This window comes from Capsicum annuum, chromosome 3 (genome assembly GCF_002878395.1).
Source record: "Capsicum annuum cultivar UCD-10X-F1 chromosome 3, UCD10Xv1.1, whole genome shotgun sequence".
NCBI lineage: Eukaryota > Viridiplantae > Streptophyta > Magnoliopsida > Solanales > Solanaceae > Capsicum > Capsicum annuum.
The window spans coordinates 213,581,093-213,653,181 of record NC_061113.1 but is presented as its reverse complement, the minus strand read 5'-3'; the positions used below and the strand labels follow the sequence as shown (position 1 = coordinate 213,653,181).

General features: G+C 33.6%; 2 protein-coding genes across 10 annotated transcripts in view; both read right to left on the bottom strand.

Annotated features, from left to right (window-relative positions):
* LOC107863293 overlaps positions 1–6,909 on the bottom strand; it is a 23,951-nt gene extending 17,042 nt beyond the window's left edge. For 2 of the 9 annotated variants that reach the window (XR_007053604.1, XR_007053601.1), the window contains exons 1-2: positions 6,747–6,909; positions 6,350–6,504 (exon numbers count right to left, since the gene is read on the bottom strand). Coding sequence is in view for 2 of the 9 variants with exons in the window: in XM_047409357.1 (XP_047265313.1) it covers positions 6,350–6,464; positions 6,747–6,838 (207 nt within the window). In the remaining 7 variants the exon portion in view is untranslated. Of the gene's footprint in view, positions 1–5,851; positions 6,073–6,198; positions 6,505–6,746 lie in introns of those variants that run through there. The other 7 variants (XM_047409357.1, XM_047409358.1, XR_007053602.1 and 4 more) reach the window with 6 other exon arrangements.
* Positions 6,910–63,725: 56,816 nt separating this feature from the next.
* On the bottom strand, positions 63,726–71,494 carry LOC107866174 (O-glucosyltransferase rumi homolog). Its single transcript, XM_016712340.2, has 6 exons — positions 71,323–71,494; positions 68,095–68,642; positions 67,808–68,000; positions 67,632–67,696; positions 67,321–67,531; positions 63,726–64,221 (listed from the first exon to the last, which is right to left on the bottom strand). The coding sequence occupies exons 1-6, from the start codon at positions 71,440–71,442 to the stop codon at positions 63,862–63,864; spliced, it is 1,497 nt and encodes a 498-aa protein (XP_016567826.1). The 5' UTR covers positions 71,443–71,494; the 3' UTR covers positions 63,726–63,861.
* Positions 71,495–72,089: the final 595 nt, after the last annotated feature.

The following is a 72,089-nucleotide window of genomic DNA, read 5'->3' as shown; positions in this document are numbered from 1 at the left end:
AAATGCATGGAACATGATGAAATTACAAAGGTATGACATCTACAAAAAATATTGAACACTGCCAAACAAGGACACCAAAGCCCTCCTACCTACTGCCTACGACTCAACCACACACCTTAGCCCTCTATCCTAATGTTTTTCCTCCGTACCTTCCTATCCTGGGTCATGTCCTCAGTCAGCTGTAACTGCTTCATGTCACGTTTAATCACTTCCTTTCAGTATTTCTTTGGTCTTCCCCTACCCCGCTTAAAATCATCCATGAATTGGCGCATCCATGCCTGTCCTCATCACATGGCTAAACCATCTCAACCTAACTTCCCGCAATTTATCCTCCACCGACACCACTCCCATCTTCTCCCGAATACTCTCATTCCTAACCCTATCAGTCCTTGTAAAATCACACATCCAACGCAACATCCTTATTTCCGCCACCTTTAACTTTTGGATATGAGAATTGTTAACCGGCCAACACTTCGATCCATATAACATAGCTGGCCGGACTATAACTCTATAGAATCTGCCTTTCAGTTTGGGGGGCACCTTCTTATCGCATAAAATTCCCAAAGCGACCCCCCATTTCATCCAACCTGCCCCAATACGGTGAGAGACATCCTCATCTATCTCTCCATTCCCCTGAATTGTAGACCCAAGATACTTAAAACTATCCCTCTTGCAAACCGCCTGGGAATCCAACTTTACTACCACCTCCTTCTCTTACCTCGAGTCACTAAACTTGCACTCCAAGTACTCCATCTTAGTCCTACTCAACCAAAAACCTTTAGACTCCAGGGTTTGTCGCCAAACCTCTAGCTTATCATTAACACCTTGTCGCGACTCATCAATCAAAACTACATCATCCGCAAAAAGCATACACTAAGGCACCTCGCCTTGTATGATCCTCGTCAACACATCCATCATCACGACAAAAAGAAACGAACTAAGAGTTGATCCCTGGTGCAACCCAGTCAAGATCAGGAAATGCTCGAAATCTCCTCCCACTGTCCTTACTCGAGTCTTTGTCCTCTCATAAATATCCTTAATCGCTCTAATGTACGCCACAGGGACCCCTCTTTCCTCCAAGCATCTCCATAGAACCTCCCTAGGGACTTTGTTATACGCCTTTTCCAAGTTAATAAACACCAAGTGAAGATCCCTCTTCCTCTCTTTATACTGCTCTACCAGTCTTCGCACTAGGTGAATTGCCTCAGTCGTGGACCGACCAGGCATAAAACCAAATTGATTCTCTGAAATAGACACAATCTTCCTTAACCTCTATTCTACCACCCTCTCCCAAATTTTTATGGTGTGACTCAACAACTTAATACCCCGATAATTGTTGCAACTCTGAATATCGCCCTTGTTCTTATATAAAGGGATCATCGTACTTCATCTCCATGCCTCAGGCATCTTAGTGGACTTGAAAGTGATGTTAAACAAGTTGGTCAGCCACCTTAACCCTGCCCCGCAAGAAAACTTCCAAAAAACTATCGGAATGTCGTTGGGCCCCATCGCTCTGCCCCTTTGAATCTTGCGAATAGCCTCGCTAACCTCCTCTATCTTAAAACGCCGACAAAATCCAAAATCGCGATACTTCCCGGAGTGCTCCAACTCCCCCAACACAACACCTCTATCTCCCTCATCATTCAGGAGCCTATGAAAATACGACTGCCATCTTTTCTTAATGAGGGCGTCTTCCACCAAAACTCTGTCATCCTTTCCTTTAATGAACTTCACTTGGTCCAGATCCCGACCCTTCCGCTCCTTAACCTTGACAAGCCTAAACAACCTCTTTTCTCCGCCTTTCTCCTCTAACCCCTTATACAGACTCACAAATATTTGATAACAATAAAAAAATATTTGAGGAAGGCTTGTTTGTTAGATAAATTTGACGCCTAGTTTTTAATATTTATTAGAATATTTTTTTTTTAAAAATATCTAAATAGAAGTCTTTTGTTCTTAACCTAATAAAATGACATGGTGTTGAATCAGAATTGAAAGAATGAATGTAGCAAATGTAGTTTTGCTGAAATAATTATGGAACTAAAATGAAAAGAAAATTAAAAAGGGTTAACATTACAAGGATAATTCATAAATTTCACTATAGAGCAAATGATTTGATCTCAATAACAGTAAGGATTGTTTAGGAGAAGGGTTGTTTGTTAGATACATGTGATGTATAGCTTTTCTTATGTATCAAGATAATTTTTTAAATCTCCAAATAGTAGCCTTTTGTTTTTAACCTAATAAATGATATGGTGTTGAATCAGAATTGGAGAAGTGAAAGTGCAAATATTATTTTTGGTGTAAAGATTTTTGGATCAAAATATAAAGGACAATACATGAATTTCACCATAGAGCAATATCTTTATGTTCACGACGTAATCTTTATTGTCAAATTTCTTTAAGTTATTTGCTTGTTTTCGATAATTTATGATTGTTGTAAATTGACTCACATACATTTTTTGTGTCTTTTACAAATAAAGTAAAATCTCTGTTGTTAAAGGTAGGTCAAGCTCTTGTCATTTTAATAAAAGATGTCTTTCCATTGATAATGAAACAATGGTTGAAAATGAAATTTTAAAGCACACTAATGTAGATGTCAAAGTTCTTGTGATATCTTGTATCAATGAGCTTGGTAGAATTTCTGCTCCGTAGCAACCTTATGATGATGAACTAATGAAGCTATTTAAGATATAACATTCTACTTGTTGTTTTGTTTTTCTAATACACATGAGAGAGATATGCACACATTCATAAACTAAATTAGATAATGCCAATTTCTCAAACTTTATATTTATTACCATTTGCTGTTTTTGTGCTTGTATTGAAAAATCTCAAAAAAATTTTAAACTTACTATAAGGGCATGTGAAGAGCTGTCCCATTCAGGTCGTTGTTATCATAAGATTGTGAATGTTATTCAAATTGTGATAGAAGTCAAAATCTATGTGATGTTAATGGACCTTGAATATGATGCATTACTTATAGAGATATTCCAGATGTTTCTCAAGATCATCAAGTAACTTAGTAAATCTTTCCTTCTAGTGATATGTTTATTGTTTCAGAAGAAAAGATTTGCTAAGTTACCCGATGACCATGAGAAACATCAGTAATATCTCTATAATTAATGTATCACATTCAACGTCCAACAATAATAGATAGGCCTTGACTTTTGCTACAGTTTAAAAAACATTTACAACCTTATGATAAAAGTGGCCTAAATGAGACAACTCTTCAAATATCCTTACAATAAATTAGTTTTTTTTTTTGATTAGTTTTCAATAAAAGTGAAAAAAGAAGAAGCAAAAGATAATAGATATAAAGTTTGAACAAGCGGCATAATTAGCTACTCTAGTTTTTATGTGTGTGTGTTTCTCTCTTGAATTTATTAAGAAAACAAAACAATAAATAGAATGGTATATCTTGAATACCTTCATTAGTTCACGTTATAAGATTGCAACAAAACATATATTCTACAATGAGAGAGAGATACGCACACATGCATAAACTAAATTAGATAATGCCAATTTCTCAAACTCTATATTTATTACATTTTGTTGTTTTTGTGCTTGTATTAAAAAATCTCAGAGAATTTTTAAACTTACTGGAAGGGCATGTGAAGAGCTGTCCCATTCAGGTCATTGTTATCGTAAAATTGTGAATGTTATTCAATTGTGATAGAAGTCAAAACCTGTGTAATGTTAATGGATCTTGAATATGATGCATTACTTATAGAGATATTCCAGATATTTCTCAAGATCATTAGATAACTTAGTAAATCTTACCTTGTAGTGATATGTTTCTTGTTTCAAAAGGAAAGATTTGTTAAGTTACCAGATGACCATGAGAAACATCTGCAATATTTCTACAATTAATGCATCATATTCAAGGTCCAATAACATTACACGTGCCTTGACTGTTGCTATAGTTTAAAGAAGATTCACGACCTTACGATAAAAGTGGCCTAAATGAGACAACTCTTCAAATATCCTTACAGTAAATTAATTTTTTTTTTTTGAGATTATTTTTCAATACAAGTGAAAAAAAAAAAAAAAAAAAAAAAAAGATAATGGATATAAAGTTTGAGCAAGCAGCATTAGCTACTATAGTTTTTATGTGTGTGTGTTTCTCTCTTGAATTTATTAGGAAAACAAAACAATAAATAGGATGATATATCTTGAATACCTTCATTAGTTCATGTTATAAGATTGCAACAAAATAGATATTCTACAAAGCTCGTTGATACAGGATACCATAGAAAATTTGAGATCCACAGTTGTGCGTTTTAAAAGTTTATTTTCGATGAACTTTTATTATCGATAGAGGGACATGTTTTATTGAAACGACATGATCTTAGTCTATCTTTAACAACAGAGATTTTACTTTTTAAAAGACACAAAAAGTCTGAGAAAGGCAATTTGCAACAATCATAAATTATCAAAAATATGTAAACAACTTCAATAAATTACAAACACAGTCAATAAAGATTAAGTCGCAAACATGAGATTGTTCTATATATGGTAGAATTCATGTATTGTCTTTTACCTTTTGATCTCAAAAAATCATTTACAACAAAAACAACATTTGTCACCTTCATTCCTCCCATTCTGATTCAACACATGTCATTTATTAGGTTTAAAACAAAAGCTATTATTTGGAGATTAAAAGATATCATCTTGATACATTAAGAAAAATTAAACATCAAATGTATCTAACAAAAAACTCGTCCCCTAAAAAGTTTTATCGTTATTAAGATCAAATCACTTGCTCTATAGTGGAATTTATATATTATCCTTTTCATTTTTTTTTTTTATGACTGTCCTTTTCATTTTAATTCCATAATCATTGCAGTCACATCTATTTCTTCAATTCTGATTCATCACCATGTTATTTTATTAGGTTAAAAATAAAAGGCTTCTACTTAGAGTTTTTTTAGAAAAAATTATTTTTTTATACATAGGAAAAAACTAGACATCAAATTTATCTAACAAACAACCTTTCATGTAAAAAGCTTTATTGTTATCAAGATCAAATCAATCTAAATTGATTTGGTAGAAAAAAATGGTAAAAAGAAATCATCCTGATACATAAGAAAAATCAGGCATCAAAATTTATCAAATAAACCATCTTTTTTCTTAAAAGTCCTTAGTGTTATCAAGATCACTATTTTATTATCAATTTACAGATAAGTGTAATTCACATGTTGATACAAATGGAAAGTACAGATGTAACCTCAGCACAAATAACTGAAACCAAATGATTTTTGATACTAAGTAACTTAATATGATAAAAGACGAAAGAAAAATAGCAAAACACAATACCATGCATATTTGATGCTCTAAAAAGCATATGTATTCTCCACAAACAGAAATTTTGTGCATAAAATCGCATAATTTAGTTGTCCGAAATCCAACACAACTTATCAAAGATGAAATTAGTGTTGTGCAATATTTGTGATAATTTACAAGATGAGTTAACTGAAAATACAAATAGCAGTTGTATAAAAATAAAATTTAATAATTAATCGACTCGTAAGAAACCAACATAATAAAAAATAGTTAGCAAGCAAAAAAAGCCCCATGATACAGGATTCAATACAATTTCTTTTTTAGTTAAAAGCTTTTAGTTCAACCAACAGAGGCGAATCCAGAATTTTAAGCTCGTGAATTTCTAATAAAGTAAATTAATATTACCAAAGAAGTTAAGGGTCGTTCAGGGGACTCGAACTAGGATTTCGCATGTGCAACACTTTTTAAGATCCCTTTTGAACTGTTGAGGAAACAAACAATTTTGTTAATTGATTCCTAATTTAACATTCTTATATATTTAATAGATTTTTAATATAATTACAAGGTTTAAGATCCCTTTTGAACTGTTGAGGAAACAAACAATTTTGTTAATTGATTCCTAATTTAACATTCTTATATATTTAATAGATTTTTAATATAATTACAAGGTTTATGAAAATGTTTAGGGGTTCCACTCCAAATGCTAGATCTTCCCTTGTCAACCAACATTGAATGAGCACTAACTAGTAAGCAAAGTAGCTCTGCTCAAATTGTAGTTCAATTCATCTAGACATTCAGAACACCATGAAGCACTTGTTAGCTTTAGAGGTCAAATTGACACACCAATTGATCAAACACAACATTACCCTAACACAACTTATCTCTGAAATCTACTATGTTCACCATCAAATATTAAATCAACTAAAAAATTAACTTAGGCAATCAGAAATCAATTTCTAGCAAAGTTACGATCCATGTATATCTTGTTCGATTAAATTATCCACATAGAGATCTTAAAACTCAAAATTTAGGAAAATTTTTAAAAAGCGTGACAATTAAAAACCTTGATGAAAACTGTATCTTCACGAAAGAGTTGGAGCTTCTTCATAGACGGCGAGCCAATCATAGCTTTCTTCTGCTCCAAAATTACCTTAGAAAAATTCTTCTCCAAAAATTCTCTGAAGGAAAAAGAAATAGAATACAAATCTCAGAATCGATCTGCAACATAAAAAAAAATTCATAAGTTAAAACTTCAAAACTTTAAACATTAAACTTAAAGAAAATTTATTGAATTAAGAGAAACTGCAAACAAAACTATCAATAACGCAAAAAGAGGAACCATCTCCTACACTTAAACACAAATCGATAAGAAATTAATAGCACAAATATTGTTACACATCGCCAAACATGTAATTAATCAAACCGGACGACGAAAAGAGCGAAATAGAAAGTGCATGAACCTAACAATTGAAGAAGGGGAAGACAGAAGGAAGAGAAACAAGGAAAGTACGTAGTTGTGCGCCGTGGATGAGAGATACGAGTTGCACACCATTGACAATTTGATGATTGAGGAAGGAGAGGTTTGCCCTATTCCGTGTGGGTGGTTTGGGGGAATATTTTATGGGAAATTATATTCTCAAAATAATTTAAGTTTTTAATCATTATAATACTTTTCCTTCCATTCAAATTTATTCGACACTGATATAATTTCGACAGTCAAGCAAATATCATGATTGAAGCAGTGAAACAGACATGTTTTGAATGACTAATAATAACCAACGAGAAGTGATATAACAAAATGGCTATAAAAAATTACTTATGACAAAAAATTATGTGGGTCTCATATAAGATGTCAAGTTAACTTAAAACATCAAAAGTTAGTTAACATTTATGTGTATTTTACTCTTTTTTTTTTTTACTAAATATTATTAATTTTTTAATACTTGAATGATTAATAATAATTCATTAGGGGTGGTATATTAAAATTATGATTGAAGCAGCAGAAATATACATGTCATAAATGTTTATTTTACTTTTTTTTTTTATTAAACATGATTAATTTCGAATACGTAAGAGTCATCAAATATGACGATGGAAGTAACGAAACAGACATGTCTTAAATGACTTATAATAACTAACTAAAAGTGATATATCAAAATTGTTATAAAAAATACTTCTGAGAAAAATTTAAGTGAGCCTCATCTAAGATGTCAAGTTAATTTAAAACATCAAGAGTTAATTTATCATTTTATGTCTATTTTAATTTTTTATTAAATATTTTTATTTTTTTAATACTTAGATAACTTATAATAATTAATTAGGGATGATATAGTAAAATTACGGTTGAAGCAGCTGAAGCAGACATATCATAAATGTTTATTTTTTTTTATTAAATATTATTAATTTTCTTATAAGTAAATGACATATAATAACTAATTAAGGATGATATAGTAAAATCACAGAGTAAACAGGTATGTCGACGAACACGTACGGTTGAAACAACTAAAGCAAGCATGCCATAAATATTTATTTTACTTTATTTTATTAAATATTATTAATTTTCTAATACACATAAATAACATATTTCTATAAAGTTTAATTCTTAGATGACCGTAATAATTATTTAAAGGTGATATAGTAAAATCACGATTGAAGCAGCAAAACAGACATTTCTTAAATAGCTTATAATAAATAACCAGAAGTGATATATCAAAATTACTATAACTTTTTTTAAAGTGGACCTCATATAAGACGTCAATTTAATTCAAAATGTTAAGTTAATTTATCATTTTATATATATTTTATTATTTTTTAGTAAATATTATTAACTTTTAAATACTTATATGACTTATAAAATTAACTAAGGGTGATATACTAAAATTAAGATTGAAGCAGTTGAAACAGACATGTCATAAATATCTATTTGACTTGTTTTTATTGAATGTTATTAATTTTCTAATATGTAAATGACTTATAATAATTAATTAGGGGTAATACAGTAAAATTACGGTTGAAGCAGCTGAAGCAGATAACACAAGTAGGTATGTCGACCTAGTTCCTGCTTGAGTTGCTTAACTCTCTCTTATAATATAAGAGAATATTAATACTTAGATGACTTATAATAATTAATTATATGTGATATAGTAAAATTATGGTTGAAGCAGTTGAAACAGACATGCCAGAAATGTCTATTTTACTTGTTTGTTTACATATTATTAATTTTCTAATAAATAAATGACTTGTAATAATTAATTTTGGGTGATACAATAAAATTGCGATTGAAGCAACTGAAGCAGGCAACACAAGCAAACATGTCGACTTGCTGCCTGCTTCAGTAATGAAACTTACTTTATGTCTTCCTCTGTCTCATCTCAATTTATGAGGCACTAATATAATTTTGATAGACAACTAAGTTTTTTATGTTGACATAACAGTTTTGTGTTCATTTAACCTTTTTATGAAATATTATTAATTTTTTAATGCTTATATGACCATAATATTTTGTAACGATCAGCTTTTTGATGAAATATGTGAATTATTTGTTTCTGTGTGATTTGACTATTTTACTCCTCCCCGTAGTTGCATTATGATATTTCTGGAGTGTGGGGGTGATTGAACATGGTTCTCGATACATTTTGGTTCCCTTTATACGATATTGTGGTTTTTCATGGCTTTGAGAGTTTTATTTTGGACGTATGTGAATATCTTTTAATCCATGCGATGGGTGGATAAACGAACTGCACTAGAAGCTTCGGAATATCTATTTTAGGCTAGGTAGACCTTTGGTTTGGGTCTCGATGCACCCGAGCTCATTTTGACCTATTGATCGAAAAGTTAGAAAATTAGAAATATGAATGTGAAACCCACATTTGATTGAAATAACCTCGGATGAAAAATTCGACTTTGTCAACATATGCAAAATATCGATTTTTAGAGTGGTAAGATGTTTAGTGTGATTTTACGGCTTTTAAATCTCATTTCGATCCTCTACTTGGAAAATTATAATTTTAATTTTTGAGGGTCAACTCTGTGAAAATGATATTTTTTAGAAAATCGAATATCGCCATTGAGTTCAAAGCGTCGAATTTAGTATGGTTATATAATTTTTTTGCAACTTCGAACGAAGCCCAAGCACCCCGTCGAAGAACTTAGAAAAATCTGCTACAGTACAGATTTTTCTGTAAATATATAGTAGATTTTTATCCTTTTCTGGCCCATTTTGTCCATTCTTTCACCTTGACTCTTGTGATTTAAACAAAAAAATAGTGCGAGAGCTTAAAAGTGAAGCTTGTGGGAGCTTGGGAAGCTAGATTAACATTTATTCTTAATTCTATTACGGATTTAAGGTAAGAATTCACCCTTTTCTTAGTAATTTCTTGATTAATTTCTCAAAACCTAAAAAATCTTATGGCTTGATTTTAAACCCCAATTTCACTCCTTTTCACCTGAATAATATTTTGATCTTATAATTACTAGTTTTCATCAATTTAACCTTTAAAAAAACTTTGATTCTTGATTCTAACCCGAATTTCAAAGATTTTACCTAACAGGGCTTAAAAATGATTTTTCTTCAATTTGAACTTCATTTTTAACTCGATTTGACTTGACTTTTCAGCTGTAGGTTCCTAAAAATATGGAAAACACATTTTTGAAGTAAAGTTATGAGCTTTTCCTTCTTTTTTGAAAATCCATTACGGAGGGTTCGTTTTGATTCCGAGCCAAAGGTGATTAATATGGATGTCGTTGGTTTTATTTTGACGCATAGATTCCATATTTGATATTTTTAGTGGAGTTCAAAACTGTTAGTGAGGAGTAAGTCTTTGGGAGCAAAGTCTTTGTTGCGGTAGGTTATGACTTAACTCTTTCATATTGGGCTGGGTAGTAAATGATGGTACAAAATGCATGTTAAGGGTGAAAATTAATCATGAAAAATGTATATTTATGTGTTGTGCCCGTGTGGGCGCCTATATGTAATGTAATTGTTGAAATTGAGATATTATATGATGTGTGATCGTGTGGGGTCCTATGTAATGTTGATAGCCTTGCATATTTGTGAATAATTGTATTGTGTTGTTGAAATGCCTAATATGGTACCATTAGTGTATTGTGATATATTCATACTTATTGTTATATGAGACATGTGGAAATTCATGAATGAAATAAAAATAATGAGTGAATATTAGCTCACGTGGTTGTGGAAATATATAATTATGGTTGGTTATGGAAATATATCATTATGAGTAGTTGTGAAAATACTCATTGTGATTGGTTGTGAGCATTATATCCTCATATCATACTCATTCATGAAACATTGGTACCACCATGGAAACATCTGAGAAATACTTGCAACACCTTTTATAAAACCCTCCCCGAGGGAAGTGCCGAAAAGGAGACATTGTAACACCCTATAAAACCCTTTTCAAGGGATGCGCCAAAAAAGAGATATAAGATATGTAGATTGTATAAGGGTTGACGAACCCCCTATGGATCCAACGTCTCTGTAGATGTTTACGGGGATTATGCAACGATCCCAGTAGTTGTACGACGATCTCATGCATCATCATCATCATCATCATCATTATCATATACATTACACTTACTTTATTGTGTTTATGTTGTGTTGTGTTGCCATATTGACTTATCATCTATTAATTTGTCTTACCTTCCTTTACTTATATTTGATGATCTTGTATCTACATGTCCTCCCACATTCTACTTATATGTGACATAATCCATACTTGTGCTTTATCTTGGTGTGTTGTCGTGATATATTATAACTGTTAGTGCAAGCGGTGTGAGATACTGTTGTGGGATATTTTCTAATTCTAGGTGACGTACCCTTAGTGTGTATTTTGTATGCTTTATTTTCTACTTTGCTCAGTCGGAATATGATACCTACTGAATGTAAGTAAACTGTTGACCCGATCAGGGGCCTTGTCATAATGGGCATCCCAAGTCTAACCAAGACCGGAGACCACCCCTGATAACCAACCCAACCAACCTACGCATATCCTAAGCCAGATAAATTCTAAACGTATAACAAGAGAACGTCATTATCTAACCCAAGACGCTGTGATTTGTCTATAATCGAGACCGACCCAGCGAGCCCAACCGTCCCAAACCCAACCGATAACTAATTACCAAACTAAACTATAAATCAAAACCAAAACAATAACCAAACCAAGTTCCATAACATAACATAAAAGGATGGAACAATGAGAAATTTAATCCAAAGGTATCAACCCCAATACCAATACCAATACTAAGGCTGACACCAATACCGATCCCGCTCATAACAACCTATAGTAATTTCACAAAAGCCTTTAACCAAAAGAAAACCAATATCCAGTTGGGACATGCTCCCAACCACAGCCAAAACCAATATCCATAAAGTATCCAACATAAATAAAGACATCTATGAATATGAAATAAAGCCTTCCGGAATGTGGAAGCTCACTACTTCAATCCAGTTGCTGATCTCGAATTTGAGTACTAAGTAGGAGGAGTAGAATGGCCGGTTCCTGCATCGCGTGAAGATACATCCACCCGAGGACGGGTTAGCGGGTGAATGCTAGCAAGTACTCATTGCAAGGATAAAATAATGCCGTAAAACCAAGTAAACCAACCATATGCATACAAACCATATATATATATATAAACATACCGGGAAAAGGAATCAAGTTTAGCATGCCTTTAAAATTATTAACCTGGGTATGGGTAGCTTAACCATCCTAGAACCACCCACGGGCTATATGGGTCCAGCGTAACCCCCTGAATGGGCCTCGATGCGTGTAGCCGTACGAACTGGAGATACCATATGAGTAGGGGATTCCCAAGTACCCTTCGCTCTCCATGATACATATGTACAGTGTACTTAGAGGATTTCCATATACCTCTTAGTATCATATATGGTCGCTATGACCAACCCCTCATGTCGGCAAACAAGAGTTTCCAATAGACGTCCATTAGACTCGCACCTTCTCGGTTTGCTATCAGACCCTGCCAATATTGCCCAATTAAAATCATTTCCAATCAACCAAACCATCATACCATCATTATTATCCAAGGCTATGAGTAGTGGTAGTGTCATACAGACTATAGCTTGCAAGAAATGTCCTTAGCCAGCCTTTTATGTAAAAGGATTCCCATGTATCCATAGATTACATTATTAAGTTAACTTGGGGGAATCCCGTGTACCCCACAAGTGTTCATTATTAAGTATACTTAGGAGATTTAATTATACCCTACAAGGAAGTTTAATTAACCATAACCATGACCCCAAAACCATTCCAAAACCATTTAAACCATTTAGGATTCCATTACAAAACCATACCATGCAATAGTTCCATCAAAAGTCCAATAATATAGTAAAAGCATTATCATAGGCATTTTATCAAACATGTTGGAGGAATAGTGTTTCCAAAACCAATTCCAATTACCAATTAACCATTCTCATGCAACCAATTATCCAAACCACCATTAAAGCATGTAAAAACATAATAAAAACCTAGGAAAACCATAACCAAGTATTTAATACCAAAACCCCAACACATATTTGAAAACCCCCAAATCATACAATAATCATGCCTTGAAAATATTGTATAAATCATGCCTTGAAAACATTGTATAAATCGTGCCTTTAGTTGGAAATAACAATAAGGGAGAAGTATATTGCCTTAAATTGAGAAGATGATGGATAAAAATCACCAACACAAGCCCCAATTTGATCTCATTAGTGAAACCCTAACCTTCCATTACCTAAGAGCCTTAGAGAGAATTGTAGAGTGTTTAAGAGAGTTTTCTAATTTAAGAGAGTTTTCTAAGTGTTAATGAATAGAATAATAGGAAAAATAATCTCCCAAGTGGTTTAGAAGTCGTGGAGCCTTAATAGGTTAAGTGGGACAATGTCCAGATTGCCCTTACTTAAACTACATAAAAATCCCGTCATAGGGTACGACTATACCATACCGGTCGTACCCTCCAATACGAGTGGTACCTACCACTCATACCCTAGACCTCCTCCTTGGACCCAACACTGTCCATTATACAATTTATCCAAACCAAGTCATACCCAAGAATATAACTAGTAGCCTTGACCCGTACCCCTGGCAAAATAGAACCACAAGAGGTTTGAATGCTGTCCACTATACGAGTCCATGGTACGACTCGTACCCTAGCTTACGGCTCATGGTGAGACATTCGTACTCAGATCCAAGTTACTTTACTAAGTCTCATATCAAGTGAATGAAAAACCCAAACCAAATGACACATATCCAACCATACAATTTGTACCAACCTAAGTCGTACCCATTCCAAAGCCAATCCAACCCACCAACCAATACTGGTCAACATACGACCAAGGCATATAACTTATACGACTGGTACCCCTTAGTCGTACCTTGACCAGAACCCAAAAATCTGGAAAAGTTTCTAAGAGTCCTAAACTAAAGGTGTTTCAGTGTCCCCCACTAGGATCATTCATCCCCGAATGATGAACAAGGTAGGTACAAGCACGATTTACACCCCTTAGATGCCTCTAATCTTACTTTTAACTAAGATAAAAAGAAATCAAGAAGAGTCATTTGCATTATCAAATATCAATCCAACCTTTAACGAGGTTAGAAAATAAAGATACAAAGATAAATTCTAACCCTTAACTAAGTTAGAAAATAAAGAAGTGATCAAGAACACATACCTTCCACACGAATATCTGGAGCAAAAAACAAATGCGGATATTTGGACTTATGTCCACTTCCGCTTCCCAACGTAGCGTCTTCCACCTTGTGGTTTCGCCATAGAACCTTAACCGAGGCCACATCCTTGGTCCGTAACCAATGAACCTGCCGATACAATATCTCAACTGGGGCCTCTTCATAAGACAGAGAATTCAAGATACCCAATCCCTCCAAAGGAACCACCGGATAAGGATCACGAGATACTTTCTCAACATACAAACATGAAATACCTGATGAATGAAGCTCAAACTAGAAGGCAACTCTAATTCATACGCCACATTACCAACCCTCTACAAAACCATATATAGGACAATATACCGGGGAATGAGCTTCCCCTTTTTACCAAAATGCATCACTTTCTTTATGGGAGATACCTTTAGGAACACGTTATACCCAACCTCAAACTCCAAGTCTCTATGCCTTACATCCGCATAGGACTTTTGGTGACTTTGGGCAGCCCTAAGCCTATCTCGAATCGCCTTCACCTTTTCCATAGCCTGATAAACCAAATTTGGACCAAACATATTTGTTTCACTAAGCTCAAACCACCCAATAGGAGATCTACACCTCCTACCACATAATGCTTCCAAAAGGGCTATTCTAATACTAGAATGGTAACTATTATTATAAGCAAACCCTACCAAAGTTATATGCTCAATCCAATTACCACCATGATCAATCACACACGCAAGAAGCATGTCCTCTAATGTCTGAATATTCCTCTCTGCTTGCCCATCCATCTGCAGATAAAAAATAGTACTTAGACTAACCTTAGTACCCAACCCTTTCTAAAAAAACCGCTAGAAGTGAGATAAAAACTGCATACCACAATTAGAGATAATTAAAAGAGGTACCTCATGCAACTTTACAATCTTATGAAGCTACAACCTCGCATAGTCCTCAGCTGAAAAGTTAGTCCGAACTGGCAAAAAGTGAGTGGACTTTGTCATCCTATCCACGATGAACCAAATTGAATCAAATTGGTTCTCATTTTAATTTAGGCAATTCCATTTCCTGATACAACCCACCAGGCCTTATGTGCTCAACTTTGATTTGGTGGAACACAAAGAATTTAGCTACAAAATTAGACAAATCCCTCTTTATACCATTCCACCAATACATCTCCTTGAGATCATAATACATTTTTTCGAACCACGATGAACAACATAGCATGATTCATGCGCCTCAGCCAAAACCCTTTGTTGTAACCCATCGACGTCGGGAACACATAACCACCCTTGGTACCTTAAGGTACCATCATCACTGATCTCAAACACCATCACACTTTGCCCACCAACATCACTCTTGATTTTTATCAAGATAGGATCTATGATTTGCTTCTCCTTGATCTCTACAAAAGAGACATCCGAACCACTTCCTGTCCATCACACAACCATCAATGGAGTCCAAAAGACGAACTCCAAAGTTAGCCATGCGGTGAATATCTTTTACCAATTCCCTCTTCTCCTTTTCCAAATGAGCTAAACTCCCCATGGACAACATGCTAAGAGCATCAACGACCATGTTAGCTTTACCTGGGTGATAGTGAAGACTCATATCAGAGTCTTTGTAAAGCTCCAACCATCTCTCTGCCTAAGATTTAGCTCCTTCTGAGTGAACACATACTGTAGAATCTTATGATCAGAAAAATGGTCCATGTGCACACCCTATAAATAATGCCGCCAGATTTTCAAAGAAAAAAACAATACTAAAAGCTCCAAATCATGAGTAGGGAAATTCTTCTCATGCATCTTCTGTTGACACCTAATTTTTGTCCTCCACGACTAAATTTAATTCTAAGTTTCTTCGGTTATTAATAAAATTAAAATATTTATTTCATCCGAATAAATTTTTTTTAAAATATTTTTAAGTAGTGATTATATATTGTCGTGTTCAGTTATACGAGATTATATAATTTGATTACTTAAATATTTATTCTATGGAATATTGAATTTTAATTAAGAATTATTTTAAAAATAAATATAATGATTAAAATCTTGATTTTAATAGAATTTATCATCAAGACAATTTATTTGGATAAATATACATTTGATTTTATTAAATCAAGAAGCTCGAAATTAAAATAAATATTAATTCGTATCGAATTTCAATTTAATTTAGCTAATCTATTAGATTTGGCCATAATTGAAATCAAATTGCCCATAATTGCAATGCAATCCGTCAATTGATTTTTAATTTGGTCAAAATTTAATAAATATGACTAAATTTTAAATTCCAATTGGGGTTATATTTTAAATAACCCCAAAATTTTCAAAAAGTCTCATAACTTCTACCTAATTCCCACAAAAAAATAATTTTAAATTGTACTACATTATACTATTTCCTCCCAACTTTGTCCTTTTCCAATTTTAAAATTCAAAAGTTGTACTACATTGTACAATTTCCCCCCACATTATCTTTCACCTCACCTTATCTTCAATTTTAAAATTTCAAAAACACCCTTAATTACTTTTTCTTCCACATTGGTGGATAACAAGAAATAAATCCTCATCCTTTTATATAAATATTTTTTTTCCACATTGGTGGAAGAGAGGAAGAAAAACTCCATTCTCTCCTATAAATACTACCACTACTTTGGTAGAAAGAGGGTGGAAAAGTAAGAAAAAAAGGCTAGAAAGGTGAAAAAAAATTCTTTTGAGTAAAATAGTTATTTTTATTTAGTAAATATTTTTGTTTCATTGAGTTGGTCGGCTAATCAAAATTTTCAAGTTGCTGGCGACGTTTTTCGGTGGTGGTTGATTCCGACGAAGCTCATAGCCTCATTTTGCTGCCCCCAAAAGGGTAAACACACTTTTCCTTTTTTTTTTTCTAGTTTTATTATCGTTTTCTTCTTCATTTTGTTTCTTTATAGTTTGTAGTTATAATTTTGTTTGCAGTACTGTTTGCTGTAGATGGCCTTGAAGACCATAGAACGTTGTGGTATCGATATTTTAATTAGTTTCATGTTCATGATATAAAAATGAACTAGCAATAGTTGTACATGCCTTTTTTGACTTTATTCTTTTATTATTATAGATAAAATTTCAATCTTTGCTTAAAAGATGTACTTATGCTTCGTTTAAACTCATTGTTGGTTAATATATTTTTGTTTAGCATGTAAAGTTATTTTCTTTATGTTGAAAAGAATAGTTAATACTGATTGTTTCGCCTTTTCACCTTATTCTTTGATTATTTTGGATAAAATTTTGATCTTTGTTTGAAAAACATACTCATGTCTTGTTTAAACTCATTGTTGGTGGATGTGTTTGTTTTTAGCATGTAAAGTTATTTTCTTTATGTTGAAAAGAATATTTAATATTGATTGTTTTTCCTTTTGACCTTATTCTTTGATTATTTTAGATAAAGTTTAGATCTTTGCTTGAAAAACATACCCATGTCTTATTTAAACTCATTGTTGGTAGATATGTTTGTTTTTAGCATGTAAAGTTATTTCTTTTATGTTGAAAAGAATAGTTAAGATTGTTTTGCCTTTTGACTTTATTCTTTGATTGTTATGTATACAGTTTTGATCTTTGCTCAAAAGACGAACTCAAGCCTTGTTTAAATTCATTGTTGACAGATATGTTTGTTTTAGCATGTAAAGTTGTTTCTTTTATGTTGAAAAAATTATTATTATTGTTTGTTTCGCCTAGATAAAAATAGTGATTAGTTAGGTTAAGAATTTTTTCATTTGCTTGCTAATTATTTTAATGGATTCAATCCTCATATAAGAGATAAGTGCTAGCTTTTTTTCGATCCAAGATGTTTATTTCTCTTTTATTCGCATGTTGTCTATAATGAGAAAGTTTAGACTTTTGTGGCTAAATTGAATTATTTGGATATTTTTACTCGTGCATAGTATGATTGTTGAATGATATTTCACTTTTAGAGATGCTAAACTTTTATTCTATTTTCTTATTCCTTTTGATTGTTATATGTGATCTTTGTGTGTGTAAACACTTGATTCGTGTCTCTCTTTGAATCATAATATCAAAATAGAATCAACGATATCTTAGAAATATAAACCATAGGCCGTTACATGTTTTTCCATAAAATTTTTGTTGTAATTTAGATGTATGAATTTTCGTTAATGTCATCTTAATTAAAATTTGAAAATTCTCTTTCTTGAAAAGTTAACCTTTATTTTTTTTTGTTATATGGATTAGTGTCTGTGTTTGTTCAATTTTAGAAGTCATGAGTATTTTTCTTGTTGCCTCATCCCTTTTCTTTCGCAAGCTTATGTTGTTTGTTTCTCACATTAATTCATTTAATATGGCCTTCTTCCTTTTACCTTTATTCATTCTTATATGAACATAAATCATGAGGGATGTAAGTGGGTGTCTTTGCTTTGCATTTTATTTGTTGATTCTCATTCTCGTGCAAGTGTGCTTATCATTGTCATTCAAAAATTGGTTCTTGATAGTTTTTTTTTCTTTGAAATATGTCACTTTTATACCTTGAACGTACATTAATTTCTTTATCTTTTCTTTGAATGCAAAAAGTGTCTCGAGTCTAAATGGACTTCTCTCCTCTTGAATTTCGTAATGGGTCAATGAGGCTCACCTCTTCGAGTCAAGTCTGAAGTTTAAACCCAAGGTTCACTACATGGCGTGCGGGTGCTAGAAGATAAATGAAGAAGGAAAATGGGTCAAAACCCATTGATGAGGTCACTAAGAGACTTGAAAATTCTCAATTTTTATTATTGTATTCTTTTTATTTATTCATTTAGTCATTTATTTATTCATTCATTTGGGCCTCGAAGCCAAAGTTGTATGTTAATACAGGTGAGGAGAATTTTGGGCCTCAAAGGTTCGAAAACTATCTTAGGATAGGTTGTGGGCCAAAATCCCAATATTTAAATTAGGACAGGTGCAAGCGGGCCAAAGGCCCAATTAGATTGGGACAGGGTCTATTGATTTGGGCCCAATGACCTAAGTCTTTTACTTTCTCTCCCTCCCTTTTTATGTGCTTATTTGTTTTCATTTTCTTAGACATAGTTAAAATCCCTACTAAGTCGCCCAAATCTATTTTACACGTCTTTTTCTAAAATCAATCACTTTTCAACAATCAATTTTTTTTTGAAGTTAGTCAAAAGATATTTTCAAACAGTCCAGATAACCGTAAGTTAGCGGATATTTTAGGTTCCTTAAAACCTTCCTAAAACGTTAATAAGAACCATTTACCTAGAATCTTTTACTTAGGTGATTTTTCTGTTTTGGATCATTTAAAGTATTTTATAAAGATTTCTTAATTCCTTTACAAAATTAAGTGGTGACTCTTAAAAGTCAAAATTTTTGCAAAACAGAAATGGCGACTGTGTTGGGGATATTTAACTAGGTTCTGACCAAATGTTTTATTTCATATTTTGATTAACTGTTTAATTGCTTATGTTTTTATGTGTTTCAATTTTTGCAGAATTTAATTATTGCAGTTCATGGCATGTTCCTGCATTAATTATTATATTGTTTTGGGATTTCGTGGATGTCCCAACCCCTGTTGTTCAATTTACAAATAAAATGTTGGAAAAACGACAGCTTACTTGCACGTTAGGTGGTTGGAGGCTGTTCATATTTCCAAACTCAAGTTGTTCGCTTAAAAACCTGGTTCAAACCCACTCTAGACACCCAGGATAAAGCTAAACCAAAATCCTTTTAGGCATAAGCCTAGGATGACCCAATACCCGAAGGGGGTATTGGGCCTATTAGAAAACCTGTCCCGCATCTATTGACCTCGAGTCAATTACAGATGAATCATATTTACGCGTTAAAGAAATATATATTTTATCCTTTCGGGGTCGAGAGAAAGCTTGCTTTGCTTAGTTTCGTATAAGGATGCCTCAATCATACACTAATTGAGGGAAGAATTGAAGCAAGTCAAGCAAGGAGTTGATCACAACTAGACCACAATTATACAAAAATTGCTTGATCATCAACAGATGTCGTCAATGACAAGAAGTGGACAAAGCTAAGAGGGCGAAGGCCGATAGAAAAGCATGCAGGACTAGTATTTCCTATCCCCTACTCGGGACTGATAACGCTCAAACTACACCTCTCAATGAGAATGTAAGTGATCATTGTCAATATAAAACACAACTAGGTTGGGGTCGAATCCTACAGGGAATATGATGTGAACGTAATTTGTTTGCAAATTAATCAACTGATAGTTGGATCTTTCCAGAAATGGGGGGGTTTTAGTTTAACAAGCAATTTTTGGTTACATTAGTTTCAGTGTTCGTAATCAAGAGTTTATCAAAAACCAGAATTATGTTCACTAAGAATTTTGGTACTTGACGGATGCTACTAGTGGTTCAAGATTCTCACGGTAGGTAGGACAACAAATATCTTTATCAAAGTTATGCTTAAATGTCTTTCGACCTACTTAAGCATTTAATTACCTAATCCTCTTGTACTTAGGGAGTCTATCTTTACTGCCCAGATTTTACCTTAAGTTAACCAACCTTGTTACAACATTGATTATTAAACAGAGTATTTCGAAGTCCCTGTTGCTAATTCACTTCCTACTATATTTGATTTCTTTCTCAAGCAAATCAAAGTAGATTTTATGTAATTTTTGCAACCAACATATGTTAATTAAAACCTCAGAATTATCAAGAAGTCCTACCACCTTTTGAATCCTGATCACTCTGTACCTTAACAAGACCTAACCCTAGATCCCATAATCCAGGTTAAACAAATTTAGCCGCTTATGACATAAAAATTAAAGCAACTAGATGAATTCATGCTTTTAAAGATAAACTTACCACAAGATGAATAGAAACTATAGATTCTCAAATTAAATCACAAAGGAAATCCCAAAGTAATGAATATAATGTCTTCAAAGTAATTTGTTTCTCAAGCCAAAAGTAGAGAGAGAAAATATCAAAGTATATTGCTTAAAACTCAATGTGTTGAACTCCTAAGAAAACCCTAAATAAGGCTTTAAATTGTTCACCCTAATTATGAAAACAAAATAATAGAATTCATAAATCCCTCGGGTTAGGTGATGACATTTGTGATAGCCTATCAGGAGGCTGACGACTTATCGCAAATGTCGTCAGCTTTCTTTATGCTTTTGGTCATTTGCTGCTTAATGCTGACGACAATCTTGATGATTTATCAGCTCCTTGATGACCTATCATAAAATGTCATCAAGGCTCTACTTCAGTTCTCATGTGCTGCCTTAGGATGATGGCATTCTTGACGCCTTATCAGATCCTTGACGGCCTATCACAAAATATCATCACATCTTTCAACTTAGGCCAATTCTCTGTCTTTGACTGACGATGAACTTAATAGCTTATCATAGGGTTAACGACTTATCACAAATGTCGTCAGCTACACTTTGCCTCTATTTCCTTCTGATTTCAACTTCTTTGTTTCCTTTCTTGTTGGTTTTCTATCATATTAGCTTTTACTACAAAACCAAACACAAAACAATCAAAAACAACAAAAGTTGCTTAAGACTTTGCAATTATTCTTAGTTAAAAGCCTCAAATGTGTTAGCATTAGCTCACACATCAACACCCCCAACTTAAAACAATTGCTTGTCCTCAAGCAACTCAATACAACTAAGAGAATACAAGGCACATTTGGCATTCAATCATCCACATTATCTCAAAACACTTTCACCATCTCCAAGGTCACTCAATTCCAGAACAATGAAGAGTATCAATGCAATACACAGGACTCAAGAATGGCATCATCAGTTATAACAACCATGCATAGACCAATATTACACTACCCGAACAAGTCAGTAACAAGCAATGTAACCAGTGTGCCCTTGTAGTAAAGAAATCCCCCTCCCCTCATATCAAGAATTATATATGTAACCATGGGGACAATCAAAACACTCTCTCAGAATGAAGTTCCAATCAGTGTATGCCAAGTACCATAGGCTTTCCCTTATATTCATTACCCAGATCTTCAGATAGGTTAGCTAGGATCACTATAGGACTTCTCTTAGGCTTGTAATGTAGGCTAAAGGATGGTATGATACTCGATGGTATTTAAAGTGACTAAGACTCCTTGACACTACAATAGCTTTTTGGGGTTTCACTCATTAGCCTTTCCACTCTTGTCTTTTCTTGATCACACTTATTTAGGATGGGTGCAGTCTTTTCTCAATTACTTAATCTTTTTTATCATTTTTCTTTTTCTTGCTCTTTTTCTCTGCACCTAACTTTTTATTCTTTTCTTTTATGGTATCTTTATTCATACTCATTCTATATCACGCACCCCTATGATAGCCACCCTCAACTTAGGCTATTTTCCTAAGTCAAGGTGCACAGTGTCTAAGGAAGACCAGGGCCAAAACAGGTTCATTATCATCTAAATGAGAAAGTGACAAGTGTCATACAAAGAAATAGGCTAATTAGGCTTAAAATAGGGATCAAGGGATCTTATGCATATAGGGAAGGTCATTTAGGCTAAAGTGAGCTAAAATCAAAATGGCCTATAATCCTTTCCTAACCCCTATCCTTCAACCTAGGTAAGACTAACCGAGCAAGTTCTGGCTTCAGCATACAGAGGGAACTAAGTAGTTGCTCACACACATATGGCACACAAGTAGATCACAAGCTATGACTTTTTCAGTTTATGCAACTATTTAGCAATGATTACTATGTTACTAGAACTAATGCCATACAAAGATGCACAGTGGTCACACTTGAATGCAAATCACACAGTTATAGAATTAGTCCACTTGAAGAGGTATACAAAAACCACAAAACAATTCAACTGCCTCAAGTACAAGTATTTCTCCTAATCGGCTACAAAATTTTACAACAATAATTTACTCTACACCCTCAACTTAAAATCAAAGAAAATCTAAACTTAGGGTTAGAGTATACCTGAAATGGATCAATCCCGGGGGTCATGGGTTCCTGACCTTGCTGCTACATCTCTATCAGGTGCCTCTATTTGCTCTGGTGCAGCTGGTCTATCAGTCTCTGAGGGCCTACTAGTAGAGGCACCTGCGGCTCTTGCTCTAATGGATGCCTCCTATCTCTCATTATAAACAAGGGACTCGATCCTCGCCCTCTTTAGTTCCTTCCTTTTATCCTTCTTTCTTTCCTTCTTCTCTGCTTTTCACTCTTCATCACTATCGGTCCTCTCTTTCTTCCCCTTTTCTTTTTTTTCTTTATCGATTCCTCGGTGAGATCAAACAATGGGATTTCTCCCTTAGACTCCTCCACTGCTGGCTCCGATGACACCATAAATTAGTGTTGTTGTAACTTTCCAACCTCTACCTTCACCTTAGCCAGTTCTGACCTAAGTAGTGCCATCTCTGGGTCTGACCTCTCCTTCGACTGCGCATTAAAGCGATTCTCTAATTCATCAATCCTACCCGACAAGGACTTGTAAGGCTCAAATGTATCCTTAACTCTTTTGTCAGTTGCAACTGCGAATTGCTTGGCAAAGAGTTTAAGCTGAGCCTCACACCACTTGGACTGCTTTTCTACTCTCTTGAAATTCATCGGAGTGAAGGCAAATTTTGTTGTAGGCATAGCAGCTGGCGGATTTATCTTAGTTCTAGGCACTGATGATTCTACCATTGTTGTGGATGTTGGAGGTACAACTTTAGAATCAGGCATCTCTGCATTAGGCACTGAACTAGTACCTATGACTGGTGGGTCAGTGGGAATCTCTGCGCCCCTGTCAAACATTAGCCTCGGCTGATTTTCCTCATTTTTGATAGGATTATGGGTCTTCTTGGCAAGGTGTTCTTCTTCTAGCCCCACAATCTTTGGCACATTTGCTGCCCTGCACAACCTTGTAATTAAACAAGGGAAGGGATATTCTATATCAGACCTTGAGACACGAATTTTTATCTCTTTGGTAATAATCTCTCCAAAATTCAATTCAAGGTTAGCCACAAAACTTGCGACTAATATTGCTCTGTCATCCCTGAGGATATTATCACCATCTGTGGGCATCAACCACGTACGTACAATACCCCACCAAAATCTATCCTCTAAAGTCAGGGAGTCCATGAAGATCATTTCACTCGAATTTGTTAGCTATTTTGGGTCTCCATCGGCTATGAGTTTGTCTAACCAATTCCGCTGATTTTCCCAATGCTTCAACCGGGCATATAAAGTAGATGAAGTATCCTAAGGAGTGAAGTTCGTTCCATAAAGGAACCTGTTGATTGTTGCTTCAGAAACATCCACCATTATGCCCCGCACCAAAACTTTATCCAACAAAGGTTGGTCAGCTGCTTTCTCTTCTTCTTTATACATGTTTTCCAAGCGAGCTTGGTAGTTTACATAGAACTCCCTAACTAGTATAGGGAAAAATTAATTTTCTCTTTGTGTAGTCCATCCCAAATCATAGCCATGAAATTTATGCTCCACTTCCGAGTACCTGCTTAACCCCTTAGTGATGTTTCTCTTCTCCTCAAATATTGGCCTCTTACAGCTCTTCTGTTGGTTCTGCAAAGCCCATTAAAGATGATTTTTTAAGCTTTGGGAATCTACTATCTAGTGCCATCTCGAACTTCAGGATTCTTGTATTTGACCATAGTTCCCCGAATCGGAGAGTCTTCGTCATCTTGTGGCTCAGCAGAAGGGGACTCAGTTGATGGTCCCTTAGATTCAGGTTGGCCAGACTCATGTTCCTCAGACTAAGGCTGATCTGAATCATGCTCTTCAGATGCAGCATGTTTAGACTCTTGTTGCTCAGAGGATGACTGCTCAGAAGCTGTATGCTCGGATGTTGTTGGCTCAGTGTCACTTTTTTCACTCTCCTCCACCTCAACTGGTGGGGGTGGTAGAGTCTTTTTAGAGCTTTGCTTCTTATTTTACTTCCTAAGTAGAGGATCTTCCTCTTCACAATCAAACTCTTCATTGAAGAGTCTCCGAGATATACTTCCCTTGGTCACTTTCTTTATGGATTTTGAGTTCTTTCCTTTGGGTGCCATTTCAAGACCTGTAGCAAGAGAAAAACCGCTAGTTGACCCTCAAGAGTACAAACACAAACACATCGATCATTAAAATTCCACACCCCTTGAAAGGGTTTAGTAATACTTCAGGTCCCACGTGTGACGACATTTCTTGATAAGCCATCACAGTTGTGATAGGTTATCACAAATGTCGTCAGCCTTAAATAGAACCCATGAGATTCTATCATCTTCTGACGACATTTCTGATAAGTGGTCATAAACGTGATAGCTTATCACAAATGTCGTTAGCTCTAAACAGAACCCACAATAGCAATCTTTGACGACATTTATGATAAGCCATCACAGTTGTGATAGCTTATCATGAATATCGTCAGCTCTTATCAGAACCCCAATTTGACTATAACTCAATTTTTGGTCCTATTTTTCCTTAAAATCCACTTGAGTTTCATTTTTTTAGCAGACTTATAATTCTTAGGCTTGGACAGCAAACCCTAGTTCCGATTTTTAGCCCTTTTTGCAAGTTGAACTTGGTTCAATCTTCTTAGGAACTTGGGTTGTCATCAATCTATCACTTACCACCTGAAAAGAAAAGTTAAATTTCAATCATACCTGATGGGAGCCTTCAATGTGATTTCACGAACAAGAGAAAGTAAGAAGAAGGACTTGATTTTAATTGCAAACCCACACATACAAGGAAACTTGCTTCTTGTTTTACTTAGAAGGAGTTTAAAGAAGGAAAGAATATATTCTAAGTATGGAAATAAAATATTTTAAGGAAATAAATATTAAGCGGAAAGGTGGAAAGACCATGTTTTGGGCCGTGTAGGATATTTTAATTTGGCCCAGAGTTTCAGCTAAATTTTGGGTCTTTGGTGGAGACATTGCTAATAAGCCGTCATTAGTGTGATAGCTTATCACAAATGTCATCAGCCTTGACAGACCCTTCTTCAGAGCTGACCTCTCTGAAGATAAATCTGACGACTTATCACCATCTTGATAGCCCGTCAAAAATGTCGTCAGGGGCATTTGGCTGAATACATCAACTCTACCTTCCGTGAACTAAATCCTAACAACAAAAATAAATAATTTACTGGAATATAAAAATTTTAGGTTGCCTCCCAATAACGCCTTATTTACTGTCGTGGCACGACTTGGTTATCTTGACTACTCAGACTTCACTAGGACAACCTGTTGATACCCCTTACCATCTTCATTGAATACATCAATGATTGAGAAAACACTCATCTCTTTTTTCTGAGTCATGGATGAGTGTATTTCGAAGCGTGCTTCTTTGTCATTGAGCTTGAACTTCAGCTCATTTAGCTCCATGTCTACTATCACTCGCTCAGTTGCAAGGAATGGTCTAACTAAGATGATGGGAACTTCAAAGTCCACTTCACAATCCAGGACTACAAAATCAGCAGGCATAATAAAATCAGCCACCTTAACCAAGACATCGTGTAATATGCCCACAGGTCGCTTCACAGACCTATCTTCCATCACTAACCGCATGTTTGTTGGAGTAGGATCCCATAAACCCAGTTTCTTGTACACAGCAAGTGGCATTAGGTTTATACTGGCTCCTAAATCGCATAGTGCTTTTGTGAAATTCAGGGAACCAATAGTGCACAGGATGGTAAACGCTCCTGGATCTGCCTTTTTTTACACTAAAGACCTTGTAGAGATAGCGCCACAATGAAGAAGATTGTCCTTCGGTTCATGGCTAACCTTATGTTTCTTAGTCACAAGGTCTTTCATGAACTTCGCATATCCTGAAATTTGCTCAAGTGCCACAACCAAAGGCACATTTATTGTCAATTGCTTGAGCATTGCCATAAATTTGCTAAATTTTGCCTCGTCTGTTTTCTTCTTCAATCGTTGAGGAAAGGGAGATGGTGGTCTTGGGATAGTTTCCATCACTACTTCCTTCTCCTTCTCTTTACCTTTCTTCAGAGCATCATCAGAATTGTCCAACTTTTCAGACTCCACTGGATCACCTTCTTTCGGTTCATTAATAACTACCTCATCAGCTACAGATTTTCCCACCGAAGATTCAGGTAATATCTTACCACTCCTAGTGGTAATATCCATGCATGATCCATCATTCCATGGATTCTGGACCGTATCACTCGCTAATGTTTTGCTTTTCCTCTGGTTGAATATTGCAGAATGTTGGCTCATCTGCTGCTCCAACTGTTTGATTGTGATGGAGTGTGAGTGCACCAACTGATTGATGGATGTCAGCTCGATATTCATGGTGGTCACACCAAAGTTGGTTGGCTCCACTCTCTTCAACAGCTTAGCCATCATGTCCTTCGTGGACATCTTTTTGGAACTTGTTAAAGCAGCCTGACGATTTCTAGGAGGAACATATAGCCTGCTCATGTCATTGTTATTCCTTCAATTTCCTTGCTCTCTACCTTTATAACCAAGATTATCATAAAAGTTTCAACCTTGATTACCTTGGCTATTGCCTCAGAAACCCTTCTGATTATTAACATAGTTTGCCTCTTCAACTACATCAGCATCATTTCTATCCTAAGATCCCACAACTTTCACCTTTTCAACCTTGCCTGATAGCAAGTGCTTGGTCAGTAAGTCCATCTGCAATTTAAGGTGAGCCATGTCTTGGTCACACTCCTCTTCTCTTTTGCGTTGTTCTGCAGTAATACCCACAAAAGTAGTGGGGCTAGCTACCACAGAGTCTCTGGTATGCCATGCCTGACTTTATTTGATAATTTTGTCTAGTATCTCTGAAGTCTCTGGGAATGTAAGATCAACAAATGAACCACCAACAGTATTATCTATATTTATCTTCGTAATACAGTTAAGAGCCATGTACAAAGTCTCCATCAAGTGTATGTTCGTCATGCTGTGGTTCGGACACTGTGTCAGCTTCTTCTTGAATCTTTCTCATGTTTTATGCAGGGCTTCAGTCGGGAGCTGCCTAATGTTTTTGATCTCGTCCCTCAATTGTACCTTCCTAGAAGGTGGAAAGAACCTTTCTAGGAAAGCTCCTTTTAACTGCCTCTAGTTGGTTATAGAATCGGGTGTCAGCTCATTTAACCACAATATTACCTACCCAGACAGAGACAACGAAAATAATCTCAAACGGATAGAATTATGGCCCGCTTATAGGTTATCAAAAGATTTGCAGATGGTGACAGAATTCACCAGATGCAGGTTCATCTCATCCCCAGAAAAGCCACCAAACAACCTCTTCAGATTAAGGAGTTGGATCATAGTACTCTTAATGTTGAACTTGGACCCAGGTGACAATGGTGGAGGAATGATTGCACTCGTTTCTCTTGACCCATTCATGCCATTATCATCATCATTGGGATCATACTGGACCGACTGGTACTCTTTCCTTTCTTGGAACGATCGGTTCCTGTTAACTTTGCGTCGTACTAGTGAAGCTATTTGCTCTGCACGCCTTGGGTTACCAGGATTCAGAAACTCCTCATCTCCCAATTCTTCATCCTCAGTATTTGGATGTCATGCCTGTTGCTCGATATTTCACATATTTACCTGAGCTCTAGCTAAGGCTGCCAGTCTATCAGCCTCTTGCTATTCTGTCATTCTTCCAATTCGTTGTGGTTCCGAATTAGGTGGTAATAACAACTCTCTGGAACTTCTGGTGCTTGGCATACACTACAAAGATCCTGAAATAAACAAAAACAATAAATAAATGTAAAACTAGAAAACTTAACTAACAGTCAATTTGCGCCCACAAACTTCAGTTTACAACCGTATTCCCCGGCAACGGTGCCATTTTTGATAACGCTCAAACTACACCTCTCAATGAGAATGTAAGCGATCGTTGTTAATACAAAACCCAACTAGGTTGGGGTAGAATCCCACAGGGAATATAGTGTGAACGTAAGTCGTTTGCAAATTAATCAATTGATAGTTGGATGTTTCTAGAAATTGGGGGTTTTTAGTTTAACAAGCAATTTTTAGTTATGTTAGTTTCAGTTTCGTAATCAAGAGTTTATGAAAAATCAGAATTATGTTCACTAGGGATTTTGGTACTTGACGGATGCTACTAGTGGTTCAGGATTCTCACAGTAGGTAGGACAACAAGTTATCTTTATCGAAGTTATTCTTAAATGTCTCTCGACCTATTTAAGCATTTAATTACCTAATCCTCTTGTACTTAGGGAATTTATATTCACTGCCCAGATTTTACCTCAGGTTAACCAACCTTGTTACAACATTGATTATTAAATGGAGTATTTCAAAGTCCCTGTTGATAATTCACTTCCTACTATATTTGATTTCTTTCTCAAGAAAATCAAAGTAGATTTTATCTATTGTTTGCAACCAACAGACGTTAATTAAAACCTCAGAATTATCAAGAAGTCCTACCACCTTTCGAATCCTGATCACTCAGCACCTTATCAAGACCTAACCCTAGATCCTATAATTCAGGTTAAAGGAATTTAGCCACTTATGACATAAAAATCAAAGCAAATAGATGAATTCATTCTTTTAAAGATAAACTTACCACAAGATAAATAGAAACTAGAGATTCTCAGATTAAATTACAAAGGAAATCCCAAAATAATGAATATAATGTCTTCAAAGTAATTTGTTTCTCAAGCCAAAAGTAGAGAGATAAAATATCAAAGTATACTGCTCAAAACTCAATGTGTCGAACTCCTAAGAAAACCCTAAGCAAGACTTTAAACAGTTCACCCTAATTATGGAAACAAAAAAATAGAATTCATAAATCCCTCGGATTAGGTGACGACATTTGTGATAGCCTATCAGAAGGCTGGCGACTTATCACAAATGTCGTTAGCTTTCTTTATACTTTTGGTCACTTGATACTTAACGCTGATGACAATCTTGATGATTTATCAGCTCCTTGACGACCTATCACAAAATATCGTCAAGGCTCTTCTTCAGTTCTCATGTGCTGCCTTAGGCTAAAGGCATTCTTGACGTCTTATCAGTTCTGTGATGGCCTATCATAAAATATCATCATAGCTTTCAACTTAGGCCAATTCTCTATCTTCGGCTGACGATGAACTTGATAGCTTATCACAGGGCTGAATACTTATCACAAATGTCGTCAGCCACACTTTGCCTCTATTTTCTTCTGATTTCAACTCCTTTACTTCCATTTTTGTTGGTTCTCTACCATATTAGCTTCTACTGCAAAAACAAACACAAAACAATCAAAAACAATAAAAGTTGCTTAATACTTTGCAATTATTCTTAGTTAAAAGCCTTAAATGTGTTAGCATTAGCTCACACATCGGGGACATTATTATTTTTCTTATGTTATTTTCCCTTTTCCTAAAGATTGTCTGTGCAACTTTTGTAGACATTTATGTCATTTATGTATACCTATGAAGGTTTTTGGGGATAATGGATTGGCTTTAAAAGACGTATATTTTCTTCAAAATTCGTTAGGCCTAAACCCTTGGCTTAAAAGGGTCAACTAATTCGGATGCACGTTTACTATAATATGCTTGTATAATATAACTGTTTATGTGCTTATATGTGTTATCTTAATTCGAATCAAAGGAGAATTGATCCAATCCCATTTTCCATAGAATATCTCTAGGCAGAAATATACCCTACTAGACAAAAGTATGACTAAACGTACTCCAAGTCTCTCAAGTTTCTCAAAAAACTCCGCAGTCATTCTTAAAACTTCCAAAATGATCGCTACCATTTTAGGAAAGTTGACTTTAGAATTAGAAAAAGTTATTATAGTTTCAAACTACGTAGGGCCTGATTTCTCCTCCGCGAGATATGTAGGCAGCCTTTCGGCCCGACCTCTATCTTTAAAAACTCTGTTGTCCCTCGCTTTCTTGAGAGAAGAGATGAGATAAAAAATAAGAATAGTTGAGCCTTCTTGATAAATTTCACCTATCCATATCATTGAGGAAAATGCTGTTGGTTAAAATTCTCGATTCATCATTACTTCATGGATCAATTCGCATGAGATAAGAACTCTATGTGTTTACTTCCTACCTTATCATCTTGATTTACTTATTACTAACGGAATCTAACACGTCAGCGTTTGAGTTGTTTTTACTTTGCAAGTAATAGAAACTACTTTGTGTTGGCACAAAATGACCCTACTTTGCCAGATCAAAGTGAATAAGAGATCCCCTTCTTGATTATAGCTTTGTTACAGGAAAAGAAAAATGACTAGTAGTAAAACTAGGATCTACCAATCATTTTTCAAAACCTATAAGTGATGGTCTAGATGATGAAATAAGAAAAATGTAAGGGAAGAATTTTCTAAGACAACCAGAAGCATGGAAGATGAAATGGAGGAAACATTGTTAAACTAGACCTCCACTACGCTCATAACTCATTGCCATCATGGTAGATGAAAAGGCAATTACTATTAGTTTTAAAAAATAAGCGATGACCCGAAGGAGGCCCCGCGTTCCACCCTTTTATGTCTTAAAATTTTCTTCTTGTTTTTTACTGCTTTAAAAAAGGGCATGGGCGCATATTTGCGCAGGTCATGAGCCATAGTTCGTATTTATTTCTCAAATTTCAATGAAAAAGTCTCCCTTTATTCAAGAATTTATTTTGAAATATGATTATTGTCTTGTTATCATCTAACATGGTTTGTTTCAGTAGCAGTAATTTTTAAAACCTATCATTGTCAAGTCATGTCAAGGGTTAGATGAACAAAGTGAGAGAAATGATGATGAATTGAAAGACCATGATGAGGAGTGGTTAGCGGAAGACATAGAAGAACTTGTAAACTGGGAGGAGCCTTACCTGGAGGAAACTGCCAAAAAGTCATCCACTTGCTTGGTCCTACGATGATATGCTAGGATTGAGCATCAACATCGTGTCGCAAATGTTACCAATTAATCCCGAGTTCAATCCAGTTAAGAAAAAATTTATTTTAAGATGTATAATTGACTAGAATCCTTCCTTTTATGTACGAACTATGTTTGACCTGAATTCCCAAGAAAGGGATACGCAGGCGGCCTGTGTTGGCCTCGGTCAGCCCCTTAGGAAAATTTATCCTTTCCTTTCATGTACGAACTACGTTTGACCTGAATTCCCAAGAAAGGGATACGTAGGCGGCCTATGTCAGATTTAGTCAACCCTTTAGGAAAAATTTATCCTTTTCTTTTATGTATGAACTATGTTTGACCTGAATTCCCAAGAAAGGGATACGTAGGCAACCTATGTTGGCTTCGGTCAACCCCTTAGGAAAATTTATCCTTTCCTTTCATGTAAGAACTACGTGATGACTTGAATTCCCAAAAAGGAGCATGTAGGCGACCTATGTCAACTTCGGTCAACCCATTAGATTTTTCTCTATATCCCTAGCGCAGGCCTGAACTATGTTTGACCTGATTCCTGCTTCAACGGGATACGTAGGCGCCCCAACGGCTCGGTCATATCAACCCATGAACTAAAAATTGGGGTAGAATTTTTGAGAAGAAATCTCGAAAATTCATAAGAGGAATATCATCATCCAACAAAGAGAGCGAAGACCAACAAAGACTTCGGATCCTCTCGAGTTGAGATTGTCTCAAACAACTTTAAACTGGGGCAGAAATTTTGAGAAGGTCCTCAAAATTTTCACTAATATACTGGAATATATTTCAAATCCCCAGCACCAGAGGTCAAAGTCAAGTTTTGGAAATCACCAGCAACGATAAAGTCTAGATAGACTAAATCTCCAGCTATGATAGAAGTTCTGATAGAGAGCCTCAACGATGTTGAATCCCTAGCAATCTTTCATCAAATGTAAAACATAGACATAACCAAGAATAAGACGTTCATCGGATTTGTACATGACATAACTGGCAGAGATTTTCTAAAGTTTTTCCAAAAATTTTTGAAACTATTTTCTAAAATTAAGACCACTTGCAAAAATCTATACAAATCTTTTACTTAGTGATTTCCTAGACGTCTATTGGAGTAAGGAGATGAGGTGGAGGTACCAACATGATGGGGTACCTGAAAGATGGCGAGGAGCAAACCAAGGATCGAAGAAGGTCAACACAGAGTAGTTTCACTCAAAACTAATCATTTTTTCTGTGGATGCAGGGATCAATACACAAAAATGAGAATCTTTTTTAAAAATCCTCGAGCAAGTTGAGAGACACACCAGAGCATATAATGCTCAATAATGGTATTTTTGGGTAGCCCCAAAAATGGCAAGGTCCTTTTAAATTGTCTATCTCATTTTTTGAGATCATGAAGGACAAATAAAGGCGTCTTATCTTCTTTACAAATATTGTACTTAAAATTTTTCTAAAAAATAGTCGCTAGCGAAAGACTTTATGTCTACTAATTATTTACCTAGAGCGCAGGTATATTTAAGGGAGTTGGCACAATAAATAAAACAATCAAAGGATCACTTAATAAGAGGAAAAGCAGAAAGTCATCCTCAAAATTCACCTTGAAGCGAAGCAAACAGTATTTGAGTAATCCCTAAACAAAGGTTTTGCCCCATTTACATGTACGGTGGATTTGCTATTTAAACATTTCTTCAAAAAGAGAAGATTAATAGCAGAATAAGCCATTCAAATTATGATACTCAATATTTGTCATAAAGATTGACTTTGGTCGCCAGTGAGAGTGACATTGTGTCTACTAATTGTCTAACTTGAGTACAGGTACATGTAGCAAGCAAGACGCAGACAAACGAACTCAGGTAAAACTATTTTCAAATCACCGAAAGAACCATTTCATATCATCTCATTGCTGAGGAGGCCATTGTATCTAATATCTGTTGACACACAAGATATCATATACTAGCGTCGAGGATATCATCATCATCAATATCTATTGACACGTGAGATATCATACGCTGGCGTCAAGGATATCATCATCATCAATATCCGTTGACACGCGAGATATCATACGTTGCCGTTGAGGATATCATCATCATCTAATATCTATTAACACGTGATATATCATACGATGGTGTCGAGGATATCATCATCATCAATATGTATTGACACGCTAGATATCATATATTGGCATCGAGGATATCATCATCGAATATCTGTTGACACACGAGATATCACACGCTGGCGTCGAAGGTATCATCTGTATTAAATATCTGATGACATGCGAGATATCATACTCTAGCATCAAGGATATCATTTTCATTAAATATCTAATGGCATGCAAGATATCATACGCTGCGTCGAGGGTATCATTTGGATTAAATATCTGATGACGCATGAGATATCATATACTGGTATTGAGGGTATCATCAGTATTAAATATCTGATGTCGCACGAGATATCATACGCTGTCATCGAGGATATCATCTGCATTGAATATCTGATGACGCACGAGATATCATACACTAGCGTCAAGGATTTTATCAGCATCTAATATTTGTTGACATGCGAGATAGCATACGCTGGCATCGCGGATATCATCAACATCTAATATCTATTAACACATGAGATAGCATACAATGATGTGGAGAATATCTCATTATTTTATGAATCAGCATCTGAATGCATCAAAAGCACATGATTCAAAGGGATGTCTTTAAGTTGCCAACTGAAAGCGAACGCCTTATGAGATTTCCTTGAAATTGACAATTTGGGGATCATCTATAAGTCATATTTGAAATAGGATAGTATGAAAGATCACCTCTGAGTTGATAGCCCATAGTTCATCTATAAGCCGTAACAATATCCTAACCGGATAGTGTGCAAGGTTACCCAAAAACTGATAGTCCGAAAGTTATCCATAAGTCGCAACTAAATCCTTATTGGAGAATATGCGAGATTATCAAATTGATAAATCCAAGGATTCTCTATAAGTCACGTCATATCCAAGATCGATTATGTGCAGGATTACCCAAAGACTACCAATTTGAGAGATATCTATAAGCCATATTGTATCCAAGGTCGAATAATGTGCAGGAATACCTAAGAACTAGCGATTGGAGGGATATCTATAAGCCATCTCTTATCCAAGGTCAGATAATGTACGGGATTACCAAAGGGCTAGAAATTTAAAGGATATCTGTAAGTCGCCTCGTATCCAACATCAAATAATGCACAAGCTTATCTAAAGATTGATAATTCGAAGGAAATCTATAAGTCGTATCGATAAAAAAGATGCGCAAGACTTACCTAAGTTCATATGCAAAGAAATATCATCAATAACTAGAAAGGTTGTCATTCCACAAGTATTATAGGTGATTCAAAAGGTTTTCCACATCAACATACGATTACACAGTCGTAGGGACCGTTCTGCATAAAGTGTCATCGGTATCCAAAAGGGTCTCCCTACTTTAAAGACATATTCAATCGACAAAGGAGCTAATTATACAACAAACAAGAGGGCTATTGTGTCTGTTATTGCAAGTTATTTATTTCCAAATAGGTACATGAAAGGATGACTTCGCCTTTTAGGTGACAACTCACGTAGAGATATGGTAAACACTATATTCCTCTTTTGTGAATTATATTTAGCACTAACAATTTTTATTTGAAACATTGTCGAGAACATCCGAGAAGACGAAAATCTCAAATCAAAACTATAGGTACGGACGACTCCAGGTAGGATGCAACACAATGTGGAACTCTTTCTTAGAAGTAAAATGGGACATAGTTTGGAGAGGGACGTTAAACTCTTTGGACATGAACTAAAGGATGATCGCCATCACCAATCAAAACACACCCCTGTTAGAAGGCATGTGGGTATTTTGGGATATTTCATTTTCAGCATCACCTATGGGACATTTCTAAACTCATACCGAGGGTAGCCTTCTCTTTCTTTCAAATTTGAGTGATAGGACACCTAGAGTTTTGGAAATTATGTCTAGGTAAATTCTTACCTATGAATGTGAAGAGCTCCATATTCATGGTTAAGAGGTTACAAGCCTCTTTTTCATAACTCAAACAACTTGTCACTCATCCCAGGCCAAAGATCGTCTGAAATAAAAGGTTGTCTTTTCTACCGATTGAGTCGAACTACAAGAAGTCTGATTCTCTGAGTTTCAGAGATATGTAGGCTGGGATCTTTATTGAAAACTAGACTGCATTCCAACCTCCCCCAAGTCCCTTTATTCTCTAGCTTTTTGGTTTCATCAAAAACTCCAAAATCGAGATAGTTGGTGAATTTTTTAAAAATCGTTCTTTAAATCAAGCTTTATGAACTACAAATGGCCTGAATTCTCATGTAACCTGAGATATGTAGAAAACTTGATACCAACATCCAGCCATAACTCTATGAAACTCGTGCGAAAGCTAACCTTTTTCAGATTCAAATTTGTGGTCGGACAAAAATTAGGAACGTTAACCTCCCTTTGCCCTAGGTTACTTGCATCCACCCTACCCAAAGGGAGGGGCCAGTTGTTGACACCTAATTTTTTCCTTCCACGACTAAATTTAATCTTGAGTTTCTTTGGTTTTTAATAAAATTAAAATATTTATTTCATCCGAATAAAATTTTCTTAAAATATTTTTTGTACGTAATTTTGTCATTTTAAGTAGCGATTATATATTGTCGTGTTCAGTTATACGAGATTATATAATTTGATTACTTAAATATTTATTCTATGGAATATTGAATTTTAATTAAGGATTATTTTGAAAATAAATATAATGATTAAAATATTTATTTTAATGTAATTTATCATCAAAATAATTTATTTGGATAAATATGCATTTTATTTTATTAAATCAAGAAGCTCGGGATTAAAATAAATATTAATTTGTATCTAATTTCAATTTAATTTAGCCAATCTATTAAATTTGACCGTAATTGAAATCAAATTGGCTATAATTCCACTGCAATCCGTAAATTAATTTTTAATTTGGTCAAAATTAATTAAATATGGCAAACTTTTAAATTTCAGTTGGTGTTATATTTTAAATAACTCCAAAATTTTCAAAAACTCTCATAACTTCTACCTAATTTTCACTAAAAAATAATTTTAAATTGTACTACATTGTACTATTTCCCCCCAACTTTGTCCTTTTCCAATTTTGAAATTCAAAAGTTGTAATACATTGTATAATTTTTCCCCACATTATCTTTCACTTCACCTTATCTTTAATTTTAAAATTTCAAAAACACTCTTAATTGCTTTTTCTCCCCCATTGATCGATGAAAAGAAATAAATCCTCATCCTTTCCTATAAATATTTTTCTCTCATATTGGTGGAAGGGAGGAAGAAAAACCTTATTCCCTCCTATAAATAATACCACTACTTTGGTAGAAATGGGGTGGAAAAGTAAGAAAAAAAAAGGCTAGAAAGGTGAAAAAATTATTTTGAGCAAAAAATTTATTTTTATTTAGTAAAATTTTCTGTTTCATAGAGTTGGTCGGCTAATCAAAATTTTTGAGTTTCCGGCGACGTTTTTCGGTGGTAGTTGATTCCGACCAAGCTCGTAGTCTCATTTTGCTGCTCTCAAAAAGGTAAACACACTTTTCCTTTTTTTTTTTTAGTTTTCTTATCGTTTTCTTCTTTATCTTTTTTTTTCGTAGTTTATAGTTATATATTTGTTTGCTGTAGATGGCCTTGAAGGTCATAGGACGTTGTGGTATCAATATTTTAGTTATTTTCACGTTCATGATATAAAAATGAACTAGCAATAGTTGTACGTGCCTTTTTTGACTTTATTCTTTTATTATTATAGATAAAATTTCAATCTTTGCTTAAAAGATGTACTTATGCTTTGTTTGAACTCATTGTTGGTGGATATATTTTTTTTTTAGCATGTAAAGTTGTTTTCTTTATGTTGAAAAGAATAGTTAATATTGATTGTTTCGCCTTTTCACCTTATTCTTTGATTATTTTGGGTAAAGTTTTGATCTTTGTTTGAAAAACATACTCATGTCTTGTTTAAACTCATTGTTGGTGGATATGTTTGTTTTTAGCATGTAAAGTTATTTTCTTTATGTTGAAAAGAATATTTAATATTGATTATTTTGCCTTTTGACCTTATTCTTTGATTATTTTGGATAAAGTTTAGATCTCTGCTTGAAAAACATACTCATGTCTTGTTTAAACTCATTGTTGGTAGATATGTTTGTTTTTAGCATGTAAAGTTATTTCTTTTATGTTGAAAATAATAGTTAATATTGATTGTTTTACCTTTTGAATTTATTATTTGATTGTTATGTCTAAAGTTTTGATCTTTGCTCAAAAGACGAACTCAAGCCCTTGTTTAATTCAGTGTTGGCAGATATGTTTGTTTTAGCATGTAAAGTTATTTCTTTTATGTTGAAAAAATTGTTATTATTGTTTGTTTCGCCTAGATAAAAAAAGTAATTAGTTAAGTTAAGAATTTTTCATCTGCTTGATAATTATTTTAATGGATTTCAAAATCCTCATATAAGAGATAAGTGCTAGCTTTTTTTCGATCCAAGATGTTTATTTCTCTTTTATTCGCATGTTGTCTTGTCAAAATGATGAGAAAGTTTAGACTTTTTGTGGCTAAATTGAATTATTTGGATATTTTTTACTCATGCATAGTATGATTGTTGAATGATATTTCCCACCATCTTGATGTTTTCCCATCATCTTCTTCATTTATACTCGTAGATTATCTGTTGTTGTAGTTTTGAACAAATCTACCAGTTTCGTCTATAATATATTATTATTAAAAGTCAGAAAGTATTTACTCTTATTTGGGATTCATATTTTGTGTAACTAGATTCGTCCTGTATTTTTTTGTCTAACAGGTAATTAATTTTTCGGTAATATGCTAAGTGTTCATTGTTAAAAAAGAAAAATGTAAATTATCTTTCTTTCTCCTAGGAAAAAATAAGTTATCGTTTGAAAATTAGTGAAAAGAATGCATCACTCATTTGGTTTAAGTTGGTAATTCGGCCTTCATTCATATTTTCTGTTGAAATTGAGCATACTGCAATCAAGAGGGTAAGTATGGAGGTTTGATGTTTGTTTCATCTATCACTTTACAAAAGGAAAAATGAAAACTTAAATGTTAACTCACAACATAGTTACTTATACAAAGTTTGATTTGTTAAAAAACTGCACACCTCATCTTTTTAATATGATATTGTTGTGTCTGTTAAGTGTTTTCCTTCTTTATTTTTTATCATATAGCTATATCCTTTTATTTAAATATTTTTGTAAATAGTCTCAACAAGTTAAGTCTAAAGAAGGTTCAATACAGTTTCTATCTTGACCTGATTTAGTATTTTGCCTACTTTGATTCCTCTAGGTGATATAGGCCTATAGACATACTGCTTGTATATCTCTGTTGTCAAGTGATTAAGCCATTTGGAATGATCGAACTCATGTGATGTTTTAGAAGTCCTTCTGTGTGAGTTTTTTAGTCTTTTACTAAACAATTAGTTTACTTAGGGAATCAACAAGTAACTTCCTGGATAGTAGGTCACCATGATTAACTTTTGATTTGAAATTCTCTTTATCTTACTTTCTTCAAGTATTTACTTTGGTAGACTTCAAATTCATTTCTGTAAAGGCTCAACAATGGTTTCTGCATTGCCTTTATTACTCACATACATTATTAAGGTATAAAATTTTGTTATACTAATCCTTTTCTTTTGTTTTATTTTCATGAGAATACATACATACATATATATATATATATGTATATGTATATATATATATATATACTTAAGTTTGCCTTGTTCTAGTGTTGCTGGTCATTTTTGTTTTCAAAATAAGAGAACAAGTTTGGAGTAAGGTTTGTCCTGACCATTGGCTATCTCGATATATATGGTTGCCTTATATATTCCCTGTACTGTAGGGTTGATATGTCTTGTACTTCTATCAAAGATGTAGAGTAAACTATAACCTTGGTTGTGTATTCAATCTAAGTTGAGCATAAAGAATTTGTTGCCTTGGTCACATATTATTCACTTCTTAAATCAGCAATTTGGTTTCATCTTCCGATTTGTTTGCACTTTCTATTTTCTCAAAGTCCCTGCTTATGTCGTGTTTAAGATTCATAACTCATTCTTTGATTTTTGTTACTTGTGATGTTACATTTAATTAATTAGCTTCGTACTAGATGAATATATTAGGATTACAACTATTGATACTTGAAAGTGATGAAAGAGTTAGATTTTTGTGTGTCTCGATTAGTAGATTAGAATTAGCCCAGTGTTACCCTTTTTTAGAGAAATGTTCAAAAGGCATATTATGCATATTTCCAGTGGTTGCCTTAGTGCTTGGATTACCAGATAATGTTAGCCTATTGACCCAAGACAATTTAGACGTGATATTTAGTGTGGTTGAAGCTTTCTTTGTGCGATATGATGCTCATACACCACTCTTATGTCCTTGCACTTCTACTGGTTTATTGATGTTAGCCATAAAAATTTAGTTTCTACAAACATTTCTTTATTAAAATGTTTTGTTAAGGTGATCATATCATGTTATTTAGTTAGTCAATCAGTCACTAATCCTTATCTTTTTTCTTTGCCTCATGGGAACTCGGGAGCGTGTTTGGAGTCTCACGGCTTGACTTCATCTCTGTCCAAATCAGAGAAGAGACATAACAGATGTATTACTTATCTTCGTCTAGGAGTCTAGTTCCTCATTCCATTTTTCTTCAAGATATGTTTTTCTTTTGTAGACAATTATTATTATTTTTGTTCAACATCTCTTACATTATTATTTGTGTTTTGTTTGAATTAATGTGAATCTTTAGTGTGGTAGCAAATTTATTCATTTCTATTTTTGCCTCTTAGATATTAAATTAGCATAATCACTAGGTTTCGGTATGTAATTTATATCGTTAAAAGGCTGAAATTTGATAGGTTAAAACATACCTTCTAGAATAAATTGCCTTATCCTTAGAATTAAATTAGTTTCTCATTAGTTACTAGTGTCGAATTAATAAAATATAGGTTTTGCGGCAGGCGAATTTACCATCGCTAGACTCGAAAATTGGCCTCAATTATTTTAGATATGGTAAATCAATTCTGTTGTCATCAATCTTAAATAAAAATTATAATTTTACTAATTTGATTCCACAAGGCCTTTTTTTTTAGGATTTCAAATAACAAATAAAAAAGAGAATATTTTTTTTATTACATGAGTCTTTTCATAATAAAAAATAAATACTCAACTTATTGTAAACTTAAACAACTATATTTTTAGTTATTCATTTAGTGTAGGATAATTAACTCATTTTTATAAAAATTATATTAAGAAAAAGAGCAAAAGAGTCATCTCTTCTTAGAATAAACAATTTTTTTTTATTTTACCTTATTTTATTTATTGTTCATCTTTTTATCAATTAAAAACTTCTATGAAATCATTTGAAATAAGTTCATCATTGTTAAAAAGTTATGTAAAACTTATTACAGTAATGTTCGAAAAGTAGATTTATGGCGAGGATGTCCTAAAATTTCTCTAATCGTTTTTCTTATAAATAACTAGTGTGCGTTACATTTAGCAAGACATATGTATATATTTTTTATGCTTGCCTACATCTTATCTTAATTTAATATTTGATTTCCTTATCTAATCTAAGTTTGACCGGTTAACCGTAGTTAGCGGATCCTTTAGGATGCCTAATCCTTTCCCTTTAGGATAATTAGAATCCTCACCTAGAATTTCAAATTGCGTAGTCCTTAAAATGAAGTCTTTAATTTCTTTAATCATGTAGGTTATAATAGGTGTCCTAATTCACCGTAGAACTAATTAGATGGCAAGTTCCTTAATTTTATCAGAAGTTTTCCAATATGTTGTACCTTGGTTTGAGCTATGTTAAAATGGGTATAACAACTTGGCGACTTCACTGGGACTATTAGGTTCTTAACCATAACGAACTTAGGTTAATAAGTAAGTATTTATTTTATTATTTGTTTAACCCTATTTGTCTTGTTTTATCATACTTGTATGGCATAAATTGTTTATTTGCTATTATTTTGTATAACTTGCTTACTTGTTTACAGCTTTAGAAATTGACATTCCGTTCATATTTTCTCCACTTGGGAAAATTGACACTCACACACGTTGTACATGCAGATTGTAAATACATGGGGTGAGCGGGAGTTTTACTAATGTGGGACCATGTGCCTTCTCATATAGGAAATCCATGTCCGTGTCTACCCAAATCTTAGAAAACTTAAGATAGAGCATTGCCACTCTTGATTTAGGCCATGCATTCATAAGCCATAGGTGGTTTGACCCATGGTGTCATTCCACGAATTTAGGAAACACCTTTATGTCAAGAGGGTTCACGACCCGATGACGACCTTTATATTGTGTGTAGAGACAATGATAAATTGATCCAAGTAAAAATTTGACAAAATTGAGTTTGGAAAAGAATTTACTTATGTTGTCTTCTTGTAGGTTTCTAGAATAGATAACTTGCCAAATTTTTCCAACAACCAAATGGTTGTGTGTGTGCTACTTAAGCTAAGGAGATGATGGGAAAACATCAAGATGGAGCATGGGTTCGAGATTAAGAGAACTTTGGATTTCTTGACATCATTGATTTACATCCCTTCTGATAGACATATAGTCAAGGCATTGCTCAAATTCTGGGATTCCACTTGAGTCATGCTCAAATTCAAGGATTTTGAATTGACCCCACAATTGAAGAAATTGGTGTATTCACCGATTTAAAGTATCAAGGATGGGGTATGATCTTACCTCGCAAACGGTCATGAAAGAAACAAGCTCAAGCTTGCGTGTTTGGATTGTGATTGGATTTCTCTTGACTACTTGTATGAAAGATTTTGTCGCAAGGATGGTCATGAGGTCTTTAGCAGGGAATTCTCTTGTTCTGCTAAGAATTAGAGAAAGAAACGTCCTATCGCTTTTGCCATTGCTTAACTAGGTTTTTGGTCTTTCTTTTGGAGCATAGAAGGATTGACACTTGCCTTAGTTCCGTGGTTCGACATCTCTTTTGTGGGGCTGAAAATGCTAAAGTTACACTGGTTCCGATGATTATAGCAAAAATGACGAGAGCACTATCCAAATGTGCCAGAGGAACAAGGTTTTTTGAATGTTGTAATCTCTTTCTTCAGATTTGGGCTATAGAACATTTCTATAGACGTAAGGCCATAGTCAACATACTCATTAGTATACCCAACAAGATCAACTCTCATCTACAAAGGATGACAGAATTTGTAGGTCCTGTGGGTACAAATGATTGGTAGGCATACATGATGGTGCTCACGGGAAATCAAATCCAATGGAGGTACCCATGGTTGTCACCTCGTGTTGCCGCCATCAGGGGGTCGTATAGCATACTATTTTGAAATTATTGGCTTGAAAGGTCTTCAACCATATGCTCCCTCATGAGTGCTTTAGAAATTTATACATCATCAAGTCATTCCTTTTCATTCGGATATGAGTAGATTTGAGGTTGATTTTAGGCCACTCTTTGAGATTCCTAAAACAATGGAGTTGCTTCGAGAATGAAGAAATCTAATGAAAATAGATGTGCTTAATAAGCAATCTTACTGTACTCTAGAGTATTATGTGTGGTTATCAGCAGCTATGGAGGATGTAGGCTTTAGCCATCAAGGACAAGTCATTGGGTATGAAGATCTTGAAGAAACAGAATAGGCACATGGTATCCGGATCAAACACTTTGTCTTCCCACCTAAAATATGGGAAAAAGTCATTCCTGGATCTTTTCCACACTTTGGAGCATGAGGACATAGTTTAGTGCCTAGAATTTCTCTTATCATGTACTTTCTTTATGATTTGGCTGGAATTTTCATTTTATTATCATGTACTCTCTTTATGTTTTTGAAATCAATGTAATGGTCTAATGAGGATATTTAAATAAAGTGGCTTGTTTCTCATTTTCTAACTCCAAACTCGAGCAATATCACTAATTAAAACTTGGAAAAATTTTCATAATCTCAATTATTTGATACGTAGGCCCATCTTTTGGCACAAAAGAGGTCCCGTGCATAATAGGATGCATTTTGATTATTGAAGTTTTCTTTTATTTATGTGCTTTGTTTGCAATATGAAATATGCTTTCTTTTCCAACGTTGTTTGCTTAATTGTGAGTTATTTATACAAAATTATTCTCTTATACTGATATATTTTTCTCTTTTGAAGTTTTTTATTCCTTTTAATTTATTCCCCCAACGGTTGATATGTTTTGTCTGTGAATTGGCTGATCACCCATACTTTTTAAGATCAAAAGCACGAGCAAAAGCCAACATGACTGATTCAGGTACACCTGATGGTTTAGGGCTTGTCACCATCCCAAGAGGTGAACCCAAAACTTCATGGGAGAGGGATACAACCCTTCATGATGAACATATAGCTCATATAATGCAACAAATGGCCGACATAAAAAGTGAGATTGATCAACTTCGAAACCTCACCAAACTATCCATTACCATGAATACTCCACTTCCTGAACATGGAACAAATACCACTATTCCATATTGTTTTCCACCTGTTTATTCTCCTGCCTCCCAACACTTTCCACTAAATCCTTCACTCCACCAAAACAACCTTATTTCTACCAAATCTCCAGCTAACCCACAAGAAAACAACCCACAACAAGTCGACTCACAACAAATGAACCCATTACCCTTCACTACCCCATATGTTTCTCAAGATCTTCTTACCCCAGTCATCTAAAACCACCAAGAGGCCCCACATATATCGATGGCACATACTACAATTCCTAACACGCAATATGTGCCATAAGTATATATAGAGGGAGTTCAACCTTTCACTATCCATGTACCAACCATGTAAGAAGTTGATCCTTATGAGGATATGGAGAAAGAGGCAACGTCTAAAGTAGATGAAGCAAAGGAGATTCGTAGTTTAAAAGAGGCATTCAGAAGCATCCAACAACACAAAGGATGTGAAGGACTTGAGTATGAATATTTATGTGTTCATCCAGATGTTGAGTTGCCGGTAGGGTATAAGGTGTTGAAATTTAATATATTTGATGGAAAAGGGATCCTCGAGCTTATTTAAGGTCATATTGTGACAAGATAGTAGGAGTAGGGAAGGATGAGGACATTATAATAAAGTTGTTCATAAGGAGTTTGATGGGAGAAGCTTTAGATTGGTACACGAGCCAAAACCCACAGAAATGGCGTAGTTGGAATGCCTTGGCGCAAGAATTTATGGATAGGTTCAGGTTTAACACTGAAGTCATCCCTGATCAGTTCCATTTGATAAAGATGGAGAAGAAATCAACAGAGTCCTTCAAATAATATGCCATGCGGTGGAGATCACACGCCGCAAAAGTTCAACCTCCTATGGAGGAAAGTGAGATGACTTTCCTTTTTGTGCAGTCTCAAAAAGATGTGACGTATTATAACAATTTGATAAGCTTGGTTCCACAAAATTTCTTTGAGGTTGTTAGGATTAGAGAATTTGTTGAAGAAGGTATTAAAATTAGGGGAATCACTAATCTGGCAGCTTTACAAGTGACAAGTAAGGCAATGTAGTCTGATCCAACTAGGGCAACGAATAAAAAGAAAAATAATGAAGTTTTTGCTATCATGACTATTCAAGAAAAAAAAATCAAACCAGATATTAACATACCAAAATCCACCACCCCAACCTTCCTACTATAGCCAATATGCCCAAACTCCTTACCCATATTACCAACATTTGCTGCCCCATATCCATTTTATGCCACACAGCCAGCATATTACCCACTTCGAGCACCATTCTATCAAAACCTACCATAATACTAACCTACAAATCCACCTCAAACCCACTACCAACCATAAATTTGTCCTTAAAATTCACCCAAAACCCGTCCGAACTATGAAAAAAAAGACAAACCAAAATCTATACACCTCTAGTTGAACCCTTATCTAAACTATATAAAAGGTTGAGAACTGCAGAAATACTCCAGCCGATTTAAGGTAGAATTCCCAATCCCTTTCCTAGATGGTACGATGGGATAAAGCATTGTGCTTACCATTCTGGGGTTGCTGGGCATAACACTGAAAATTGTCTTACCCTCAAGGCCAAGATTGAGGCACTAATCAAAGAAAGAGTTATTCAGCTCAAAGCAGCTCCCCCCAATGTGAACAACAATTCCTTTCCAAATCATGGGGGTTTCCATGTGAACATGATCACCATCTATGAAGAATGTAATTTGGAAGAGATTATTGTATCAGTCGGTGATAAAGAAAAAGTAGAAACATTAGCTTTTGTTGCACCTGTAATTACAGTCCAGATGCAAGCACAAATTAAAGTAAAAGTTTCTGTTCCCAGGCATACGATCACAGCTTTAGTTTCTCAATCACCTTCAAATACTAAGGCAGTTCCTTGGCATTACTCAACTGATGCAAGAGACCAAAGAAAAGGAAAATTGGTTGTAGAAGCTGATACTGCAGGAATGACAAGATCTGGGCATTGTTATGCCCCAAAAGATTTGTGCAAGGAGTACCTAATAAGGAGATAGTCAAAAGAGAGTTGTAACAGAGGCTGAGGTAGAGAATTTATGGAGGAAGATACCAACTGAGTATTCTGTTATGGAACAGCTGAAGAAAACTCCCGCCCAAATCTCATTATTATCATTATTGGTGAATTCTGCAACTTATAGGAGCGCTCTGGTGAAGGTGGTAAATAAAGCTTATGTATCAACTGAAATGACCAGCGAGAACCTTTCAGCTCTTATGGGATAAGTTTTGGAAGCTAATACAATCTCTTTTCATGAAGATGAGTTGCTACCTGAGGGCTTGGGGCATAATAGAGCATTGAACATCACAGTCAGGTACAGGGAAAAGTTTGTTTCTAAAGTTCTCATTGACAATGGCTCAACCGTTAATATTTGTCCTTTTACTACCCCCCCAGCTTTGGAAATTGACCTAGGAAAAGTTTATGAAAGTAATGTGAGGGTTAAAGGCTTTGATGGAACTCAAAGAGGAGTTATTGGAGGAATTGATTTAGCGCTACAGATTGGGCTTGTGTAGTTTACAGTAGAATTCTAAGTGTTGGACATTTCTACTAGTTATAATTTATTATTCGGAAGACCATGGATTCATAGTGCTGGCGCAGTCCCTTCTACCTTGCATCAAACTTTAAAGTTTATTTGGGATTATCATGAGATTGTGATTCATGGAGAGAAGAATAGTTCTATCTACCAGGAGAACTCAGTCCCTATTATTGAACGTGTGGAACACCTGGATAGATTTTTTTTTATATTAAGGAGATCATGTGTACTGTTCAAGTAGAAAGCTTAAAGTTGCCACGGGTACTTATGATGGTGGCTTTGGAAATATTGAAGAATGGTGTTTTGCCAGGTCGTGGTCTTGGTGTGAACTTGGATGGAATACTAGATCCAATTCAATTGTCCAGACACTTTTGGTCTTAGATATGAGCCCACTCCTGAAGAAGTCTCATCGGCTAGTCTAAAAAAGAAAGGTGAAATTCTCCTACCAAAGATTGTTTCGCTCCTGAATCAGTAATTTTCAAAAGTGCTTGTTGCCCAAGTATAAAAAAAAGATATTGAAGAAGACCTCGTAGAAGGAGTCAAAAACTTGTTCATTACTGGATAAGAAGTTGAGTGCAATGTGATTCTGGAGGATTTCATCGAGACCTTAACTATCTAGGATGCTGAGCCTGGAGATGCTTTGAACAATTGGACTTGTACCCCATCCCCAGTTCTCCGAGAATCTTGGTAGATGATTGTATTAGTATTTACAACATGATTCAAAATTGAGGCCTGAATCGTGTTTATGAATTCATGTGTTTTGCCTCTACTTTTGAAAGCTTAAAGGCCAAATCCAAACTATGTTTTGCTATTTTTTTTAAAATCATCTTCATTAATGTATTTTCTTTTTTTCCTCTTTCAGCAAGCAAACTAATATATCTGCCAATACTATGAATGTGACATATAATGAAATAAGCGAAACGATTTCAAATAGCGAACAAGACTTTGTAGAATATGAAAAAGATCTATTGTCTGAAGAGTTGACTAAAGAATTTGGACATTTTGAAAATAAGGAAAAACCGAATTTGGATGAAACTGAGATGATAAACTAGGGAGTTCAGAACTCATAAGAGAAATAAGGATTAGGATTCATTTGACTCCGTCCCAAAGAAAAGAATTGATCGATCTCTTTATGCAATATATAGATGTGTTTGCATGGTCCTATGATGATATGCCAAGTCTAAGCACAGACATTATTTCTCATAGGTTGCCAACTGATCCATCTTGTTCTCTTGTAAAGCAAAAGCCGAGAAAGATAAAGCCTGATTTGAGTTTGAAATTCAAGGAGGAAGTGTCCAAGAAATTCGATTCCAATGTCATTAGAGTCACAAAGTATCCCACTTGGTTATCCAACATTGTGCCCATGCCAAAAAAAGTAAAAAAAAATCAAAGTATGTATGGATTATCGAGATCTCAACAAGGCTAGCCCAAAGGATGATTTCCCTCTCTCAAATATTCACTTACTCATTGATAATTGTGTGAAGCATGAGTTGTAGTCATTTGTTGATTTATTCACAGGGTACCGCCAGATCTTGATGAATGAAGAAGATGTTGAAAAAACCATATTTATCACACGTTGGGGAGTATATTATTATCGGGTGATGCCTTTTGGACTCAAGAATGCAGGGACAACCTATATGAGGGCCATGACTACGATTTTTCATGACATGATCCACAAGGAGATTGAAGTCTATGTAGATGATGTCATTATCAAGTTGCAAAAAAGCTCAGATAAGTTGGCAGATTTAAAGTTCTTTGACAAGCTAAGACGATATGATTTGAAATTGAATCCTGCAAAGTATGCATTTGGTGTTCCTACTGGGAATCTATTGGGTTTTACCATGATTAGGAAAAGCATAGAATTGGATCCTTAAAAAATAAAGGCTATCGAAGACTTGCCTTCTGCAAGAAGTTGAAAGGACGTGATGAGTTTCCTAGGTCGACTCAATTACATCAGTCAATTTATTGCACAATCTACAGTGATTGTGAACTAATATTTAAGTTGTTAAGGAAGGATGTTGCCACCAAGTGGACAGGATATTGCCAGCAAGATTTTGATAGAATCAAGGAGTATTTGTCAAATCCACCCGTTTGTTGCCCCCAGAACACGAAAGACCATTGTTACTATACTTGCCTGTGTTATGCATTTGGGTGTGTTTTAAGAAAACATGATAAAACCTGAAAGAGGGACCAAGCTATATATTACTTGAGCAAGAAGTTCACACCTTATGAATCCTGGTATACATTATTGAAATGTACCTGTTGTGCCTTGACTTGGATTGCACAAAAGTTAAGGCATTACATATATGCGTATACCACTTTTTTGATTTCTAGAATGGATCCGCTCAAGTATATCTTTCATTAACCAATTCCTACTAGGAAGCTAGCAAAGTGGCAAATTTTGTTGAGTGAATTTGACATTATTTATGTTACTCAAAAGGTGGTCAAAGGACAAGCGTTAGCTGACCATCTTGTTGAAAACCCTATAGATGAAAAGTACAAGCCTCTTAAAAATTATTTCCCCGATGAAGAAGTTTTATTTATTGGAGAAGATATATCAAAAGAATATTCAGGTTGAAGAATGTACTTTGATGGAGTTGTAAACTTCAAAGGAGTTGGTATTGGGGCAGTACTAATTTCAGAATCAAGCCAACATTATGCGATCTTAGCAAAACTCAGATTTCCATGCACTAACAATATGAAATAGTACGAGGCTTGCATTCTTGGTCTTAGAATGGTTGTTGATATGAATATATAGGAACTATTAGTTATAGGAGATTCAGATTTAGTGATTCATCAAGTACAAGGTGAATAGAGTGTCAAGAATGTGAAGCTACTTCCATATCTGGAGTGTGTGAAAGAGTTGCACAAGAAGTTCAACAAGGATGAATTTAAACATGTCCAGAGAATTCAAAATGAGTTAGCAGATGCATTGGCGACCTTATCCTCTATGATTTAACATCCAGACAAGAATTTTATAGGTTCTATCAGGGTTAATGTACAAGACCAACCGACCTACTATTTTCACATAGATGAGGAACCAGACGAAAAACCTTGGTACTACGACATCAAGAGGTATCTCAAGGAGGGAGTCTATCCAGAAGGCATAACCAGTATTTAGAAGAGAATACTTCGGAGATTGGTAAATCAATTTTTCCTAAATGGAGAAATCCTTTATAAGAGGACTCCAGATTTAGGAATTTTAAGGTGCGTCGACGCTCATGAGGCGACCAGGTTAGTCGAAAAAATACATAGGAGCATGTGTGGACCGCATATGAATGGTTTGATTTTGGCAAAGAAAATTTTTTGAGCCGGCTATTTTTGGATGACAATGGAAAAAAATTGCATTCACTTTGTGCGAAAATGTCATCAATGTCAGATTCATGGTGATTTGATTCACGTTCTACCAAATGAACTCAATGTGACGAGTTCTCCTTGGCCGTTTGCAGCTTAGGGAATAGATGTCATCAGTCCTATTGAGCCATCTGCATCAAATGAACATAGGTTTATTTTGATAGCTATTGATTATTTCACAAAATAGGTAGAAGCCTCCTCGTACAAGTCTGTAACAAAGAAGATGGTGATATACTTTGTTCACAATAACATTATTTGTTGATTTGGAGTTCTGGAATCAATTATAACAGATAATGGAGTTAATCTCAATAGTGGCTTGATGCACGAGATATGTGAGAAGTTTAAGATTACTCATCGTAACTACACCCCTTACCATCCTCAGATAAATAGAGCCGTTGAGGCCGCCAACAAGAACATCAAATGAATATTATAGAAGATGATTGATAACTACAAGCACTGGTATAAGAATTTTCCATTTGCCCTCCTTGGCTATCTCACCACTATTAGGACTTCTACTGGAGCCACACCTTATCTTTTAGTTATGGAACGGAAGCAGTGTTACCCACAGAAGTAGAGATACCGTCTTTGAGAATCATTCAGGAATCTGAGTTGAGTGATGACAAATGGATTCAAAACCGGTATGAAAATTTGATGCTAATTGATGAAAAGAGGATGAACGCAGTCGGTCATGGGCAACTTTATCAGAATAGAATGGTCAAATCTTTCAATAAAAAGGTACGACCGAGATAATGCAAGCCGGGATAATTGGTGTTGAAGCACATATTTCCATACCAGAATAAAGCAAAGGAAAACTTTACACCCAACTGGCAAGGGCCTTACATCGTTCATCGAGTACTGACAGGCGAAGCACTGTTCCTAGCGAAAATGGATGGTGAAGTGTAGTTGAAAGCCATCAATGCAGATGCTGTTAAGAAATACTATATTTAGAAGCTTTTTTCTTATGTAATATTCCTTTTTATATGTAATGAAACTATGAATGACCTAATTCCCTTGGGGGAATACGTAGGAAACTCATATCAGGTTTGGTCTTTTAGGTAGAAATTACCCAAAAAATCCCTCTTTGCTTGTAATGCAAACTACGATTGATCTGACTTCATTGGCGTATACCTAGGCGGCCCCACATTGGCCCCAGTCACATTAGAATAAAAATCATTTTTCTTTTTTTTCATGTGTAATGAACTATATTCGGCCTGATTCCTGTGGGATACGTAGGCAACCCACAAAGGGTTCGACCCTTTGTTTTAATTTTCTTAAATGTATTTCATGAACTACGGTCGAATTTATTCCCTTGGAGGGATAGGTGGGCAACCTATACAAGGCTCAATCTCGTTATCTTGGAAGCGGCAAATCTCTCAAGTCAAACAAGGAAAATTTTTAAGGGCATCATTTTGAGAAACTATGGATAAGACGTCAAGAGATCTTGAAGAGTGTGGGTTCAACCAAGTAGTTGGAAAAAAGGACATTCATTTTGGATAAAGGACGTTCACATTATTTCACAATATGTCACAGTTCAAAAGTTTGGCAGAATTTCTTTTACCACTATGCATATTTGCACATTTTTATTTATCAAGTTATTAGTTACTCTTATTTATCTTTTACTTTAAATAGTTTTCAATCAAATATTTTCTTATTATCCATTGTCCAAGATTTGGAATAGATGGGGTTATGAGTCCAAACAAAGCTAGAAGCATGAAGTATCAAGAGCTAGAACTTCAAAGTTAACACAAATCAACCACCCCCCAAACTTACAAATTTTCTTTGAGTGCGGGTTTGGAAGAATATCAAAAGCCGAAAGTTGATAACATTTGTGGGTTTGCGAGGATTACACCTCGAATGGTTTGAATTTATTTTAAAACATTTAGGAGAAACCATGCCTTTGTAGTAATATTGATTAAATGATTTTGAAAATCTTACAAAGATTTCAAGCACCCTTCACGTGACTTCCGGCTAGTCTAAATAGATATCTTTTAATGTACTGCACAAGAGTTTTCAAATACTTAAATAAACAATACACGACTTTCAGTTATTTTGCATATATGCTCTAAAAGCACCACGCATGCGCTGCAAAATTTCTTTAAATGCATTGAACATGGCTACAATGGCTCTGCATAAGCACAAATACACTACACAATTGCTTTAAATCGCTTTAAAATGCACTACACGTGGCTTTCGATTACTTTGCATATATTCTCTAAAATGCACTGCACATGCACTATACAAATGCTCTAACATATTTTAGAACGCATAGCACATGGCTTTGCTGGCTTTTGCATGGGCACAAGTGCACTGCACAATTGTTTTAAGTTATTTTGCACTATGCATGACTTCCATTTTCTTTTAAAGCACTGTACAATCACTTTAAGTTATTTCGTACTATACATGACTTTTATTTTCTTCTAAAGGCACTACACAATCGATTTAAGTTATTTCGTAATATGCATGGTTTTTAATATCTTCTATATCACCGCATAATTGCTTTCAAATGCACTGCAAAGTTGCTTTCTAATAACAGCATTAAACTTATGGATGCACCAAACAAATGCTTTATAGAAATTCATTGCTTGCAAAAGTTATTTTTCATTAATCATTGGCGTAGAGAAAATCCTCCATCAATCAATCGTTTGGATGAAAACGTCTCATCTTCATAATTTACTTAGTTTAAGACCTCATTTTCATCACCAAAAGACATCATTCACATAAATCATTGGCCTAAAACTTCATTTTTGCGTAAGCCTTATTTCCAGCTTGCACGACCACATTTGCATAGAGTAACGCCTGAGGTGTTATTTTTATTAATTTGCTGAATGTATTTACTAGTTATACTAATTACTTTATCTAGTTTAAGTTTTGCAGGAACCTTAGCACAAACGTGAAACTATCACTAAGCAGCAAACTTGGGCAAAGCTAGCGGAATTTCAAGCATCCCTAGCAGCGTCGATGATTCAAAGCTCGACTCGACTCAATTTTCAAAATTTCTCATATAACTTTAAACCTTTTCACAAATCTATTCTTATATTCTAGTGCCATCATAAATCTGAAACTGGGACAAATTTTGAGATTCTCTCAATTTTTTTTGCATAACATAACTTTTGAACTACATCGACCCGATTCTCATGAAACCCGAGATATGTAGGCGACTCAGAAACCAGGGTTCAGTCGAATTCATAATCACAATCGTGGCAATTCTAGCTTCGCCATTCCATATTTTGGGTGTAATCTTCTCATAATCGGTCAATATCTACCAGTACTCTTTTCATCTTCTTTGGTCTAAGGGGGACAAGTTGTTGACATGCAATTTTGGCTCTCCTTTTCCGCAAAATAACTTGCTCGATGGTTAGGATTTTTGAACTTTTTTTTTAAATATAATTTTGAATGTTAACTGTTTGAAAATGATATTTTTCTCACTAATATTGCATCTTATAAATTTACTCAAAATAAATAAATAAATATATTTTAATATTATCATCCTACTACTTTTTTTAAAATGAATAAATAAATATATGTTAGCATATTAATATATCCTTGCTATATTATCATTTTTTTTGGAAATTTACTTAGCATATTAATATAATCCTTGATATATTATTATTTTTTTGTTACAAATTTACTCTACTTTATTTTTTATATATTTAATTTTTAATTATCGCTAAATGTATTTTAATATAATAAAGGAACATATTTGAAATCATTCACATACGTATATCTATCTATAAGTGTGGAAATTTTATATATATATATATATATATATATATATATATATGTACACTTTTGAAAAATTAATTAGAACAAATAAGCATCGATGAATTAGTCAAGTAAAATGGATTGAGAAGAATTAGATGAATTCATTATTTTGGTTGGGCCAATTTCTTCACTTAAATTCAGCCTTTAAAATATAGCAAAGACCAGCCCAAAATTCCTTTTACTTAAAGTAATTCCCAGCCCAAAAAAAATTAGCCCAAACTAACCCCCTGACCCAGCCCACCTTGTGATTACCCCGTTTAATCGATTAAAAACAACATCAATATTAGCAATTCGACCAATACAACCCTAAATTTCCTCTTCTTTACTTGAAATTCAACCAAACCAAGCTTTCATCACCTCAATCACGGCAAATCAGCCGAAATTCTTGGCTTTGGCAGAACCAATGGTCTTCTCCATCACTTTAAAGCTTCAAGATGAAGACTTTTTGCTTTTTTCTCCCCCTCTTTTTCTTAGTTTTGAATTTTGAATTTGGAGCTGTGTTTTGCCTATAATACAACCCTCTATTCATTTTGAGGGAAGAGACATCAAGTTCCTTGTTTGCTATTATTTTCTTTTTCAATTTGAGTCGAATTTGAGTTGAAGAGATCGTAATCTCGTCAGAATTCGTTCTTCATTTATACTCGTAAATTATCTGTTGGTGTAGTTTTGAACAAATCTACCGGTTTCGTCTATAATATATTATTATTAAAATTCATAAAGCATTCACTCTTATTTGGGATTCATGTTTCGTGCAACTAGATTCGTCCTGCATTTTTTTTGTCTGACAGGTAAGCAATTTTTCGGTTCTATGCTAAGTGTTCATTCTTAAAAAAGAAAAAAGGTAAAGTATCTTTCTTTCTCCTAGGAAAAAATATGTTATCGTTTGAAAATTAGTGAAAAGAATGCATCACTCATTTAGTTTAAGTTTGTATTTCGGCCTTCATTCATATTTTCTGTTGAAAATGGGCATACTGAAATCAAGAGGGTAAGTATGGAGTTTGATGTTTGGTTCATCTATCACTTTACATGAGGAAAAATGGAAACTTAAATGTTAATTGACAACATGGTTACTTCTTAAAGGTATGATTGTTAAAAAACTGCACCCCCTGTTTTTTTAAATATGATAATGTTGTGTCTTGTAAGTGTTTTTTTTCTTTATTTTTTATCATATAGCTATATCCTTTTATTTAATTATTTTTGTAAATAGTCTCAACAAGTTAAGTCTAAAGTATGTTCAATACAGCTTCTATCTTGACCTGATTTAGTATTCTGCCTACTTTGATTCCTTTAGGTGATATAGGCCTATAGACGTAGTGCTCGTATATCTCTGTTGTCAAGTGATTAAGCTATTTAGAATGATCAAACTCATGTGATGTTTTAGAAGTCCTTCTGTGTGAATTTTGGTCTTTACTAAACAATTAGTTTACATAGGGAATCAACGTGTAACTTCCTGGATAATAGGTTTACATGCTTAACTTTTGCTTTGAAATTCTCTTTAGCATACTTTCTTCAAGTATTTACTTTGGTTGACTTTAAATTCATTTTTGTAAAGGCTCAATAATGGTTTCTGCATTGCCTTTATTACTCACATACATTATTAAGGTATAAAATTTTGTTATACTAATCCTTTTTTTTTCTTTTCATGAGAATACATACATGCATGCATGCATGCATACATACATATTTATATATATATATATATATATACACACACACGTACACACACACTTGAGTCTGTTTTGTTTTAGTGTTGCTGGTCATTTTTTTTAAATAATAGAACAAGTTTGGAGTAAGGTTATGTCCTGACCATTGGCTATCTCGATGTTGCCTCATGTCTAAGTATATGGAACGTCTGAGAAGTTCTCCCCCCCCCCCCCCCCCCCTTTTTTTTTTTTTTTTTTCTTTTTTTTTTTTTTGTTTTTTCCTTTTTTTTTTATTTTTGTAGTTTTTTGATGTTTTCCCCCCCCCCCCCCCCTTTTTTTGTTTTTTGCGTTATTCCCTGAATTGTGGGGTTGATATGTCTTGTACTGCTATCAAAGCTGTAGAGAAACTATAACCTTGGTTGTGTATTCGATCTAAGTTGAGCATAAAGAATTTGTTACCTTGGTCACATATTATTCACTTCTTAAATCGGAAATTTGGTTTCATCTTCCTGTTTGTTTGCACTTTCTATTTTCTCAAAGTCTCTGCTTATGTTGTGTTTGAGATTCATAACTCATGCTTTCATTTTTTATACTTACGATGTTAGATTTAATTAATAAGCTTCATACGAGATGAATATATTAGGATTATAGCTATTGGATACTTAAAAGTGATGAAAGAATTTGATTTTTGTGTGTCTCAATCAGTGTATTAGAATTAGCCTAGTGTTACCCCTTTCTAGAGAAACGTTCAAAGGTCATATTATGCATATTCCCAGTGGTTGCTTAGTGGTTGGATTACCAGATAAAGTTAGCCTATTGATCCAGTTAGCCTATTGATCCAAAACAATTTAGACGTGATATTTAGTGTGGTTGAAGCTTTCCTTGGGCAATATGGTGTTCATACACCACTCTTATGTCCTTGTACTTCTACTGGTTTATTGATGTTAGCCGTTAAAATTTAGTTTCTACGAACTTTTCTTTATTAAAATGTTTTGTTAATGTGATCATAGTATGTTATTTAGTTAGTCAATCAGTCACTAATCCTTATCTTTTTTCTTTGCCTCATGGGAACTCAGGAGTGTGTTTGGAGTCTCATGACTTGATGTTTATATAAGGCAACAAGGAGCGGAAATGATCAAAATGCCCTTTTGAAAAGCTGAAATTCGCTGATCGAGGCCTGTGAAGGTCGATCTGACGGTCCACTAGATCGTCCATCACTCGAGTGCCAAAACTGGAACGTTCTTCCTCGATGTGACGGTCAAAGTGACAGTCCGTCAGGAAACTGACAGTCCACCAAGTCGCCCGTCACTCGAGTGCCAAATCTGGGCCATTCTACCTCGATGTGACGGTCGAAGTGACGGTCCATCGGGAAACTGACGGACCACCAAGTCGTCCCATCACTCGAGGGAAAGAAACAAGACATTCTGTCTCGACCTGACGTACCCCTTAACGATCCGTCAACTTTTTGATAGTCCACCATCTTGGCCGTCACACGGTGACCATGAAGATGGGTCACTTCCTTGGCTTGAAGGGACACTTGACGGTCCACCAAGGACTTGATGGTCCGCCAGGTCGACCGTCAGACCTGGGCGATCCGATATTGCTGAGAAAATGGCTATAACTCCCTCGTCTGAAGTCAGATTTCAATGAAATTGGTATCGATGGAAAGTTTATTCAATGATCTACATGAAAAAAAGTATAAATTAGATAAATGCAACATGTTTTAAACATCAATCACTTTAAAGTCATACATATCCACTCAAAAGACGGATTTAGGCTTAAGAAATGATCAGGGTATTACACTATTGAACAAGAGCTTAAAAAATTGTACACTAATTTTGTATATCTTTTTTCATGTATTTTCTTATGGTTAATGTAAAAAAAAATAGGTGTGTGTGTCAGTATTCATGGGTATGTTCTCTATATGTAAGTTCTATAATATGAACTTTCATGATTTTTTTATTATTGTAAATTTCATAGGCTTTTGAAGGTTGATCGTTTGTCAAAGAGGCTATCAACTAAATTTGTATTCCTTTTTTCATCTATTTTCTTATGGTTAACGTAAAAACAATAAGTATGTGTGTGTGTGAGAGTGTTCATGGGTATATTCTCTGTATGTAACTTCTATAATATGAACTTTCATGATTTTTTAATTATTGTAAATTTTATAGGCTTTTAAAGGTTGATCGTCTGTCAAAGAGGCTATCGAACAAGAGCTTAAAAAATTATACACTAACTTTGTATTTTTTTCGTCTATTTTGTTATGGTTAACGTAAAAAAATAGGTGTGTGTGTGAGAGAGAGAGTGTTCATGGGTATGTTCTCTATATGTAACTTCTATAATATGAACTTTCATGATTTTTTTTATTATTGTAAATTCTATTTTCATTTAAGAAATAACTATTGTAATTTTGTTGGTGCTAATTACTAACCAAACTTCAAACAATGCTATTAATGGCTTAAAAGGAATATTTATTAATTAATGAAATACAATATTTTTTATGTGTTTTTTGTGATGTGAAAAACAATTTATGTTTTCTTTAACAACAACAATAAACCCAATGAATTCCCACCAAGTGGGGTTTGGGGAGGGTAAAATGTACGCAGTTCATACCGCTTCTTCAGCGATTTGCTTATTTATGTAGAAGAGATGATGCGGCACCTCTCTATGACCTTCAATTGTATTTATTTTTTTCTTATTTTTTGGATGTTGTTCTCTTCATTTCACTATATAATAATAATACAATAATCTATTTTAAAAGTATTCTTATTTTTCTTAAATAATTTATTTAATAAGTCATTTTCATAACTAACACCACTTCATATTCCTATAATTTCTATTCTAATAATGTCCATTAATTTTTGTGCTTTTAAGTCACATATTATCATTTTTATAACTCATATTTTTTATAATCTCCATTACCCAAGAAAATAAAGAGTTATAAATGAACAATTAAAGATCATCATATAAAATATTTCAATTCTATATAAAAGACCTTGTGTAATTAATCTTGTGAGTTACATGAATATTGTACACTTCGAAAATGTATGGAGAAGAAAGTTATGAAACATTGGAGAAGATTTTGTGTTTTGTTGATAATCAGATGCGGAGGAATTATGCATATTCGCACAAGGATCTACTTGATTTAATTTTTTCATATTTTTTGATCTTGTTGTTTGTAGACTTCTTCATTGTTTTGTTATTTTAAGCTCTATATATAAATATGTATCATATGATCTTTATTCTTCCCAACTTTCATTTTTATGATGCAAATTGCAATATGCACATTAAGGTAGTTGTAATATGGAGTTAATCTATATATAGTGATGACTACTTAATGAGATTTATGCTATTGAAATTGGTTTATATATGTATATAATAAGGAAAAAATTATCTTACCATCTTAGTGCATTTATAAGCACACATAAGTACATTATTTCAAATTAAAATCTCAACTTCATTGAATATGCAATAGAAATGAAATAAAATCGTTATTAAGGAATATATTTTAATTTATTGATAAAGAATATATTATCCATCATTTAATAAATCTTAAATTGTTAAATTTTATTTTATTTTATGAAACAAAACATTTTTCATAATATAATTGTAACAAGTTATAATATTACAATTAGATAATAAATCTAAAATGAATATAAAATTGATCAAATAAAATAATTAATTTTTTAACACCGTGCGGGGCGCGACTAATTTAGCTAGTATTAATACTAATATAATGTGAATTGGAGGGTGGGGAGGATATCCTGTTGGTGACACGGGTTATGTGCATACTATAATATGCTGCAATTCAGGGGGCTCTTGTTCTGTGTGTTAAGTAATGGTAGTGTTTTGAGGAGCAATTTCTGGAATTGCTTGTAGTGGCGTATAGCTGGCTAGAACAAACAGCATGTAGGTGGCAAAATTTCTATGGAAATGTTTTTTGAAGTGATTGCAGTTTTTCTTTAGTAAGCCTGTGGGTTTAACTAACATATGAATTAGTCATGATGGAAATTTTACAGCATAAAATAAATATTTTAAACTAAAGACACCAGTTTAAGAAAGAAAAAATATTTGATGATATTTATAAAATTATTTTTTATTAAAAAATATATTACTATTATTTTTAATTAAGTAATACTTTATAAGTGAGATCAATAATGATAAAAGTAAAATTGTATTTTTAAATAATTATCAAATATGGAATGGAGATTTTTTTTGGAACGGATTAAAAAAATATGACGAGAGTATATATTTTTTAAAAAATAACAAGATTCAAATATTTTCTTTAATAATTTCATATTAAATTAAAATTAGATAAATAAATTAGAAAAAATGGAGTAATTATTTTTTAAAATAAAGTGTGAAGGACAATTAAAATAAAATCTAGAGAGTACTTCAATAAAGATCCTAAATATTCGGCAATGAAATATTACTCCACATTTAAAGTGAGTAATTTTCATTGATAGACACCCATATTTTTACAATTGTCTATAAATATTATTTTTGTTTCTTTTAGAATAAAAATATCACTTAACTATTTTTATTTTCCTCAAAAGTATTTAACACTTTAAAAAACCTATTCTCTCCTACATGGCATGTCATGTTGTTAAAATCTTTTATTTTCTTAATTATAAACCTATTTAATTCTTCAAGTTCATTTATTCAAACTCACGTCTTATAAACTAAAAGGAAAATTTAAATTACGTAAAAATAAAAAAATTTGAAGAATTTGTAAAAGAATTTACCGGTAATCTAATTCTCTAAAAGTTTTTTAACCAAACTAATTTCATGGAAAACCTACAAATTTTTCTATAAAACAAAATTTGAAGGAGAAAATCTTAGAATTTTTTTTGTCAAGTAAAATTCAATAGAAAAATCTTAAAGGTAATTATCACCTGAAAATTTTAATTCGTATGTAGATCACCTGCAAAATTTTAAGCAAGACCTTTTTGATAGAAAGATAATAAGAAAATAAATTCTTCTTGAGAATTTTTCACAAGTAAATTTCATAAACAAATCAGGTAAATCCGCAAAGTTAACACAGGTAAAAACTTAAGAAAATAGAAAATTATTACTTTAAATTATTTTATTTTATTATATTATATTATATTTTATCTTATTATATAAATAAACACCAATTTATATCCTTTCCTCATACTAAACTCTCAAAAAGCAAGCGATATTTGGTTGGGTAATATTTCAAAGATTCATTTCATTTTGTTAATATATTTTTTTAAAAAAAAATAATTTATTTTATGACTAAATAATTTTTCATTCCTTCAAAAATAGTACATTTAATACGTATATGAAAATCTGAAAGCCATCAATTTCATTTCTTTTACATTCTAAGAATCTTTAGTATATTAAATAAATAACAAAAAAAATATTAAATTAGTACCAATTCATATAAATATCTTGAGTTTTAAAAATATTATTAAGTGATGAAATAAATAAATTTTAAAAACTTTGAAAAGTACCAAATAAAATAAGCCTTTAGTTTTATGTATACACTTGGACACATCAACTACTTCATTAATGAGTAATGTGCATTGCATTACCAAAAGAATTATTTTCCTTTAAGTTGTTTAATTATGTAATACTTTTATCATGTGATGTAATTTTTCTCATATCGACTAAAGAATAAATATAATTTTTTTTAAGAAAGACAAAATAAATATAAAATTTAAAGTATATAGTTAAATTATTCTTCAATAATAAATATATCATGTGTATTTATTTTTTTAAAAAGAAATAAGACCAAATTTTAGTTAAATAAGTTTGATAAGTTAAATAGATCTATTTCTTATATCTTATATATAAAAAAGAAATTTTAATGACATGTCATGCAAACTAGGAGAGAAAAAATGTTTTTAAAGTGTCAAATATTTTTTGGAGAAAAGAAATATTTTTACAGTGTCAAGTATTTTTTGAGAAAAATAAAAGTAGTTAAGTGATATTCTTATCCTAGAAGAAGTAAAAAAAATATTTATAGGCAATTATAAAAACGTGAATGACTATCCATGAAAATTACTCTTTAGAGTCAAACAAGTGACATGGTCACGTTTTAGATATTTAGCATGGTAACGTTTTAGAACTTCCTCTAATAGGTAGTCTGTAAATCTTAACTATAGCATGTCTCCTACTAACATGCACTACTTTGAAAGGCACTATTTTGTTAGGCAATGTTTGCAGTAGACTCTACTTTGTGTACTACTAATAGCTTAGATGCAGACCCGATAGGGTCATGTCCGCAACTTTGTACTACTTATAATGCATATTAAGTTATGAATAAAATCTCTTTAAACAAAAAAAAAAAAAAAAAATACATTTTAGATATTTAGATTCAATAATTATGCACCAACTTCCACCGACGGCCTAATAAAGGCCAAGGTAGGAAGATAGATTAACACAAAATATCACTAAACTTAATTGTGATCACCAGCAGGGGTGAAGCTACAGTACTTTATGAGACCCGATAGGGTCATGTCCGCAACTTTGTACTACTTATAATGCATATTAAGTTATGAATAAAATCTCTTTAAACAAAAAAAAAAAAAAAAAATACATTTTAGATATTTAGATTCAATAATTATGCACCAACTTCCACCGACGGCCTAATAAAGGCCAAGGTAGGAAGATAGATTAACACAAAATATCACTAAACTTAATTGTGATCACCAGCAGGGGTGAAGCTACAGTACTTTATGAGGGTTAGGTCGAACCCACTAACTTTTGCGTAGATCCTATACTTATAATTAAAATATCTGAAAAACTTATATAATTATATATATATCCGAACCCACATACAAATGCAAGTTGTTGGTCAAGTGGTAGGTGTGTCACATGTGAAAGCTCTCCATCCCTGAGATAGGGGTTCAAACCCCACTAAATGCAAGCATTTTTGCCTTTTTGCACGGGTTTATTTGTTTGCACTTAATGGAGGTCTGAATCTGAATGGTTCAGATTTTAGACCATTAAGTGCATTTGTTTTTTATTAAGATTTTAGCTCTTAATAGGTCATAATCATTTAGATCTAGAATCAAGTCTTAATAGGTCTGAAGAGGTATTCTGGTGTTGGATAATACTCACTGTCACTCTATTCATAATTATCAGTCACCACCTCTGCCACCGCCATCATTGTCAACCACCGCCAACCACCTTCACCCTCACAACCACCATCAACAACAAATATCGCTACCAACTACTATTGTCAACCGCTACCACACCTACTACCTTTATTATTCTAATTATATTTAACGTCACCACCGCCATCAACAGCACCACCATCATCAACCACTATCGGTCAATCCCTACTATCGATCTCATCTATCACAACTAGCACCACCGCTAACTACCACTAATACATCATAACTTCCACATATTCTTCGACGGCCACCACCATTGTCACTAGTAACACCACATCTACCATCACTTCAATTACTATTATCGCTATAATTTATCTCTACTAACAACCATCTCCACCACCACAACTAGCAATATTTCCAACTAGCACCAACACATCGTCAATCATCATTCATTCATTTTTCAGCCATCACAATCAATACCTCCAACTAATAACATCAAACAACGTCACATCACAACCACCATCATAACAGTCACTACAATACCAACCATCACAATTATCACCACTAACATTACTAATCACTAATATCAATCATTGTCATCGCAACCACCATTATAAACCATCTCCACTATCACTAACGAACATAAATATTTTTTTTCAATCAAATAATAATTTTGTTGTATCAATTACATACTTTTTTTATATATAAAGTTTTTTATTTAAATTGTATTTTTATTTTGTTATATGTACAAATAATTTTTTTTTTGTACATTCAGATGTTAAAAAACAAACAGTCTTAATCATTCAGTTTTCAGATCTAGAAACAATATCTTAATCATTTAGACGTGCATTAAGAGTCAGGCGTTTGAATCTTAAAAAAACAAATGCAGCCTAAACACCATGTCACCAATTTTCTAACTATTTTTATTTGCTTTTCTAAAATTTGTTTACTTTTTTTATTTTTAAAAAAATATAAACTAATAATTAAAGAAAAGAAAAAAAACGTGTTTATCCAAAAAGAACCTTTGGGTTACTCTTCGTCACTACCGTTGGCTTGTTGAATTTAAAATTCAGAACCCACAAATTTTAAATCCTGACTTCGTCTCTAATCACCAATAACTTTGTCTGCCACATAGTACATTGTAGTCACTAGTCAACTTCAAAGGCGAAATTAAAATTTATACATTATAGTTTATTGGTTCAAAAACAAGTAAATGAATTCATAACTCGTTTTTGTTCTTCCAGTACTTTTGTTCCCATGAGTCAACTTGTTTGATTGAATTTTCTTTTGTATCAAGAATAGAGTGAACTTCTGCAGGACTAAAGGGGGGTGGCATGCTGCAAGGTATCGCGTCCGAGGGGACTTCAACCATAGATTCTAACATGAATTTCTTTGTGATTCCTTCAGCTGGGCATGCCATTGCCTCTGAACAAAGCTCAATTGCATTTTCAGGTATAGTGGGCTTGTATTTCAAGAGCTTTGAGTACTCATTCAGGAGATGGAACATGTAGTCGTATACATAATCCATTTTGAGTTGTTCTTGAATGAAGTCGTTTGCTGTCCTTCCGATCGCCTGAGCCTATTTTGTTAACCAAAGAAGCAGTCAAACATGAAAAACGGTGACAGAAAAATTAACATGAGCTTAAATGATGAGAGAAGTGGCGTTAGAAGTAAATGTATGTTGTTCGGTGGGTACAGTGCTTGACATGCTTTGGGGTGGTACACGGGCGGATTGGATTGGATTTGAACGAGTTAAATATGAATCGAGCAAAAATGATTTGAATTGCAATTTGTCCATATAAATATGGGTAAATATTGATTGGGTAAAAATGGTTTCAATCCCATTTTATCTCATAAAATAAAAAACTTAAAATTTCTACATCATATTAATTTGACTTTTTTCCCTTTTTTTTTTAAGCTTTTTATTTTTTATTTTTTTTCTCTCTTCTATATATAACTTCTAGTTGTTTTTTTTTCCTCTCTTCTGTTTCTACCATTTGCTTCTCTTTCTTTTTTTCTTTTTAGTCTCGTTTTGTTCTAGTTTTTTTTTTTTACTTCTTTCTTTTTTTTCTTTTCTGGTTTATTTTATATTTTATATTTTTTTTATTTTCTAAGAATATGATTAAGTTGAGTATAAATTATGAATAATGACTGAGATATCATAATCATTCAAAATATTTGTATTTATCATCATTTTTTTTCTTTTTTCCCTTTTTCCTTTTTCATTTTTTTTTCTGATTTTTTTGTATTTTATTTTTCAATTTTTTCTTTATGATTTTTCTCTCTCTTCTATCTCTAACTTCTACCTCTCTTTCTTCTTTTTTTTTTCTTTAATGTTTTTTTTTTTTGATTTGTTTTTTATGATATTGAAAATACCATAAGCGAATATTGGTTTATATTCGCCCAACATTTATCATTTTTGTAAGTACACTCAAGTGAACTACACCTAATGAACAGATACAGAGATAGTATCCAGAAAAATTTTGGAATTACATTCGTCAAACCAAATGTCTTTAGCAGTCGCAAGAAGTACACAAATCAAGGTTTCTACGTACTTCCTGCCTTGCCTTACCTTGAGCTCCTCGCTTTGTGTCTTACTTCTGCTCTAACGAGAACTCTAAGATAAGGAAGTTAGAAGTCGAATTTGAAGCTGAACTTTCCCATAAATCGAAGTCTATGTAGATCCTTAGCCATGTACGAAATGGAACAAAGATGGACCGAACTTACTTAATACAATTGTATATTTGTATTTATTTTTTAGACTTCAAGCTCATATTTGTATTTTATAGTTTGCACCGTCACATATATTTTATATAATTCACACTTATATTTTATATATATAGATACAAATTATATTTTATTGATATAAATTGAACAATACAAATAATAAATTTATTTGAAATATACAGTATGATACAAATAAATTTAAAGTAAAAAAATATATAAAATATAAAATGCAATGACAAAAAAAAAAGATGAGGAAAAGAATATAAAAAAGAAAAATGACAAAAATAACGAACCAAAAATGAAAAAGGTAGAAATGGAAATACAAAAGAAAAAAAAGAATGCGAAGAAAAAATAAATAAAATTGAAAAAGAAAAAAATTGATGAAAAATAAGAAAGAAAAAAGTGTAAGAAACGAGTAAAAAATAAGTGAAAAAATAAAAAAAATGAAAAAGAAAAAAAGTAAATTAAAGGAAAAAAGAAAGGAAAAATAGTAAATTAAAGGAAAAAAAAGAGAAATAAAAGATAGGAAAAAATAATAATAAAGGGGAGAGACTATATATAGATTATATTTAATTGATAAGAGATGCTATGAACTGTATAGGTTAAATGAGATAATTAGAAGTTTATATTTACTAACCCATGTAGGTCTCAAACGAATACGAATGATGAAATAAGAAAATGAAAAAAAAATACAAAGAAAAAGAAATTAAAAAAAATAGATGAAAAGATGAGAAAGAAAAAAAGAAATTATAAGAAACGAGTAAAAAATGAAAAAACAAAATGCAAAAGAAAAAAAAAAGTAAATTAAAGGAAAAAAGAAAGAAAAAAAAAAGAAGAAAAGAAACTAGAAAAGAAGAAAAAAATAAAATTTAAAGCATAGGTGGGTGATTTTCGTGTTTAAATGGATACCATTATCCATTTTGTCCATATTTATATGAGCTTTTAAAATGAGTTGAAGTCCATATTTATCTGTTTGAAATATGAGTGATCCAATTCAATAAATATGGATTAAATGGACTTTTTCATAAATATGAACTGAAATTGTCACCTTAGTCATGCTACATGAACATTTGATTGCTTGCTTAGACAAAGCCGTATCTAAGGTTCAACTATTATGCGTTCAAAACTTAGTATTTGCTGAATTTCTAATGATTTCTCACATATACACATATGCTTCGTTTAAAAAAGAGTGTGCTAGCAGAAACGTGAAATAAATAACAAGAGAAAGAATACAAGATTTAACGTGGTTGAAATTCGAATGATCCTATATTCATCATGCTTTACTCATGCTTCAAGCAAAATCTGTTCGGACCGAAATAATCAGGTGTCATGCGGAAGTTAGCAAAGCAAACCTTGGAAGACACCACATAAGAAGTTAAACGATAAACACGTAAAGAGACAGAATATTTAACGTGGTTCGATCGATAAACCTACATCCACAAAAGAAGATGAGCAATCCACTATATCAAAGAGAGTACAAACTGACAAGATAGACAACCTCACACAATTCATTCAGAATAAAAGCGGTTCTCACAAGTGATGTCGTAACACTTCTGTCAAACAAATTTTCCCTCCAAACCATACTATCAAACCCCTAGGACTACATTGTGGATGCTACCAAATTAGAAGAAAGGAGTCTCTGTTTATAGAGTCTATAACATTTTTCTACAAGAACAAGGATTAGCCAAATATGGAGAATACGTTTTTTTTTTCCTAAAGAGAAACCCAATTATGGTACGAAAAGGAAAACCCAATTTTGGTAAGAAAGTCGGGACAAACACCAACATAATATAGGTATGGAGAATACATTATACACTCATACAGATAACATTTCAAATTTTCAATGTTCAAGTGTATCAACTATTTCTAGAACAATGCCAATAAGATGACTTTATCAATTGAAGTTTCAGCCTCTCAGGTAGAAATGACAGTAAAACGTGAAATAGCTTACCTCTTGTTCATGAGTATTCCCCCAGTCAACAGCATGCTTGATAGATCGGCATTTGTCATTATCTTTTATGGGCCAGTAATGCTTCATCGGCATCAAACCTCTACTATAAAAATCGTAGTATTGGGGTTTTATAAGTAACGTAACAGAATCACAGGCCAAAATGTATTTTTCACTCACGGACCATGTCTGTCCTTCTACATAAATCTTGTATCTGACATAATTGCACAAGCAAGAAAAAATAAATTAAATAGGACAACATTTATGATGATATAGAAGGGACATGTTAACGAAAAACAAATTCATTTTCATACCTGTGGATGCATTGACTAGCTAAATCTGAATGCTTGAAGCCATGCTTCAGTTCTTGACTCCAGTCCTACATGTACATGTTCCACATTCATCAGTAAAGTTTATTTTACATTGTACCTTTTGTATTGTATTCCTGACGAAGAACATACATGGTTACATATGTTGCATAACAATATACCTGGCCATAAATACGTGCACCCGTGTCCTGTTTTTCTGAAGCATTGCACTTCCGCAGATCCTTCCTGCTTAAAGCAACATATAGATTGCCCTTCCAGTAGGCATACCGTTCTCTATCCGTCCATTTTTTCTTCTCATTCGCTTTCTTTAACTTCTTTGACATTGTCTCCCAAGGCCTTATATTAATCTCAGTCCTAAACAATGTTTTTGAAACAAAAAAGAGATCAGGTTCGTTAAAACTGTTTAGTACGTTACCATATCAATATTGCAAGTAAAAGGCTAGTGTACCATCCCCAGAATGACCAATCTGGAAAAGCAATATCCAAACTCGAGTCATTTGAACAGTAATGAAACACAGGTGGAGGAGCAGGGGCCTTAGGACGTTGATAGAATTCGGTCTGAACAACTGTTGGGTCACCACAGTTGAATATAATGTCCAAGTTGGGCACTTTACCGGGGTACCTCCTTAACATTTGTAAAATGCCCCATAATGTAAATGTGTCTCGGCTTTGAAATGACTTCCTGTAGGTTTCAACATATGCTCTCCCATTCACTATCACCAACCGGAATTCTGCATTACTTGTGGCTCGTATCAGCATTTCCTCGGTGATTCCTGTTTTTCCCCAAGGCCGTAGATCATCGTAGATCCAGCGGAAGTAATCTGGACATGTAGGCGGAAGAGTTGATAAAGAGGATCGATTTTGATGAGTGAACTTTGATGGGTAGTAAGAAGCAGGACAAGTCTTTGTGAGGTTCCCAAGTGTACAATTCAGTTGGATTTCCAGCTTCTTTTGGGGCTGTTTTGAGTTGGCTACGGTTGTATCAGTGAGAATGGACTGTCAATTCAGAAGAATAAACCACATAAGCCTAAATTCAACAAGGACGAGATATGAATATTGAACAGTATCGACATATGGTGTCATGGACACAACCTACATGATCACAGGTACTTTATACAACAAACAACGTCCTATAATCACAACATGATCAAAAACAGGTGTTTTTAAGTTTCACGTTGGCACATAATACTGAGTTTTTGCTATTATAGCAGTTTCCAAATGTAGCATATAATGTAATTAGTCCAACTAATTTGTTCCTGTTCTGCTCTAGCATCATTACAGAAAAATACAATGACTTGACACCACAAGGGAAATTTGCTTTGAACTAAAGATTGCCTTACTATTTTATCCCCATCTTGTAATATTGTTTCACGTGAGATTATTTTTGGTAATCCCTCCAACCAAACGACCACCACTATACGAAGGAGATTTTGCCTTGCAAGGATTACTCACCACCATATCTCTTTCAAGGGGAAAAAAATAGTAACAAAGAATAAAGGAAACCATAGAATTTAACAATTATGTATGAATTGAGGGACCCCAAATATAAGGCTTAATACATGCTGGTCAGCCAGTTAAATATGAAGATATTTCATTTAGACACTCAAATTAAATCTTGTTTGGATTGAACACTTTAATTCTTAATAAATTGTTTCAATTAGATATTTTTTATTCAAATATTAAATAAACTTTTATGTGTGTTATCATTCATATACTAAATAGTTAAGTTAATATTTCATCTCCTTTAATACTACACATCAACTTCAGGTAGAAAATATGAGTCTTTACGATTTATTGAGGTGAATGCGTATAACTAAAGGAAATGACTTTTTTTATATGGTTAATTTAACTATCTAATAGATGAAGGAGAACATGTTAAAAAAATTCAAATTTAAATAAAACATGTCCAATTGAAACACTTTACTTGGAATTGAGGTGTTCAATTGAAATATGACTTAGTTCAATTATCCAAATAAAATATCCCGACAAGTTTAAGAGATTGTTTATGCATTAAGCCCAAATATAAAATGACCATAATCTTTATGTTGTTATTCGATTGCAATGATTAATAGGTTATTGGCCTTTTCGGATTTTGATATTAGGATTGGAGGGGTCATAATCCAACAACAAATTATGCTGATGGTCATATCCGTTTCACTAATCATATACTCCCTCCGTTTAAAAAAGAATAAATTACTTTGATTTGACATAAAATTTAAGAAAATAAAAAAGACTTTTGAATCTATGGCCTTAAACTAAAGTTGTGTTAAATGTACCAAAATGTCCTTTAATCTTGTGGCCCTAAACATGTCATGTGGAAAGTTGAAATTAAAGTATTGCCAAAACAGGAAAAAAGTCATTTTTTTTAAACGAACTAAAAAAAAAAATAAGTCATTCTGTTTTAAACGGAGGAAGTATAAGCTTTGATGGTCACCAACAGCTTGCTTGCCTCTTGAGGTGGCATTGAGAGAGAGAATATAATAACTTGGCCAGTTTGGTAGTCTAGGGTACCCTGCCTTACCAACCAAGGGACTACAAATTCCCACTAAAATGTCCACTATCTCCCCTCGCCGTAATTATCTCTGGAAGTCGCCCCTACAACCCCTTGACTCCTGCGGGCTACGTTCGAACGAAACGAGAGTAAGGCTTTCTCCACGAGAGAACAGACTGACTACTTGGAGCTATTCCCGAGATCAGCTGGTTTGGTTAAGTTAAAGTTCAGCTCCCACTTCTTTCTTTTAAAAAAATAAATATGATATTCGAGTCAGTTTGTACACACATCGATTAATTTTAAATTATCTTTTTGTTGATGGTAACACTTGGATAACCTAATTTTGTACCGAAAGATACCTAAATTTCAAAAGCTTTATAGTCGTAATAATATTATAACATGCTTAAAATCACATATTTCAAAATTTTTATCACTTTTTTATGTTTTACATCCTGTCACGAATTGAAATGATTCAGTTCATGAGAAATTTTATCAAAATATTCTTAAAAGATATTTTCTTTATTTGATATGTTATATATAGCTATAAAAAGAAGGGAATATAATAATGCTAAAAACGTTATAAAAGAACAAATAAAGTAATTAAAACTTGATAAGAATTGAACGAATGTTGTTTTGATTTCTATATTAGTTCATTTCAGTCCAAGTTATTATTGATCCGTCCATTTATTAACTCAATCTATTTCGACTCATAACTCAATCTATTTCAACTCATTTAAATTCAATCAAACTCAGTCATTTGTCACCTCTACAACAAAAACTTGGCGAACTTATCACAAAATAATTGTTATTTCATTGTCTTGTACACCACGTTCAAAAATAATCATCATTTTTTATTTTTCAAGAGTTTATTTAAATAAATTTTTAATGCAGAATTAGATTAGATCAGCTATATCTTTTACAAAAATCTAACTTTTCAAAATCTACGAGAGAAATACTATTATAAGTTACAACTTTTATCATGTCAATTTAATTTAAAAACTAGAGTTTAAAATGTTGCTAAATAGTCATATACTAATTTAGATCATCCCAACATAACAAAAGTATTATTCAAACAAATTTTAAAAACATCCGTGCCACACAAAATTATGAAAATGCATAATTACATTGGTGTTGTATCAATAAACCATGAATTTGGATATCGACAATCAAGAAAAATGAACTTACATTAATGTCGAAGGAAGAACGGAGAAAGCGTGTGTAGAAGATAGCTCCGATGAAGAGAAAAAGGAAGATTGAGATTGTTAGTGAAAATCTCACACTACTAGTATTCGTCTTGCTGGCCATTAATGGACAAAATTATCTTTATCCACCATAAACATATAACTTGTTGCACCCTATAAACTCGTGAATATATTCTCTTATCATATATGAGGGAATAAGCGGCTTAAACAGACCCAAAGTTGCCATGTCCGCTTCAGTTGCTTCAATTATGATTTTAATGTACCACTTCTAATTAATTATTATACGTCATTTATGTATTAGAATATTATAAGAGAGAATAAGCAGCTGAAGCAGGCATGAGGTCGACATGTCTGCTTCAGCTGCTTCAATTATGATTTTACTATATCACCCCTGATTAATTATTATAAGTCATTTATGTATTAAAAAATAAATAGTATTTAATAAAAAATAAAATAGACCTTTATGACATGTCTGTTTCAACTATTTCAATCGTAATTTTACTATATCATCCCTAATTTGACCTCATGACTGCTTCAGCTGCTTCAATTGTTTTTTTACTATATCATTCCTAATTAATTATAACAAGTCATTTATGTATTAAAAAATTAATAATATTTAATAAAAAATAATATAGATATTTGTGACATGTCTGTTTCAGCTGCTTCAACCGTAATTTTACTATATCACCCCTAATTAATTATTATATCCCTAATTAAATATTATAAGTCATTTAAATATTAAAAAATTAA

What these genes read in the sequence shown, in the direction of transcription:
- LOC107866174 (XM_016712340.2), bottom strand. Translation starts at nt 71,442, where the DNA reads ATGGCCAGCAAGACGAATACTAGTAGTGTGAGATTTTCACTAACAATC. An exon ending in GTGCACGTATTTATGGCCAG is followed by an intron (nt 67,697 to 67,807) that starts GTATATTGTTAT and finishes ATGTACATGTAG; the next exon opens with GACTGGAGTCAAGAACTGAA. An exon ending in GCTAGTCAATGCATCCACAG is followed by an intron (nt 67,532 to 67,631) that starts GTATGAAAATGA and finishes CAATTATGTCAG; the next exon opens with ATACAAGATTTATGTAGAAG.